Source organism: Camponotus vicinus, unplaced genomic scaffold, assembly GCF_025532165.1.
Source record: "Camponotus vicinus isolate PSW18456_S1 unplaced genomic scaffold, iyCamVici1.0 SCAF_8, whole genome shotgun sequence".
Lineage (NCBI taxonomy): Eukaryota > Metazoa > Arthropoda > Insecta > Hymenoptera > Formicidae > Camponotus > Camponotus vicinus.
Genome location: NW_028141980.1, coordinates 1,413,283 through 1,485,371, shown reverse-complemented (window position 1 = coordinate 1,485,371; position 72,089 = coordinate 1,413,283). Strand labels below are relative to the sequence as shown.

The 72,089-nt window shown below is 36.0% G+C and overlaps 2 protein-coding genes and 1 pseudogene across 2 annotated transcripts; 1 reads left to right on the top strand and 2 right to left on the bottom strand.

Moving 5' to 3' along the window:
* Positions 1-20,728: 20,728 nt before the first annotated feature.
* LOC145976251 (uncharacterized) lies at positions 20,729-22,614 on the top strand. The gene is made up of 3 exons (XM_083107321.1): positions 20,729-21,132; positions 21,413-21,634; positions 21,771-22,614. The coding sequence occupies exons 1-3, from the start codon at positions 20,822-20,824 to the stop codon at positions 22,612-22,614; spliced, it is 1,377 nt and encodes a 458-aa protein (XP_082963447.1). The 5' UTR covers positions 20,729-20,821.
* A 1,371-nt stretch (positions 22,615-23,985) lies between these two features.
* LOC145976250 (uncharacterized) lies at positions 23,986-28,362 on the bottom strand. The gene is made up of 3 exons (XM_083107320.1): positions 28,270-28,362; positions 24,409-24,501; positions 23,986-24,287 (listed from the first exon to the last, which is right to left on the bottom strand). Exons 1-3 carry the CDS (start codon positions 28,340-28,342, stop codon positions 23,986-23,988), a joined length of 468 nt encoding a protein of 155 aa, XP_082963446.1. The 5' UTR covers positions 28,343-28,362.
* Positions 28,363-36,169: 7,807 nt separating this feature from the next.
* Positions 36,170-55,297, bottom strand: LOC145976249 (uncharacterized; annotated as a pseudogene).
* Between the last annotated feature and the right edge of the window lie 16,792 nt (positions 55,298-72,089).

Below are 72,089 nucleotides of genomic sequence, written 5' to 3'. Positions count from 1 at the left end.
ATAGATACTCGCTGTCGTGCGGCGTCATAACAATCGTACGCGTAACAAGCCTCGCGAAAACAGCGTTACAACGTGGAAAATATTCTGTGTAAGTTATAGATATACACAACATATATATATATACATACACAGATTATATATTTTACCAGATGCGGTTTGCATGTACGCTCTAGTTATTAATTAAAAAATATTTATCCCAGAGGCAATCTATTCGTGAGCTGATTATTGAAAAAAAATCCAGAGACGATCTAATTCGTGCGCTGGTTTAAAAAAATCCAGAGGCGATTTAATTCGTGTGCTGGTTATTTTTAGAAATATTTCATACCAGATGCGGTTTGCATATGCGCTCTGATTATTAAAATATTTATTTCAGAGATGATCTATTCGTGAGCTGATTGTTGAAAAAAAATCCAGAGGCGATCTAATTCGTGCGCTGATTTAAAAAGTCCAGAAGCGATTTAATTCGTGTGCTGGTTATTCAAAAAAACCAGAGGCTATTTATTCGTGGGCTGGTTATTTTTAGAAATATTTCATACCAGATGCGGTTTGCATGTGCGCTCTGATTGTTAAAATATTTATTTCAGAGGCGATCTATTCGTGAGCTAATTATTCAGAAAAAAAAATCCAGAGGCGATCTAATTCGTGTGCTGATTTAAATAAAACCCAGAGGCGATTTAATTCGGGTGCTGGTTATTCAAAAAAAAATCCAGAGGTGATCTTAATTTGTATGCTGGTTATTTTCAAAAATATTTTACATTAGATACGATTTGCATGTGCATTCTGGTAGCGAAATTTAATTCAGAGATCATAAAGACACTGCCTCAACTAAAAAGTATGTTTAATAAGAATAAAAATCCAGATAAGATGAATCATTGGACCGATTTTTAAGCGTTATAAAAGATGATTCTTATTTTAAAGTGTGCTATATTTCGATAATTCTTATATAATTATAGCATATCATATAGCGGTAAAAGCTAACAAATTATGGAGCAAACTATAGTGATCGCTGGCGATTTTTTTGGATGACACCAAGCTTTGAATGTACGATATCTACTCGGCTGTACATATGATAAGTTGGTGCCTAAAAAATTACTTTCATCGCCGTTGCCTAGAAATAATATTTGAAAAGCTTCAATAACTTGATAGCATATGCTGTGAAATTTATGCTGCAACTTCCGCTACATTACTATAAACTATAGCCTTAGAAGGAAATCCTTGTAAAGAAAAATATTTCAATAATGTAAAATGTATGAAGCAACATTTTTTTAAAAATTAAAAGTAAATTGCCTTTTCTAAAGTGGTAAATTATTCATATATCTTACATTTTTTTTTTACTCATATCACGATATTCCAATGAATATCGTTAGAAAAAGATGCCTCATTGTCAGTATAAATATCTCGTTTGTATCGGAGAGACGATAAAAATACATATTATGGTTGCGTCTCATGGAAATGGGTGATGAAAGGGCCTATTATATTATCGATATAAATCTATTATTTCGATGCTTTTGAGGCAAAGAATGTATTATGAAAATATTTATAAACATTATTTATAAATTTTACATTACATCAAACAATTTACATAAAACATTTTATATTGTTAGCTTCTGATTATATCGATTTAATAAACGTCGTGCATAATTTGTAATTTGTAGAAAGTTATATGCAAATATCCTTTTTATTGTATATACAGAGTGTCGCAGAGTACTATATATAAGCGCTTATGAGAAGCAGTAAATTGAACAAAAAAGTCCCATAGCATTTTACGATTTTCGCAATAATAATTGAAATATTAAATAAAATCGGACGAATGTGTATCTGCGTGTGTGTTTGTGTGTGTGTGTGTGTGTGTGTGTGTGTGTGTGTGTGTGTGAGGGAGGGAGGGAGGGGGGAGAGAGAGGGAGAGAGAGAGAGAGAGAGGGAGAGAGAGAGAGAGAGAGAGAGAGAGAGAGAGAGAGAGAGAGAGAGAGAGAGAGAGAGAGAGAGAGAGAGAGAGAGAGAGAGAGAGAGAGAGAGAGAGAAGCGCTCGGCCGTTCGAGCTATCGCATATTTTTGTCGGCGCGCGGCAAGGGGAGGGACAGCGGGGCACGCCGTTGTCATTCATCATACCTAGAGACCCTCGAATTAGAGTCTGGCCATAAGACAGCCAGTTTTGATTGGTCCGTCAGGTTTTGTCAACTCCTGCTCATATTTGAATCACACTAACCTTACCATTATCATAAACATTATATTTCAGCAACATAAATAAAAAATAAACGTTTCAGAACAACTAAATATTATGTTCTTTTTATTTATAACATTAAAATAATATACACTAAGAAATTCCTTGTATTTAATGTTTGCTCAGTTGTACACAAAGAATAATAAAATATATACAAAGGAAAATAACAAAACATTTATTAAAATGCTTTTGGTATTATAATACATTCTTTGGTATATGATAATTCTTTGGTATAACACATTATAACACATTCAACATATTATAACACATTCAAATATTACGAAAATCAAATATTACGGAAATTAAATATTACGAAAATAGAGCATGCATTGCCATAGATTTGCTGTCATATCGATTACGTACAGTAGTTTTTTTATTATAAATTTTTAGTCTAAACACTACAAATCTTCTTATAATTTTTAAATATAAATTGTGACAATTTAAGATATGATCAGCATCAACTTTTGCAAATTGTGCACTTAGAAATGATGTCCAATTAATGTTTTGAGTGTTATTAAAAATATTACAATAGTAATGAAACATTTGTCCGAATTTTAAAAATACTTTAAATGTTTTAATATTAACAAAACATAGAGAGTGTGTTGTATAACATTTTAGTTGAACAAACCTTGTAAATGTAAAACGCAATGGAACTGGTGATCTTACTGATTGTATGCATTTATTGCATGTTGTACATATTTTGGTAATAGATTTTATACTGTAGCCAGCTATGTTGTATAAAGAATTTAATTCTAGATGTGACATTTTTGGCATAACATTTTTATTAAAGGGGAGAATTTCAATAGGTTCTTGTATTTTATATGTATCAATCTCAGATTTTTTTCCCTCCTTTTTTTTCGATAAATATTCAAGAAATCCTGTTAGATATTGTCGGTTGTCATTATCATAATTAGTATTGTTAATGTCTTTCATATACATCGCGATGGCAATTAATTTTAAATCATTTGTGAATTGGAGTGAATGAGGTATAACATTTTTTTGTCTAATTTGAGAAAAAAGGTTTTCGACACAATCCTGTGTAAATCTTGAAGTTAAAACATATTGAAAGTTTCTTCTTGTAATTAAATATTATATAGTTAAATCAATAACGGATTGTGTACTTATCATTATATCCCTTTGCACGGGTTTAAATCCACCACTACCTATTTTTAATGCAGTAAAAATATTAATAACTTCGTGTAAGAAATCTATATTCTCACTATATAAGTTAGTATCTTTTTTGCCCAATGCTATTTTATGATATCTCGACGTCATTAAAGAAAACCACTTACATACAATTTTTACAAACCACGCAGTAGAGATAAACTCTGGTTTGTTATTATTATCTGCTAATAATTCAAATGAAGAACTTACGTCATGAGAAAACATATTTTTGGCTTTATTCATCTTCATTTTACTGAAATTGTTGCATTTTATATCGTCTATCTTAAATTTGGGTGTTAACAGCAGTTCAGAATTTTCTTGAATATTTATTAGCTCATTAAAATGCTTTAACTCTATCTTATCCGAAGGTAAATTATATTTAAGGACTATATCGTCAGAAATAGTTAGTATTCCATTACTCAGTAATGATTGTTTTAAATTTTTTAAAATGTGAGGTGGATCGGGAATAATGTATAAATAACGAGTGGAATCAAATGGATGGATGATGTAGTTCTTTATTTTACTAAATCTATTAGTGCTAATACCTAACAATTTCCATAAGCCGGTATTTCCGGAACCCATGTCCGATGTAATAAAATTGACATGGAAACCAAGTTCCTCTGTGTTATTAATAATCTGAAAAATAATTTCTCTCAAAGTACTACTGTTAAAACTATTTCCTGTTAAATGATACCCCACTATATGCTTCCATCGACTACAAATGCCAACTAGCATGAAAACAAGAGCATGCGTAGCTATACCTTTCTCACCAGGAAATGTTATATCTCCTACTAACGATCCTGTTGCAGGATTATAATACTTCCTTGATGTTATTGCCATTTCATCGAATACCAATCCACATTCGATATCTCTTTCTTCATTAAAAAAAGATTTTTTATATTTTAGGAATTCAAACATTTCATTTGATATTCCAGGTTGAAATTGAAAGTCTTCCAACTTTCGCCTCAATGTTCTTAAACTAGGAAGTGGTATCTTTTGCCGAAGTACTTCCTCATAACCAGCAGCTCCGCAAGCAAATCTTAATTTTAAAGCACGTTGAATTGTCTCGTTCGACCAATTTCGAGCGCGATTTTTCTTTAACAACGCTCCTATTTGGTCTTCATTAAATATTACATTTAAAGCTTTCTTATATTTATCATTATTAATCTTACTTTTTAGCATTCTAACTGTAAATCGCAGAGCTTTCATTTTCTTCCTCATAATAATAAGACGTAGCTGCTGTTTCTTCACCAGTTCTTTATATTTCTCATTTTCTTCTTTTTCCCTTTTATGAGATTCAGTTATGGACGATATATTTGCTGATGATGTTATAGGATGATGTTTCGAGGCGTCATTTGTAGTAACCTGAAAAGATTGTACACAATAAATTGTTGTATCATTTTTCTCTTATAATAGACTTACTGTTTCAATATTAACTTCTGTATTCTTATCGTCATCAGATGCTTCTTCATTTGTACATTCGCCGCTTTGTATAATATTGCTTATTTCATTAATATCATTCTTAGTACTGCCATCATTTTCTATGTCTTTCGTTGGTACTTGCTTTTTTACAAAAAAACCAAAAATTGTTCGTATTGCATCACGTTTTAATTTATGTTTGCGATTAGCTTCCCACATTTCTGGAGCAAAGTGAACCTATATGATTGTAAGAAAAGCATAGAAATTTTAGAGAGTCCGTATTATTAGATTAATTTTAATTAACATTATAATAATTATTTTATTATAATAAACAAATACATTTTTTTTATTACTAACCTCACAAAGAAAAGAATTATTTGTTGGTGCCCAATTCTCACGTGGAACATTCCGTGTCCATAAAGCCCGGCGTACGGGATCTCTAGGAAATATCTTCATGATATAACCTTTGGATGAAGAGTTGTTGCAAAACGGTGCTGCACATCCACCTATTTTCAAAATTTTTTACGTAAATTGCTTACTTTTGCAACGTGAACTGTGATGAGCGTGCGTGAACCATATATGTAATATATATATGGTGTGAACACGTCAGAAAAGGTTAGGTAAAAGAGAAAGAGATGGCGAATGTATATCCTTCTCTCTCGCAGAATTTTGACAAAATCGCGTTATGGCCAGACTCTAATTCGAGGGTCTCTAATCATACCATCATTGCCGCGCCGCGCTGTTCCTTCTTTTGCCGCGCGCCGACAAAATGCTTGACAATGTTGGACATGCGATAACTCGAACGGTCGAGCGCTTCTCTCTCTCTCTCTTTCTCTCTCTCACACACACACACACACACACACACACACACACACACACGCAGATAAACATTCGTTCGATTTTATTTAATATTTCTATTATTATTGCGAAAATCGTAAAATGCTATGGGATTTTTTTGTTCAATGTACTGCGCTCTTCACAAGCGCTTATATATAGTACTCTGCGACACTTTATATATACAATAAAAAGGATATTTGCATATAACTTTCTACAAATTACAAATTATGCATGACGTTTAATAAATCGATATAATCAAAAGCTAACAATATAAAATGTTTTATGCAAATTGTTTGATGTAATATCGTATATTTGTAAAATTTATAAGTATATAATATTTATAAATATTTTCACAATATATTTTTATTATATATATAAAGAGACATAGCTAATGAAAGCAATAAGAGAATTATGTTTAAATATGTACGCAATAAAAACAGTGTTTAAATATGTACGCAATAAAAACAGATCTATGCTCTAAAATTGTTGTTTGTGCGAGACAATAGAGCAGTGAAAATGCAACATATTTTTTGTTTCAATAAACACAATTAAACACAATATAAAGCTTTCACATGCTCTTTCTAAAATATATGCATGTCTTTTTATTCTAGATAATATTGTCGGTAACATAACTATAAGTGTTGGTAATGTACCGACGCTTTTAGTTATGTTCAAGTGAGGGTGTCTTTCCATCACAGTTCGGCTGCGACTCCGGCATCCTCTTAATGCTTGCCAAAAACGAACTCGTGAGAAAGCAACATAAAGTTGTCCGTGATTAAAAATATCTTTACGAAGATCTATTCCTACTGTCAAACGTTTGTCCTTGTGATTTATTAATTCATAGTAAAAGCTAATTTTACAGGAAATTGTCTTCTTGAAAAAGTAAAAGGATAAACGTTTTTACAATATAATGTTATACGATTTAAAAAACCAATATCTCCCGATTTATCAGCTGTTAAAATTTTACACTTCAATAAATGATCAGTAAGTTCTATAATCATTAATCTAGTACCATTGCAAAGACCTTTATTAATATTAAGATTTCTGATTAACATAATAATACAATTTAGTCTTAATCGTAATTCATAAGGAGGAAGAGATGATGGAGATAAACTATTTAGATATTCTGGTAACAAAGCTTCGCCAATATCATCATTGTCACAATTTACAGTACTATCTATATTTGTATAAATTTGTTCACCAATTATATTTAGTAATTCTACAACTTTTCTATTAATTTCATCTACATCAATATTTCTTACAGAAAGTATAGCACATTTAGCTACTTTATCAAACTCTTTTTTTCGTCACCATATATATCTTCTATAATATCAACATTAATAGGTGCTATGTAGCATTTAGAAATTTGTATATTATCATTGGAATCATTTAATGTACTATCTCCCATATCTAATAAAAATTTTGCAAATTCAATTTCTTCTGGAAGAACTCGCATATTTTATGTTAAAGAATAATTTACAAAATGTTTCCATATAAGACTAAATTTGATAGAAAAATTCACAATTTCACTTCGAGTGCCACGTACTTTAATAGGTAGATGTTGTCTAAAATCACCACTCAATATAACAATTTTTCCAGCAAAAGGTAAATAATTATTCATAATATCTCACAAGATACGATCCATAATTTCTAAAGTATATCGTGAGGGCATTGGTGCTTCATCCCAAATATAAATATCCGTTTTTTTTAAATATTAAGCTTGCTTTGATTGGATTTTAATAGCAAATGATGAATCAGCAAATAATGGAACCGGTAATCCAAACGTTTTATGAACCGTTTTTCCAGCCGGTAATAACGTAGCTGCTGTAAATGCCCGTAAAAGCCATTGTACATACGCGTTTATTTTTAATTTTAGCTAAATAATAAATAGTTGTAAATATAAATGTTTTCTCTGATCCACTCGGATCATCGATATAAAAACAATGATTATTATCAGTATTGCTATCTAATCTATTTAATACAAGATCGACTATTTTTTTTTGCTTTTCATTTAATAGTTTGTATTGTTTGGCACCTATTTCCATAACTTCTTTAAGTGTCATGTAATCTTCCTCTGTGCTACTTTCTGTCAACTGTTCCATTTATGGAAAATCAGCAAGACTTTTACCTTCAGCACAAAGTATACTATTTATTTGTTCATATGCTTTATTTTGTCCTTGTAACATATCAAAATGTCGGATGTAATTCTCTGACATTGCTATTTTAAAAGTTTCCCATAACTCTTCTGGCTGTAATGGCTGACAGTGTAACAATATACGTACAAATAATCTGCGAAGTTGTCGTGGCATCATCCATTTAACAGCTTCATTCATAGCTTGTTTCCATTCATCATCATCTTCGATCAAACCTAAAGCTAAACATGTCTCTGAAAACGAATGATAAAATTGTCCATTTACAGTTCTTAAGTCATTAAAACTTGTAGTGCCCTTTACTGTAAGTAGTAATAATCGTAAATGAAATAATTTTGTTTGTACTGGACTAACAGAATACATTCGCCCTACACAATTAAAATGACTTTTGCGTTTGACCCAACATGATACATTTTTACCATTAATTTTTTCTTTTTTAAATGTATAATAACCTGGAATTTCTACATATTGTTGCGTCCGCGGAACGATATTTATCGAACGCGCGCGACACAACCAATCGGCACACACGCTTATTACGCGGCACCCGCGCACTCGTAAATAATGACACGGTTTAAATGATTAAGAGAACCTTAATAACAGAACACAGAACTCAGAGAACACACAATAACGATATTAATAAGCCGCGGATCGAAATGCGTCCGTATAGCTCGACAGCTATTTTCCGACTCAGTTGACTCTCGTTGTTTATAAACAATTGACCACGGGATCCGGACAACGGCAGGGCCGCAACGACTCGGGCGCGCGCGTAACACTGCCCCTCCTCTTCAAGATTGTCGTCCCGACAATCAGCAAGGGGCTCGATGACCAATCTTCGCGGACTCCAGGGACCCCGAACGATATCTTGCTCCCCCTGAGCTGTTACTCCTGGTTACCGAGCTTCGCTCCGACCAGGCCCCAATCCACTGGGCAGACTCCCAATCGATTCCTTCCAGGGAGTTGGCCAGACCCCCAAGAATCGACTCCAGGGCAGCCTCCCATTTCAGTCATCTTCCTCGTGCCCGGCGCAAGTCTTTTTTTTCTGTCCCTTTTCCTGTCCTTTCCGTGCCTTTCTTCGGACAAGAGGGGGGTATCCACCGTGGACCCATCGTCCTAAAAGGACTCCCCAAGTCCCTGCCTTGGCATTCGCCCTCCGGCCCACGGGAAAACCACGGCTCAAAAACCGTGGGCGAGGCAGCCTTCAGGCTCAGCGTTTCACTAGTTTTGTTGGTGTTTTGTGCAGTCAGCTTCCGCAAACTTCTAAAGAATAAAATAATTTTGTGCAGTAAACAAAGCAATTTAAACTCAATTTCTTTTTAATGTTAAGCATTATTCCTCTTTTGTACAGGGACACTCCGTCCGGAAATGACCTGAATTTCCACACTTTCAACAATTTTCAGATTTATTTTCGTCATTAAAATTAGTTCGTTTCTCAAAATTATTTTCCCGTATCACTCTTACGGCCTTAGCCCTCTCAATGGCTAATTTCAACGAAATTAACCCTTCTAACTGAAGAGTCCTTCTTACAAATCCATCCGAAAGAGTCGAAACGAACTGCGCGCACGTGATTTTGTCTCGAACCGCGAAGGAACACTCGAGGTAAGCTAAACGAGAGAGTCTTTTTAATTCTGACCCGAACGTAGCAAAATCTTCCCAGAATTTTTGTCTCCTATTCGTAAATTGAGTGTAATAATTTTGCGAAAGATGTCCTTCGCCGAAACGCAACTCTAATTTCGATTTTAATTCCTCGTAACCAAAATTTTCTAAATCTTCCACAGATTCCAAAACGGAACGTGCTTTCCCCCTCAAACTCGACGCTAGTGCCACGGTCTTCGTCGCGTCATCCCATCGATTCGCACGCGCGATCAAAACAAACTGCGAGAAAAACTCCCGCAACGGAACCGAACCGTTGAACGTATCGGGCTTTAATTTATACCCCCATTTCATTACGCGCGTTTTCCCCCGCATTTTCAATTTCCCTCTCGGGGCTACGATTCGCTCTTATATTGGAAGGACTTAGCTGTTTCTCCCGTGAAGGACGCCGATCTTCCCGCAGAAGCTGCAGCTCCTCTTCGTGCCGGCGCAGCATTGCAGCGATCTCCCCCTCTCGTCGTGCCTGCTCCTCGCGCATTCGCCGCATCTCGAGCAGCACGGCCTGTAAAGCCGACGACTCCGTCGCTGCCGTTTCCGACGCCGCCGATTCCGTCGCTCTCGATTCCGACGGCGGCTCGGACTGCTCGCGCCTCCTCCTCTTTGCAGCTAGCGTTGCCATCGCACAAAAATCACTGAGTGTCCGTTGATTCCGGACGAGCCCCCAAAAATGTTGCGCCCGCGGAACGATATTTCGAACGATAATCGAACGCGCGCGACACAACCGATCGGCACACGCTTATTACGCGACACCCACGCACTCGTAAATAATGACACGGTTTAAATGATTAAGAGAACTTTAATAACAGAACACAGAACTCAGAGAACACACAATAACGATATTAATAAGCTGCGGATCGAAACGCGTCCGTATAGCTCGACAGCTATTTTCCGACTCACAAGTAACACTACTCAAGTGCCATTCGCCGATATTCTTGAAACTTTGCACACACGTAGTACATCGAAAAACATTAAACACGTGTTTTTTTATTTTGGTTAACAAGGCGTTTTAAGATTAGAAAACGCATTCGAAAGTTTAACACCATTTAGCACAATGCTAACTAACGCTACTCATGAGTGTCATTCTCTTACAGCTTTTACGTCATTTCTCTATCATAATTTCATTGTCTGCGTGTTTTTGAGATCGCTAATGACGATTTTGACATTTAACATTTTGACAGTTTAACGAGATTCAGAATGGCAAATACAAAATGGTAGACAAAATCGCAGAAGTTTCAAAAACTTTATTTAACGCCATTTGCGAAGTTTATTAGATACATGATTACGATTTTGGCAACAGTTATATCAATCTAGAGGTGGCGGATGAAAAATTCAATATGACGTATCCAAATGGCGGAAACTGAAGGCAATGGGAAGGTCTACCCAGCCAGTGAAGGCAAGATAGTGGTACTATACCCGACCAGTGAAGGCAAGATAGTGGTACTACCCGACCAGTGAAGGCAAGATAGTGGTACTACCCGACCAGTGAAGGCAAGATAGTGGTACTATACTCGACCAGTGAAGGCAAGATAGTGGTACTATACTCGACCAGTGAAGGCAAGATAGTGGTACTATACCCGACCAGTGAAGGCAAGATAGTGGTACTATACCCGACCAGTGAAGGCAAGATAGTGGTACTATACCCGACCAGTGAAGGCAAGATAGTGGTACTACCCGACCAGTGAAGGCAAGATAGTGGTACTACCCGACCAGTGAAGGCAAGATAGAGATTTGACCCGGCCACTGAAGACAAGGTGCGGCCTTCTCCATATACTTGAATTTTAATTCCCCATATCTTGCTGAAAAGAAAAGGATGGAATTAAAAATATTGCCTTCATTTCACGTATCTTTTGCAGTAGTGAGGAGAAGCATTATAGTCTGGAGCAAAAAAGTGTTGTATACATAAAGATTCGTTGCACCAAACGCATTTTATGATGGAAATGTTTGTGCAAAACCTACAGTGTGTACCACAATTTTCGAAGCAGTATTCCACAGGTGTTGCACATTTTTCTGGTTTTTCTGAAATATACCCGCTTTTCCACCAAGCGTATTTGAATAAATTTACAAATCTTGGTGATGAGAACTGGTTATGAATCAATGACTGAATCTTTAAGATGTTATTCCTCAAATGTAAATTGATGTCGTAGTTATATAGTATGATTAAGTCCGAGAAATGTTTAAGAAAGTTCTTCCATGGTCTGAATGTATAAACATCTAATGGCTGGATCATACCAGTTGTCCCTGCGGGAATAGTTAAAATTTTGACTCTTTTACCACGCTTATCTATAACATCGGACTTTTCTTCCGTTTGTCCAGTCCAAGAGTCTAAACATAGAGCCGATGCTTCATTAACATTAGGCAAAAAAGCATCGACAAACCATTTTACAGCAAGATCTGATGAAAGTTTGCCAGATTTCGAAGCAAGCACAAGAATATTTTCAGCTTTATAAATATTGTTTCTGACGATCGGACCAAATTTACCTTGTGTCTCTTGTAACACTATTAGCAAAGGTGATTTTAAGACCCCACTTGCAGATATAAAAGGCTGTATAGTGTAGCTGTGAGTCAGTGAATTTATAGATTGAGCCAAGCATTTAACTTTCAAAGTACCTTTAAATGACAATGTACGCCCTGCATGTGATTCTAAATTAAAACCTGATTGATCAGAATTGATTACATTATCTTCTCCTATAGATAATATTTCTGATCTCACTGTTGCAACGAATTCATTACTCTTCTGTACGAGAGTTTCTTTACTCGTTATCTGGGTTTTCGTAACAAACTTGTTAATCTTTCTAGATACTATTCCATGTCTCACTTTGAAAGTATGGATCCATTTGGAAGAAGCAGAGAAGAGTTTATTTGATAGTTTAACATCATCCCTTGCTTTCAAAGCCCATCTTTTCAACTCTAAATCATGAACAGGTAGTGATTTTTCCATATCATTTTTGAATTGATCTAAAACATATGTACTGATACGAAACAATTTCTCATTCCTTGTGCCTCCCTCCGCTACTTGTGCTTCCCACCTGTACAACGTTTTTTTATCTGGAACCCTCTTAAATCTACTTTTTACCGTACTAAAGCTCATGTTACCATTTTTAGCAGATCGCCAAAACTTGACCGCTCTGTTTTTATAATCAACGTCTATCTCAACTTTCAGTTTTTTATCATCTTGAATAACACATTCAAAGTCATCTTCAAAATCGTCATCGACTTCAACAGCATCAGGTATTACGCTGTCATCATTATAACACAATGTTTCGTAAGTTTCAGTGAACACGTTGGAACCAACAGAAGATTTAATGAGATCTTCCAAATAAGCTGCAAATGATCTTTCATCTTCTGTCACAATCGATTCAACATCATATTGCGAATCACTGAAACTATGTGTTAGTTAACGAAGAATATTTTTTGGATTCATAGACATGTTTTGATGAATTTTTTCGAGAAAAACGCAGAGAAAGAATAGTACTTAACGTTATTACAATTAATAACAAATAGTAGACGTGGAAACAGCTGATGAAAACCTATTTGTTGTAAATTGTATTCAAAGAGATACACAATGTAGAAAATATTAAAGCCGTGCTGTGAAAACGGCCGATGAAAAACTAATTGTTATCAATTGTAGTTCGAAAATACGCAATGAAAAAAGATAATACTTCGTGAATATAACTTATTGTAATCAGAAGCCTGTCGTATTGCTCCCTGATTTTAACCTTTAAAAACGATTGATGAAACCTTATTCGTTATGAATGGTATTAGCAAAAGTTGCAATAATGATAATGAAATGCGGTAAAAATATAATTCATTTTGACAATATATGTGCAAATTGTGGTATCGTAAGCATGTTAGACGAAACTTGAACATATAAGTTACCATCGGCTGTTCTGATTACTATATGTCAGATTGTATAATTGGAAACATTAAAAAGACCTAATAATCCTGTCTTCATAAGGTTCAATTTCTTAAAATTTCGTGATTTGCTTATTGTTTCCGTCATTTGAAAGAAGGGTGTTAAGAAGTTTGCCCACCGATATTTGCCCAGTCACATTTTGACATCCTTCGTAAGACTACTATTAAATTTGCCATTTTTCATCAGCCTCTACATTGATATAACTGATGTCAAAATCGTCATTAGCGATCTCAAAAACACGCAGACAATGAAATTATGATAGAGAAATGTCGTAAAAGCTGTAAGAGAATGACACTCATGAGTAGCGTTAGTTAGCATTGTGCTAAATGGTGTTAAACTTTCGAATGCGTTTTCTAACCTTAAAACGCCTTGTTAGCCAAAATAAAAAAACACGTGTTTAATGTTTTTCGATGTACTACGTGTGTGCAAAGTTTCAAGAATATCGACGAATGGCACTTGAGTAGTGTTACTTGTCAGCTGACTCTCGTTGTTTATAAACAATTGACCACGGGATCCGGACAACAGCAGGGCCGCAACGACTCGGGCGCGCGCGTAATAATATAAATATTGTCTTGCTTTTTCATCATGTGAGTTTAACGAAAAATAATCTATTAACGTAGTAACTTGATTTAAAGCAGTAATCATTGCGTTTTCAGTAGATTCATTTTTGATCGCGCCCTTCGATTTGCGCGAGACCAAATTTAATATAATTTTTTATTCGTCGGTCAAATGAATTCGTGTGGGAAACGGATAGGGCTGGCACAGGTAGAATTATTCTCTCTAAATCAAGACAATTATATATTTTCTAATGTCGCCGTGAATCACACGGAAGACGCGAACACTAGCGCAATATTTGTGGTTGAAAGAACTGATCGTTTGCGTGGTTGTAGCAAGACAGACTGCTGTAACAAGACTGACTGACTTTGAACGATAATTTGTGCGATTTCGGAAGTCCGCGGGAAGTGAAGACGAGCGGGGAATCACGCACACTGGCAGCGCGAGAGACTCTACTCGCCCAAGAACGTCCTAACGTTAGGAGCTCGTTGTTTACGTTTTTCTCAGCGCGACGAAATGTCCAGAATTTAGGACTCTTAAACTTTAATACGGCGTACTAAATATTACGCGAGACATTAAATTATTTTCAATATCTCAAATTCCGAACAATTTTCAATTATGATACTTTGTTCATTAGGAAGGTGAACTGGCAAACGCACTATAGCATGACTTTTATCTTGTAACTTTTTACCAAGAATACTAGCCAGGTAGCTTCCACAGGTCCAACATAACGAGCTTCAATATAATTATGTATCTCATCATGATCAATAATCACATTTTGTGTTATTGGTTCAATAGTTATAGCAGCAGCATCATGTCCTTTATAAATATATTTATACAAATATTTAACTGATTTAATACTTCAACATTAATATGACAATTAAATATAATTGATAAAGTAGGACAATATGGAACAACATAACGATTATCAATTACATATTTACCAGGACGTTCAAAATATTTACCATTATCTCGTTGCCGATAATAAGGATAAACATTTTCATCCATTCTAGTTTCTTTGAGATAAGGTTTCGGATAATGTTTCGAACACCATCCATCTATCAAACACCAATCACCATAAGGTCCATGAGAATCATATGTCTCATAAAATTATATCATGTAAAATAAGATTCTCAGAGGGATCAGGAATTTCAGCAGAAATATATTTATCAACAATCTGTGGTATTGTTATTTTAAAATTATATTTTAATATAATCAATATATGAACATATGGTAATCCGCGTTTTTGAAACTCAATAACATATACAAATGCTAATTCACAAAAAAACTTTTGTTTTACAATCAAATCAATTAAATAATCTTTTTTTAATGTTAAAAACATGAGCACAAATGTCCTATCACAAGCTTGTTGACCAGGCAAGAGATTTTCTTCAATTTCACGCCATTTTGGGTTACAAGTCATGGTAATAAGTCATGGTAATAAAAAGATTTGGTTTACTAAATTTATTAACAATTGCCATTGCATCTTGATAATTTTGTAACATATTACGTGATGACCCAGTAAACGTAGAAGGAAGTATAATCATTTTTTCAATACGTCCATTTAAGTTATTCGCCATGTTGTATGTAATCTCTTAAGCTTTTAAGTTATTCGCCATGTTTGTATGTAATCTCTTAAGCTTGATGTTTTAGTACGTGATTCTTTTTGATGATTCTTTGCAATCAATTCTATCTTTTTCAATTTTTACATAATTATCAACGATCCACTGTTGAAAAAACGACGACCTAATATAAAAACATTAAATTCATCACAAATGGCCATGCGATATTTAATATATTGTCCCCTGGTTATTCGTCTATTACTATTTAATTTTGTTAAATGACGATACCATCCTTGAGTATCATACGAATAGAACAATGGATATGTCCATAGTACATTGAGATCCATCATACTAACTTTTTGTAACGTTTTAGTATTTTTATTATGTATTATAACATATGATTCTGGAATTTCTCCAGCAGTTGTATGAAAAACAGCAGCAACTTCATTAGTTCTTTGAGCATTATATCGACGTCGATCCATACCATATAGGTTTTAAAGTAAATAATAATTGTAATTCCGGTAATTTTTCATCAGATTCCATTTCTAATTGTTGTTGATTTTTTAACTCCTCACTCATCATTTGATAAGAATGAGCAAATACATTAGTCTTGCATTATATATTCAAAATTTTGAACAATTTCAAAATCTAAATCTAAATTTTGATTAAAACGATAATGTATTGCTTCATTTGAATCAACAATAAAAAGCTGACCATAAGTTGGACTTTCATTTTGTGCAGCATACAATGGTGTATTAATTTGATAATAAATCTGTTCTTGTATTTTAAAACAACATGGACCAGATCTCCGATTTTGAAAATTAATCAAATTAGCATTAAATGATGCAAATGAAAATGAGCTATTATAACTACGAATATGTTGAAAAAAATTGTTCGATTTTACGTGCGATCAAATAATATTCTAATAAAATTTGAATAAATTCAGGTAAATCAGGCATTGGTTGCAAATATACTGAACCATGATTACAACAATCATGAAATGAATTTCCTTTATTAGATATTTTTTCAACAACGAAATATTTTTTGCATTACAATGAATACAATTTATGTCCACAGGACCAATATAATATTCTACTATATTATTCATTGACGTTATATTATTTATATTTAGTTGTGATTGTCTCTTTTTACTCCCGACTGCTCCTAATCTACGGTTGGCAAAAGACGGTTCTTACTCTCGCTATTCTCGATAACAATAACATAGTCGGTGTCATCTTTTGCACATCAGTTTTTTATTAACCAAGGAAGGTTTAGAACATATAATTATCATTATTTATTCTATTAATAAAAAGCGGAAAAACAATATTATTTTGTCTATACATTCTCTCATTAATTGCGAGTGAATCTAAGAAACAAAAATAATTTACCAATAAGATTCGTTCTAAGCATCCGTATAGTTACTTGAGTTGGAGGTTGGAGTTAAGACATCTTGAAGTAGTGGCAGGAATAATAATTAATCCTATATGTCAAATAATACAGGCCTGCGAAATTTGAGCTTTTGTTGGTTACAAAAAGCAGAGTAGGTGAATCTAATAGATTTTGTGACGCTGAAAACGAATCTGACCGCAGAATTTCCCCAGCACGTCAGGTTTTTGAGTAATTTGTAGTTGAATAGCTCAAAAATCGCTATTTTGGCCAATTTCATGAATTTATTGTGGGAAAACCAAATTTTTTGAAATATTTCTGCCAATGACATCGTATAGTACTCACTTTTACCTTTCAAATCCACTTTCGATTACCGCCGTACGATTTTTTTCGCTCATATATATAAATTATAAGACTGGTCATGCACAGGGATCCAATAAGCCATTCTAAATCAACCGTGCCACCTCTCTATCTCACTACGAATTAAAATTAGAGTAAAAACATACATTTTTAAATACCTTTTGTCACCTTTTGAAATTAAAAATAGCGCATCCAATATGGCGAATAGAATCACAATAAAAAGGCATAAAATTTAGAAAAATTTATCAAAATGTGTGACAACTACATTAGATATTTCTTTACAATACTTTTTTGGGCAACCGAATTTGACATATGTTAATCTTTTCAAATTTCAAGATGATCGATCTACTATATTGATATCTACGTAAATTTTCTTTTACGTAAATTTTCTTATAACTTCATACTTATACAGGGTGATTCAAAATAACCCCTGTGTCCCTGAAATTACATATTCTTGAATCAATTCTAAGACGATTTTTCCTTCGGCAAAATTTCGTCCGAAGCTTAGTTTTTGAATTATTAAAGGAAGTAGTTAACGTATGATGGGTCGAATACAAGAAGCAGGCAAGGGTGGCGCGATTCACCGTCAGACGCGGGAGCTTACGCGGGGCGCCTGCTGCGATCAGCTGATCGCTATACACATACAGACACACATGCGAACACATACATTCTCTCTCTGTCTGTCTGTCTGTCTGTCTCTCTCTCTCTCTCTCTCATTCGCTCACTCACCTGTAAATTTTTTTTTTTTTTTTTTTACGAGAGAGGGGAAAATGCATTTTATGCATACCCACCGGTCGATCCAGTGAGTTATGTGGGCCTCGAGTACCAAGTCGAATTACCAACTCGGTACTCCCTACCCACTAAAAACCCCTCTCTTTTCACGAATTTCCTTTAACACACTGTCCCTCTGACTTCCCGAGATCTGTTTTCACATAACGTCAAAAAATAGTTATTATTACCTTGTTCGATGACTTTTGATGTATTGCTGTAATTGCTTGAAGGAGAAATGAATTTTCCGATAGATCGTACGTTCTCAAATTTAACGTAGATATCACGTTGCAAAAGACAAGAAATCCACACTAAATTATTAACTGAAAGTTTTTCTTCTTTCATGAACTGTATTCTTTTATTAAACTTTAACGTAATCACATTTATTTACTCACTCGATGAGACGAGAAATTTACTAATGACTGTATCACTAATCACTATTAATCACTGTCGAATAATAATTGTTGGCGATTAAAAATCACTCGATGAAAGAAACACGCGCGGACACGTTACTACACGACGCGACGACGCGACAATGCGACGATAATTACGACTCGGCGACTGCAAGCAGTTTTTTGTCATGGTAGGTTGCGGTAGGTTAAGGTACTACTGGCGCTATCGAATGCGATCATGTGTTCGATTGAAGAATGCGGTAAACATAATAAACATTTAACATAATAATAATATTAACATGTTAAATGTTTATTATGTTTACCGCATTCTTCAATCGAACACATGATCGCGTTCGATAGCGCCAGTAGTACCTTAACCTATCGCAACCTACCATGACAAAAAACTGCTTGCAGTCGCCGAGTCGTAATTATCGTCGCATTGTCGCGTCGTCGCGTCGTGTAGTAACATGTCCGCGCGTGTTTCTTTCATCGAGTGATTTTTAATCGCTAACAATTATTATTCGACAGTGATTAATAGTGATTAGTGATAGAGTCATTAGTAAATTTCTCGTCTCATCGAGTGAGTAAATAAATGTGATTACGTTAAAGTTTAATAAAAGAATACAGTTCATGAAAGAAGAAAAACTTTCAGTTAATAATTTAGTGTGGATTTCTTGTCTTTTGCAACGTGATATCTACGTTAAATTTGAGAACGTACGATCTATCGGAAAATTCATTTCTCCTTCAAGCAATTACAGCAATACATCAAAAGTCATCGAACAAGGTAATAATAACTATTTTTTGACGTTATGTGAAAACAGATCTCGGGAAGTCAGAGGGACAGTGTGTTAAAGGAAATTCGTGAAAAGAGAGGGGTTTTTAGTGGGTAGGGAGTACCGAGTTGGTAATTCGACTTGGTACTCGAGTCCCACATAACTCACTGGATCGACCGGTGGGTATGCATAAAATGCATTTTCCCCTCTCTCGTAAAAAAAAAAAAAAAAAAAATTTACAGGTGAGTGAGCGAATGAGAGAGAGAGAGAGAGAGAGAGAGAGAGAGAGAGAGAGAGAGAGACAGACAGACAGACAGACAGCAGACAGAGAGAGAATGTATGTGTTCGCATGTGTGTCTGTATGTGTATAGCGATCAGCTGATCGCAGCAGGCGCCCCGCGTAAGCTCCCGCGTCTGACGGTGAATCGCGCCACCCTTGCCTGCCTCTTGTATTCGACCCGTCATACGTTAACTACTTCCTTTAATAATTCAAAAACTAAGCTTCGGACGAAATTTTGCCGAAGGAAAAATCGTCTTAGAATTGATTCAAGAATATGTCATTTCAGGGACACAGGGGTTATTTTGAATCACCCTGTATATCTCAGCCAAAAGAAATCGTGCGGCGGTAATCGAAAGTGGATTTGAAAGGTGAAAGTGAGTACTATACGATGCCATTGGCAGAAATATTTCAAAAAATTTGGTTTCCCCAAAATAAATTCATGAAATTGGCCAAAATAGCGATTTTCGGGCCATTCAACTACAAATTATTCAAAAATTTGACGTGCTGGGGAAATTCTGCGGCCAGATTCATTTTCAGCATCACAAAATCAAGCACCCCGAATCGTGAGAGGCAAGGGAACTCACGTAAATCAAGCACCCCAAAGGGATGAAAACCCCGCCACGTCCATGTTGTTCATCCTGGGTAATGCTAAACATGGGAAAATGCGTGTCAAGTAGTCTGGAGCTGGTTGACCATCAAACAGAATCAGTCCAAATAACGGATAGAAACAACACACACGCACACAGAGAGAGAGAAAGAGAGAGAGAGAGAGGTGAAGGGCGGTTTGGAATCACGAAATACGCACACTGTGTGGGGGTGGAAGCTTTTTACTTTAATTATTAACTTTGGAACACTGTAACTCAGTGAAAAATGATCCAATTTCAAAAAATAAAGAACCGTTATATTCGTCTCAATGCCAGCTACAACATTCACTAGAACAAAAAAATCGATTGCCATTTAAAAAAATGGCCGTCATGCAGAAATCTCGAAAGTGGCGCCACCTATAATTAAATTGATATGACCAACTTCTACTCCCCTCGGAACCATAAAACTATTGTCTGAAACATTTTTCCCAATCTCTTTTACTTTAAGAGATATTCAGCTGCATCATTTAAAATGACACACCCTGTATATACGTGTCAGACATTGCCTGCCGGCTCGCGGCGAGGGGATGGACAGCGCTTTGCTACCCGTGGTTACCGCCAACGCCATTTTCACGTTTCGCCGCGCGCCGGCAGACAATGTCTGATTGGGAACGGGCATGATGACGTCAGCTGTTCAATATGGCGGAACTGAGCCGGCTCGTAAACACGCGGAACATATGTGTGCTCACTCAGTTTTGTCGATAAAATTGTAAAAAAAATCATAAATCAGTGTAGTGAAAGTGAATCATGTTTCTAACATTGTTAGAAATCTGCAGATATGCAGACTCAACTTGGTCATCTCGGAATATCGTGGAAGGAGAGAAATTATTACAAGCTGGACATCTCATATCTTGTGGTCGTTTACCGCAAGGCAAAGAAGGAACAATACAATTAATTGCAAGGTGTTTGCAAACATCTAGCTTGAAAAGTGGAATTCCTCACAAAATTGAAGGAAGCATCTCAACGAATGAAGAAATCGTTAAAATGCGCTGCTCCTGCAAAGCAGGAAACAGCGGACGATGTAAACATGTTATCGCAGCACTCATGTTTTGTCAAAGGTATGTATGTTTTTTATGTAAGTTGAATCCCATAATTTTTTATAATAATAAGCTTTTGTATGATATACATGTAATGTAAGTAAAGTTTATAGTATACTTATGACTTTGACAACTAATATTTTTTCTAACCTCAATGAACAGAAAGTTTTAAAATATAATCAGTTTTTTGCATATATAACTGTCAATTCGCATGCAATTTAAAAAATTATTCTAAGAAAATTAATTAATGCATAATTAAGTTTTTTCTATTCCAATGTTTCATTTCTTTTTATATTTTAAGGGTCGAACTTTCAAAGCTTGACGAACTGTCATGCACTGATGTCGAGTGTTCCTGGAAAAAGAAAACCAAAGAAGCATTGCAACAGTATGAACCGATGCCTTTACTGGATCACCCTTGCATGCAAACAATAAAAGCAAATGTTGTTAATGTATCTGCGGAAGAAAAGGAGGAGATTAATCAAAATTGGCTTTCACTCTCATCAAGTGCAATCAAAAAGCATTTGTAAGTTGGTCTAGAATTGTTATCATTGTACACAATTTTTTTATTAATTTATTTTTATACATTTGATTATACGAATGAATTTACAGTAAAAATGTATATGCAAATGAATTTCAATCAATCATGACTGTTTAATTAGGTGTGGAAGACATGATGCAATAGAACTGCATACAGACACTGATAACAGTGTTTCCCACGATTGCACGAATAATATAGACGTAATTATAAGCCGGGCAAATACTTCAGAATTGATGAAAAATCTATCAAAATTAGATGTAGGGACCCTTAAAGAGTGCTGTCAAAGCACAACACATAGACTACGTGGAGATTACAGACAGATTTGCATAGATAGTGTAAGATCATTTGCCACATGGAAAGAAGAGCGTAAATTTAGAATCACAAGTTCCCGGTGTTATGAGTTGTACACATACGCGAATAATAAGAAACCCAACTGGGAAAGGAAAAGTTTAAATTATTTTTTTCCAAAAGAACACTCCAATAAATATGTACAACACGGAATACAAAACGAACCAATTGCTCGCGAAGTATATCAGAATCGTTATCAACTGAAAGTGCACCAATGTGGCTTGGTAGTTTCTAATGATAATCCGTGGTTGGCATGTTCGCCAGATGGTGTTATTTTGGACGAAAATGAAAATGTATTAAAATTAATTGAAATAAAATGTCCTTTTCATGGAAAAGATCATAACATTGACGATGTGGTTCCGAAGTTAAAATATCTCGATGAAAATTGTACTTTAAAAAAACGCCACATGTACTACGCGCAAGTTCAAATATGCACGACTATAATAAATGTTCAAGTCACTGATTTCATGATTTTTGCATCTTCCGACAATACTTTTTTAGTTATTCCTGTTCCGTTTGACAAAGAATATGTGACTGATTTAATATATACCTTAAAACGTGTTTATTTCCAGCAAATGCTGCATTTTGTATGTACGTTCGAAAAAAATAATAAATGATTCTTGTTTCAAACATTTGTATCAATTTATTTGTAGTAAGTAAAAATTGATTTTTACACAGGAAACTTATCGTCGTTTAAAATAGGTGAACATACGTTTACAAGACCACAAATAATTATAAAAATATCTTCACAAAGATGTACCAAACTAATGGGAAACCTGCCTTTCAATATTCAAAACATTAGTTTTATCTTTCTACGTTAGACTGATTGTTATTTTCAGAAAAGAATATTTTTAGTATAAAATTTTATTATTTAAAATTTACAAAATTTTATTATATGAAAATATAGCACATTCACGAGCCTCATACTTTATCTCTTATTTACTTTTAATCTGCATTATGATTCTAAATTAATTATTGAATACAAAATTGAAAAAGTAGTGGAATAATCAGCAAATATAAAAATCCAAAATATTTTTAAAAATAAAATTATGTAATGGGGTGAAAGATTGGGAATAAATGTAAAAGTAAGCGATGGCATCGAGAGTTGAACCCAAGCCGTCCGGACGAAAGTCGAGAAACCTGCTACAACAAAATACATCGTAGAAAAATCCACACTCTCTTTACGATATAATTCGTCGATTACCTTGTGTTGTGTATAGTTCAATGCAGGTACATGAAGGAAAATAGTATTTTGAATACATATATAACTCAATATCTATTTATTAATAATTAAAATGATGTGAAATTAAAATTAAAATAATTAAAAAAAATAAATTACATTAATTATTAATATTAATTTTAATATTTAATTATTAAAATTAATAAATAATAGTAATAATTAATAAATGATTATTATTATTATTACTATTACTATTATTATTAGTAAGAATTACATTAATTATTATTATTATTATTAGTTATTAATTTTAATAATTAATTAATATTAATATTAATAATTAATTAATTTTATTTTTTTAATTATTTTAATTTCAATTTGAAATCATTGTAATTATTAGTACATAAACATTGAAAGTTATATACGTATTCAAAATGTTAATCTAAAATACTAATTAATTATTAATTAATTATTATTTAACTTAATTTCTTAAAATTTTGTTTACATGTTATTTTTGTAAACGCATTAAATATGGACTTGAAACTTTATAGGATAATTGAATATTTTACAAAGCGGAGAGCAGTGAGCTCTTTATTTTACGTATTTATGTTTCTATATCAAGTTATATCTAATAAGTTTTGTAGATTACTTTTAAGACGAAAAATTGAAATTGTTATATTGACTTTGTCTCAAAAAACTTCAGGTTATACTTATTCTATTATGTGTTCAGTCATGTGCCAAAAAGTCGTTCATGAGAACTAAGAAATCAACTATTTTTTTCACAGCTGTTTACTAAATATAAATCCATTTCTTATGTAGACGAATTTCTGCTAGAGCAGTGATGAAACAATAAATACGTATAAAAACTTACTACAGTTTTTAAAAACTTTTTGTCCGATAGTTTGTCTTCGACGACATCAATTGTTTTTATAGGATTTTCTTCTTTCTTATCTATGGGAAAATATTCCTTAATAAGCTTGAGCTGCTCATTTGACATACGGATAGACTCGATATCTGACGTTCTTCTTTGCTCAACTTTCGATAATTGTTTTTGCACATTTTCTATCTTTAATGATAACGCATGCACTGTTTGTAGCGTCTTTTTTTGTATTGCTATATAAAATAATTTGATGTATTTAATTTCTCTAAACTGCACATTATTTGTTAAATTGAAAAATTGAAGTTAAAACGTATGCTTATTTATTGTACTGATTTTAAAACAATGTTAATTTACCTAAAATTTGAAGTAACAGTTTCTTACAGTCGATACTATTTATGTCAATACTACTGACATTTTCAATTTCCTGCGGGAGTTCGCGTTCTTGTGCTGTAAATTATTATAACAAAATTAAATTGAAATACAACAATTTTATAACAAATTGTTTTATATTTAAATTTCTTCTTAGAATATGATTTTATGTCGACTTTTTTGCTACCTTTCGACTTGCTAATTCGCGACAGAACTTATAATTTATAATTAGGTGAAATCCGAAACACTTAGGCTTTGATATTATCAGACACTTATAAACATACAGTGGTTTGACAATGACTACGTTTACACGACTTGATTTATGCCGAAGTTCTAACATTGATGTTATAACACTGACGTTAGATGCCGTGTAAACGCTCTTTTACGATGAGTTATTACATCGATGTAGTAACTCAAAGTCGTTTGGCGAAAAAGCTTAGCGTTACTACATCGACATAAAAAGATCGTGTAAACGGCCGCAGTATTAGTTTTGATACATACCGGACTCGATTTTTATAGATTCGGAATTCGGCAATCTATCGATTGAGCAATCGCCGTTCTTATATTATATTTATATTTGTTTTACATTTCTAATATATCCCGTTCAGACCTATTGTCTACTCCAGACATTCACAAAAAAATCGACTTATTTGCATAATGAGTCTGCAAATTTGCAAAATCAATATAGTTATGAAATGAAACTTATGAAATAAATCATTTTCAATTTTGTAATATTCTTGCTAAAAATTACCGATTAGAACCGATTGAAAAAAGAAATCGTTTTAAATAAGGTTTTTTAATTCGTACTTTTCGTATTTGGTACGATTAGTACAAAACCGATTAATACTGATTATAAACAACGAACAAAGCGATTTTAATCGGTTTAAATAGTTTTTAATTGTGCCAATTGCTTTTAATACGAAAGTCGCGGATTAAAAGCCGTATTCAAACCGATTAATTGGGTTTTTTAATCGGTTTACATCTATTATTTATCGGTTTATCTATTAAAATATACTTATTTCATTAGGAAAATACATAATTCATTTACTACAAAATACATTGTTAAACACATTTTTAGATATAACAAATGTCCTTATTAAGTCAAAGAAAATATTTGTTTGAATATACATGCGAATCCGATACAATTATATTTACAAACGATTAGAATCGATTTCTTCCAATTATCCAAAATCGGTTAATTATGTATTTAAACTGGTTCCGATTAAAATCAATGTAACGTCGTATTTTCGAGCGTTTTTCGCAGCGCGGATAGATCGCCGGTGCAAGGTTCGTGGAAAGAAAATACGCGATGTGGTTGATTGGACGTATTTATTGTGATCGTATAAATGTACAGTGTGTGTGGGGGGGGGGGGCGCGCGCGCGCGCGCGGCTATTAATTGTCCTGGCCGATTATTGACGTGATAACAAATGCAGTTTCGAATTTAATTCCGGTCTCGATTTCGAACACCTGTTCGTGTTTACGACGCGCGAGACAGCGCGTGTTTTTGCGGTGCTTTTTCCGCGAGGAATCCCGATGTTCCTAGAATCCTCGGGTTCTCGGAATCGACGGTCGCTTTCGCGGAATTATTTATTTCCCGACGCTACGATTTAAAGTCCGCGTTCGGTCTGTTATAATCGGTGCACTTTAATAACAGCGGCGGATGCCGTGATACAGAAATACGCGATGCGCTTAAACGACGGCGGCGGCGGAGGCCGTGACCAATATATGCGCTTGGACGGCGGCGGCGGAGGCCGCGATAAATGAATGCGCTTCTTAACAAAATACGCGGCGGCGGAGGCCGCGATATTCGGATGCGCTTATGCGCTCGGTGCGGTTGATATACGCGGCGGCGGAAGCCGCGATAATTGTATGCGCGTTGCGCTTTGACGACGGCGGCGGAGGCCGTGATAATTTGTAACGATGCACCCCGTTTACCCCCTTGAGATGTATCGTTTTCCCAGCATGCGATCCGCCGGAAGCTGCCGCCCGGCAGAACACCCGCCGGGCAGAGGCAGGGGCGCGGTGCGCCCACATTTTTTAAACGTTTTAAACACGTACCGCATAAACGGCTTTAAGCCGTTAGGCTAAATTAGCCGAAAAGAACCGAGCGTCGCCGATGCGGCACGAACCGCCGACCGGCGAAAACTCGCGTTCGACGCACTTCCCGAACCCCCCCGAACGGGCCCGACCGTACCGTTTTTCCGAAACCCGTTCGGAAGGGGTAATACCGCCGCGCGCCGACGCGGGTAATTAGCCGGTATAAAAAGGCCGCATTCGGCGAATTAAGCACCTTTTTTTCCTATCCGCTCACGCAAGTGAAACGATCCGAAACCTAGACCGCTCCAAAGAATTAGCCAGCTTTCAAGATCCGGAGGTAGAGAGAACTCTTCCTCCATCGAACACTCTTGATTCTTGACATAGGCTCCTTCCATCTGAGCATTCTTCCGACCGAGAGAAACCGAATCAGAGTGCACTCCGGTTCGATCGAGAGATCTCGATATCGGTCTAACATCTGACCGCCGGTGCATCTAACTCGAGGTAGAGAGGAGAGCTACCTCGGACGAGAATTCTCGTCGGCACGGCGTTCCCGAGAACATTCCATCCGAAACCGGGAAACATAAAAACATTTCCGCGAAAACGACGCTACGATACGCGTAAAAACGGGGCTAGACCTATCGCCCAGACGCGCGACAAAAACCGCCGAGACACGCGCTACGTCAAACGGTCATTGACTGCGGTGAATTGTAAACACGCGCGGTATACAAGTATCATATCGTGCGAACGCGTGGCGAGATATATCAGAACGCGACTTAAAGCCGCACATCTCGCGAACCGAAACTGATTGCAGGCGAACGAATCAACGAGTAGTTCGCGCTCGCCTATTATATCCACGCGACACGAACAACAGTGTAACATTTAATAAACTATCATTCTTTTGTTTTCCTCATTTACATACGCTCTCGTTTATTTCGACCGCCCACCGAACTCTGATCCCGACTCCGACTATCCGACGGCAAATCGCGCGGAAGTCGTCCATGACAAATTTACTGCGCGGTGCGCTCGGTGGTAATTTAATGCGCGAAATAGGATCGCGTCGCGAAGGATGGAATACGCGGTGCAGCTGGGTCGAGAACACTCGACTCGGGGCGGCTCAGAGCTCCACCTTCCGTAATGGTCCAGCTGCGGATTAGGCGGATGCACTCGTACGTCGGAATCGAGATCACTCGGCTAAGACGGAGCTCGCTCCACCTTTTGTCCTCGGTAATTTGTGCTCGGTAGGATTTCCTGGATTTTGCTGCTGAAGCGTACTGCTTAGAGCGGATCAGGAAAATGGTAATAAGGTGCCGAAACGTGGCCTTTTTATACACCGGCTAATTGCTCGCGTCGGCGCGCGCGGCGGCGTAACCCCTTCCGAACGGTTTTTCGGAAACGGTGCGGTCGGGCCCGTTCGGAGGGGTTCGGGTTGCGCGCCGAACGCGGGTTTTCGCCGGTCGGCGGTTCGGGCCACGTCGGCTATGATCGGCGGTGTTCGGCTGTTTTGAGCTCTTAACGGCTCTGGGCCGTAATTAAACGATTAAAAAGGTGGGCGTACCGCGCCCCTGCCTCTGCCCGGTGGGTGTTCTGCCGGGCGGCAGCTTCCGGCTGGTGTTCTGCCGGGAATTCGGAACGATGCATCGGGATGCATCGTTACAACCAATTAACACATAATTGGGCATGCCAATTGACTCGATTAAAAACGATTTATACCGATTAAAATTAAATCGGTTTTAATCGGTTATTTTTTGCAGGGATGGTCCAAATTTCTTTTTGCCTCATAACAGCTGAGAAAAATTAAGAAGACTTACGAGTATCAACCGATTTTATTAAGCTGGATGCAGCTTTCTTTTGCTGAACATTCAGAGTAGATGGAGGGGTCATCAATGACGAATATCTTTTAATCATAAAATTGCTTTCAGTAGCATCATCATTATCAGTATTACTTTCATCAAAACTAATAGGAATATCTATTTGTATTTTTTTGAAGTTGGATATTCAGTAATAAAGTCGGTTGATACTTTTTTCCAGCGTTTATTCCGACTTCTTTTTCATTTTTCTGCGTCACTTGGGTCGCTCATGTCTTCTATTTGATGTATATTCATTTCTTTTACAGCTTCAGTGTAGAGGTCTGCGAAATTATAATACAATTAAGTTATATAATACTCAGAATTCAAATAAATCGAAGTTATTATTAACATTTTAGTTATTAATTATGGTGCGATTTAATGATTGATAATAAATGCTTTCATAATTATGTAAGTGTGAAAATGTGAAAACGTCAAAAAATGAAATTTTAGTAATCAAATATGTGGCCTATATAATTTTAAACTTAATTAATAACTAAATTATGTTGTAATTAACAATATAAATTTTGTCGTATTGTTTATGCGTTTACACGTTATACGAATTGAATTTCCTGTTTTCGCTGAAATATTTATAAATTTTAAGAAAGAATGTAAAAATAACTAATAGTATTTGTTTTTTGTTTAAAAAATTGCAACGTAATTAAGGGGATATCGGACCCGATTACAGATTTCTACGTCGAATTTTTCGTTATTTCAATTTAATTTTTAATTTTTAATAATAGTTTTGGTCATCTTCTTTTCGCAATGACTTATTAATGAACAGTGGATGATTGCGATATTTAATAAATATTAAAAATTGAATAAAAAACGAAAAATACTTAAATATCAATAAGTATGTAATTCTATATAGGCTCCTTAATATTTTTTTCCGTAACATTCAATAAAAACATCCGATTTAAACTCGAAAAAGTATCATCATGATTAGAAATCGTACAAACATTATAAGAAGGTTCTTTAACAAAGGGCCGCATTTCGCGGGTGCCTTGCGAGGCCTACAAACTTTTTATAAATTTTTTTATCTAAAAATGCATAAATTAATTAATAAAACCTTCGATGTCATATTGATATAATAGTTACAGAATAAAATTTGAATTTTATAGTAATTTGAGATTTTTGATCGAAAGAAAATTTTTCATATAGGCATTTTCGGTTACATTTTGTTTGAAGTTTGTTTGATATTATATATGTTTTCTAAACCTTCGTAAATCAACGACTTTTAACATAGATTTTGATTCCTTACAATATCAAAAATATGCACTTCATTTTTTTATCAAAAAATTTTGCATATAAATGTGTTTGTTGTTTAAATAAATAAAGCTACATAGTGATGTCGCCATAAAACTATGTGATAAAAGTTACGAAAAATCCGATTCTCAAATTAATTTTTCTCTTGCTTTCAATCGATAATCCTCCCCCCAATTTAGCACAGAAGTATATTTTTGCATTATTTAAAACATATTGTTGCGTCCGCGGAACGATATCTATCAATCGCGCGCGACACAAGGATCGGCACCCGCGTACTCGCTCGCGCTCACGCTCGCGCACTCGTAAATAAGAACTCGTATTTATAAAAGAACACAAGAACTTTAATGAACACAGGGGAACACGGAATGTAACAAGATTTCACACGGAAATACAACACCGAATGTAAAACGCGTCCGCGCAGCTTGACAGCTGGGAAACGACTCGGCTGACAATCGTTGTTTATCAACATCCTTCTTGTCAACGGGATCCGGACAACGGCAGGGCCGTAACGACTCGGGCGCGCGCGTAACACTGCCCCTCCTCTTCAAGATTGTCGTCCCGACAATCAGCAAGGGGCTCGATGACCAATCTTCGTGGACTTCCAGGGACCCCGAACGATATCCTGCTCTCCCTGAGCTGTTGCTCCAGGTTACCAAGCATCGCTCCGACCAGGCCCCAATCCACTGGGCAGTTTCCCAATCGATTTCTTCCAGAGAGTTGGCCAGACCCTCAAGAATCGACTCCAGGGCAGCCTCCCATTCAAGTCATCTTCCTCGTGCCCGGCGCAAGTCTTTTTTCCTGTCCTTATCTTCCCGTGCCTTTCTTCGGACAAGAGGGGGGTATCCACCGTGGACCCATCGTCCTAAAAGGACTGAGCGGGATCCGTTAGCGCACGGTGCGATAGCGCACCAACCCGATAGCACACGAAAAATGAACACAATTCCTGATAGCCCACGTCCCGATAGCCCACGTCCCGATAGCACACAAAGTAAATCGCGCACCATCCCGATAGCACACCAATGAGAAAGTACACGCACAGATTGAACCCCCCCCCCCCCCACCCCGTTGCAAACCCATGTGGAACCTTGTGTGCTATCGGGACGTGGGCTATCGGGAATTGTGTTCATTTTTCGTGTGCTATCGGATTGGTGCGCTAACGGGACCCTCCCAAAAGGACTCCCCAAGTCCGTGCCTCGGCATTCGCCCTCCGGCCCACGGGAAAACCACGGCTCAAAAACCGTGGGCGAGGCAGTCTTCAGGCTCAGCGTTACACTAGTTTCGTAGGTGTTTCGGTTCAGTCAGCTTCCGCAAACTTCTCTAAAGAATAAAATAATTTTGCGCAGAAAACAAAGCAATTTAAACTCAATTCCTTAAACTATCGGGCTCCGGACTATTCAACTAGCTCTAATCAACAAGGACTATTTAACATCTTTCGGAAAAAGAAGCTAACCTATCCGCGTGCACAATTTTCTTCTTGTGTGTTGGAGATCTTTGAATGCAATAAACTACGTCATTTAACTTCCTCACTATCAAGAAAGGACCTTCCCAATTGCTCTGCAATTTAGGGGCCTTTCCCTTCATTCTTCGAAGATTATAAAACCATACTTTTTCCCCTTCCTGAAAAAGTGTTTGCCTGGCTTTCCGATCGTACCAGGACTTTATTCGCGAAGATTTTATTTTCATTTGCTCTCTAACATTGGAATGGATCCTCTCTAGTTTCTCCTTCAAATTTCTAACAAAACCTCCGACCGACTGAGATCCATTTTCTGGGGGACTTCTTAATAAAAGATCCAGGGGCAGTTTAAGATCTCGGGCAAAGCACAGTTCTGCAGGAGTCACACCAGTAATCTCGTGTTTAGAGGATCTATAGGCTAATAAGAACATGGGAATCCAACGATCCCGATCTTTCTGATTCTCAGAAATATACTTCGCCAAATAATTAATAATGGTTTGATGCTGTCGCTCAACCTGTCCATCCGACTGAGGATGTAAAGCAGTTGTTCTCGTCTTCCTAATACCGAGTAGATTCATCAGCTCCGCAAACAATTTGGACTCGAAATTTTTCCCTTGATCCGTATGAACTTCCAAGGGGACTCCGTGTCTAGAGATAACTTGATTAACGAAAACTTTCGCCACCGTTTTTGCCTTAATATTCCTCAAAGGAAAAGCTTCCACCCATTTGGTGAAACAGTCAACGACGACAAGAAGGTATCTATTCCTGGAAGTAGTAGTTGGAAGAGGGCCGAGGATATCCATTTGTAACCTCTCGAATGGGGCCCCAACGTTATAGATTTGTAATGGCGACTTCCCTCTCCCCAACGGACCTTTTTCGGATACACAAATTTTACAGGATTTGCACCATTGCTCCACATCCTGTTTACAAGTGGCCCAATAAAACCGCTTACGGATCTTTTCCAGAGTTTTATTGATTTCAAAATGCCTTCCAGTAGGAGAATCATGCGCCTCCTCCAAAATTTGGTTAATACGGTTTCGAGGAACAATAAGTTGAAAGATGCTTGACTTAAGACTCGGCGCTTCCCATTTCCTATAAAGAACTCCATCTTTTAAACTTAGGGCATCCCAATAAGACCAATAAATCCGAGCGGATACATCTCCAGCGGGTATTTCTGAATGTGATGGGCGCACTCCCGTTTCTTTGCCACGATAAATTAAGGGGGGAAGACCCTCCAGACAACAGGTTTTTCAATAATTTTTTACAAAAAACTGAGAGTATTTATTACATTGAATGAAATTACATATTGACATTGATGTTCAAATGTATACACACAAATTTTTTTATAAGAAAAGAAAACAAAATGGCGGCGCTACAGCTGCTCAAACTTGGCTCCTTCAATTTGCGCTGTGGAATGCCCAGCCCCTTGTAGTCAACTGAAATCAACCAATCAAAAGTTTTTCATTAAAATAAGTTATTTTGCTTTGTATGTACCTATTTTTAACGAAAAAAAAAAAATGAAAATTTGAACACAAAAAGAAAAGAATTAAATTGTTAAAAACAATATTTTTAGTAATAATTATTACTAAAAATATTGTTTTTAACAATTTGTTTATAAAAAAAAAAGTGTAATTTTTTTCTTTTTGTGTTCAAATTTTCATTTTTTTTTTTCGTTAAAAATAGGTACATACAAAGCGAAATAACTTATTTTAATGAAAAACTTTTGATTGGTTGATTTCAGTTGACTACAAGGGGCTGGGCATTCCACAGCGCAAATTGAAGGAGCCAAGTTTGAGCAGCTGTAGCGCCGCCATTTTGTTTTTTTTTCTTATAAAAAAATTTGTGTGTATACATTTGAACATCAATGTCAATATGTAATTTCATTCAATGTAATAAATACTCTCAGTTTTTTGTAAAAAATTATTGAAAAACCTGTTGTCTGGAGGGTCTTCCCCCCTTAAGGAGATGCTAGGGTCTTCTTTCTGCTCCTTCTGCCATTCCTGAAGAGTCTCCCCAACCAGAATAATACGTGCAACTGATTTTCTTGATCTCACCATATTTTTCTTTTCTACCTTAGCGCAATATTCACAACCAAGTAATTCGCACTGCCGTCTGGACAAACCATCGGCATTCTCATGAACCAGTCCTTTGCGATATATGATCTCAAATTCATATTCTTGGAGCCTCTCCAGCCATCGTGCCAATTGACCTTCTAAATCCCTAAAAGACATTAACCACTTAAGAAAAACCGTACGGATCAAAAACTTCCGTCCCAAAAGATAATGTCGGAAAAATTTAATAGAATCGATTATCGCCAAGAGCTCCCGACGAGTAACGCAATAATTTCTCTCAGCCTTATTTAGTACACGACTGAAATATGTAATGACTCTTTCTTCTAAATGTTGCGTCCGCGGAACAATATCTATCGATCGCGCGCGACACAAGGATCGGCACCCGCGTACTCGCTCGCGCTCACGCTCGCGCACTCGTAAATAAGAACACGTATTTATAAAAGAACACAAGAACTTTAATGCACACAGGGGAACACAGAATGTAACAAGATTTCACACGGAAATACAACACCGAATGTAAAACGCGTCCGCGCAGCTTGACAGCTGGGAAACGACTCGGCTGACAATCGTTGTTTATCAACATCCTTCTTGTCAACGAAATCCGGACAACGGCAGGGCCGTAACGACTCGGGCGCGCGCGTAACACTGCCCCTCCTCTTCAAGATTGTCGTCCCGACAATCAGCAAGGGGCTCGATGACCAATCTTCGTGGACTTCCAGGGACCCCGAACGATATCCTGCTCTCCCTGAGCTGTTGCTCCAGGTTACCGAGCATCGCTCCGACCAGGCCCCAATCCACTGGGCAGACTCCCAATCGATTCCTTTCAGAGAGTTGGCCAGACCCTCAAGAATCGTCTCCAGGGCAGCCTCCCTTTCCAGTCATCTTCCTCGTGCCCGGCGCAAGTCTTTTTTCCTGTCCTTATCTTCCCGTGCCTTTCTTCGGACAAGAGGGGAGTATCCACCGTGGACCCATCGTCCTAAAAGGACTCCCCAAGTCCCTGCCTCGGCATTCGCCCTCTGGCCCACGGGAAAACCACGGCTCAAAAACCGTGGGCGAGGCAGTCTTCTATTAAGATCTCCTCTTCAAATCTTTGTCACAGTAGACCACTCCGAAACGTCTCCAAAATTTCTTTCCGTTACAACAAAAACAATAAAACGAGTAACAAGCACTAAACTTTTCCATCCATAACTCTCTCCCCTCGGGCCTCGGATGTAGAGCCATTCCCTAATCAAAATAACTTGGGAGTCCCTCCCACAATACTTCGAGGATTATTCTATCGATTACAATTCGCTCAAAGAAATAATTGGAACCAACACAACCATTATTAAAACAAACACCGGAAGTCACGAATATTGCCATCCAGGCATTCTAATGAAAGAATTATCCCCTATTCAAAATACATCCGAGCCCGCCTTAATTTTACACACATCAGTACATTCTTTTTAAAAGAATTTTTTTTAAAGGAAACATTTTTCAAAATAACTTTTTTTTAAAAACAAATTACGCGTGCGGATTTGACCGCGTGCGATTTAGCCGCATTTTTAAATATTGGAGCAACTTAGCTGTTGTGAAGGCTGAGACCGGCTCCCCCGCAAAAGCTGCAGCTCATCATGCCGGCGAAGCATTGCGGCGATTTCCTCTTCTCGTCGTGCTTGCTCCTCGCGCATTCGCCGCATCTCGAGCAACACGGTCTGTAAAGTCGTCGACTCCGTTGCTGCCGATTCCGACGCCGCCGATTCCGTCGCTCTTGATTCCGACGGCGGCTCGCATTGCTCGCGCCTTCTCCTCTTCGCAGCTAACGTTGCCATCGCACAAAATCACTGCGTGTCCGTTTATCCCGGACGAGCACCCAAAATGTTGCGTCCGCGGAACGATATCTATCGATCGCGCGCGACACAAGGCTCGGCACCCGCGTACTCGCTCGCGCTCACGCTCGTGCACTCGTAAATAAGAACACGTATTTATAAAAGAACACAAGAACTTTAATGAACACAGGGGAACACAGAATGTAACAAGATTTCACACGGAAATACAACACCGAATGTAAAACGCGTCTGCACAGCTTGACAGCTGGGAAACGACTCGGCTGACAATCGTTGTTTATCAACATCCTTCTTGTCAACGGGATCCGGACAACGGCAGGGCCGTAACGACTCGGGCGCGCGCGTAACAATATTTCAATTTCAAGTTATTATATTGGTTTTTTATTTGCTACAGAACTACCTAAAATCTAAGGTTCAATACAAAAGAAATAATTATATATAAAAAAATAAAAATTTCCTAATCGATTCTTATTTTATAAATTAGATAATTACCGTTAAATTTTATTAATTTTTTAATTGGATACTCATCCCAGTTAGAGTCAGGCTCCTCGCGATTGATTATAGCTTTTTTAATGTCGATAAATTCATCTGAAGGCTAGTATAATGCGTTTAAATCATCATGTAACCAATTGGAGGGTACCACCCTTTTCTCATTGTTTTCATCGACGACAATGGCAAACTTTTTCATTATTTTCTATAATATTTAAAAATTATATTAGTTGGATGCAATATGGATTAATGCCTTATAACTGTTAAAAATATATATCAACAATTAACTCAGGCGGATATGCAATTTAGCTAGAAAAAATTTTCGCTATAAGTACACAATGATGCGCATCGTAGTCCATAACTCTCTCACAGGCAAGGAAAGAAATCCATTTTGTACAAGTATCAAATTTTATACAAAATTTTATGTATATAGATGTAAATTCATTGTAGTCAATATACAATAATTTATACAGATTTTTTCAGAAATTGTTCAAAGATTCATAAATTGTATCGAAATTTACTTTTTACCTTTACAAACTTTCTATACAATAAAGCAAAATTAATAAATAAGTACCTTAGTTTATGGAGGAATTGTATAAACAATTAAACAATTATTACTTTTTTGACAATTACTACTTATTTATGTTGCGTCGGCCTTTTCTTGGACTCAAGAAAATATTTTCACAGTATACAGTATTATACAAATATATACATATAGTAACAGTAAAGTATAGGGTGCATAAGAACTTTTTCAGATAGCGTTAATTAAAAGATTGAAATGTATGAATTATTGGGTATGTTATAAAATCTCCCATCACTGGGACCTTAAAAATTTTTGAACTTATCGAACTGCATGGATATTCTTCAATAACATTAGATTTTTTTACAATTTTCATACCCAATAAATCACTAGCAAAACCTTCTAAAACAAGTAGATCTTTTTTCTTTACATATTTCTCTCCTATAATGTATAAATTCTCATCGTTTTTTAGCAATATTTAAAACATTTACAATAGAGCCATCTTTAAGCATAACGCAATTATTCCTTTCATCATTTATATCTATTCGACATGAATCTGTTTTTAAAATTGTAAATTGAGAATCGTATTTACGAGTATTAGGTAAAAAACGATTGTAATGCAATTTTTCAACCTTGATTTTATTTTTGATATATTTATATTTAATATCCCTAACTGACTCGTACTCCGTCAATCTTCTTGCAATTTGTTGCAAAGGTTTATCATCTTTTCTTATTAATTTTTTTAATGAACATATATAATTTTCAAAAGAAAAAGCACTAAAACGTTCGAATGAACCATACTTTTGTACATCTTTTGGTAAATGTAATAAACTGTGGATATTATGAGTAACAATTTTGTTGCCGTAAATTTTTTGAAAATCATTTATAAACTGTACTATTAAAGATTCAGCAAATTGAATATTTTCTGGTTCTGATAGTAATAACTTATTAGATAGAATTATCATGGTTATATGCAATTTTAAAAAATTATTGTAAATTTCAGGTTTCAAAATATCTTTTAAGATGAACGAGCCAAAATATAATAAAAAATGCCGATATTCGGTGGCTTTCCACTGCTTCCAATAAATAAGTGATCTTGAACGCCTATTAAATTCAAACGATAATACATTTTTCAAACTTTCTAATCTACATGAAATTTGTTCAATTTGTTGGTCGGATAATTTGAATAATTTTTTTTTTCGATCTTTGTCACCTATCCAATGTCTGATCAACTGTTTCATTGCTCCTAAATACACTAAGTGCATGCTATCCAGAAGTACATTGGAGACTAGTCCAACGTGAGGTAACTGATTTAAGATCGTTTCACCACGTTGATATTCGCCCATGTACTCTAAATTTTTAAATTTGATATCCGTCCTTAAGTAATCGTTGCAATACATTTCCAATTTTTTAATGTTTGAAACTGGAAAGCAAACTGAAGAATAATATTCGCCCTCAATCAGACATTTACTACAACTAGAGTAACCACTATGATATTTTGTACACAAAACGAAAGCTTTTGCTGGAGCATCGCAAATAAACCCATATATCCTGATATAATATAATATTTCATTATGAGTAAATCCATTGTTTATCAAATCTACCGAGTCTTCAACAAAATACTTCAAAAAATTATTCTGATCTTCCGGCTTTTTTGCTCCACAATAAACACTGATCAGATGCACACTTTCTACTTCAGGATCTCTACACAAAATAATCCATAGGCCTTTCTCCGAAGAATTACCAACTAATGGAGCACCATCAATGTTCACTAACAAATTTACAGTGTTTATTTTATTATTAAGAGCACGTTTATTTTCAACAATTATTTTCAGGCAATTTTTTACACCCAAATGACAATAATGACCACTGTCCATTTCAATAATATTAGTATTTTTTGGAATTTTTAACAAAGTACGCGGATCTTGGAAAATTGCGTACTCGTATATTTATTTAATATTATTAATAAAGCTTTTAGAGCCTTGTGATTGATTTGATAATTTATTGCCCATGTTGTGATTTCTGTACAAAACTTTTCATCTTTAGACGTAGCAAGATTTTGCAATACATTATCAAAATCAAAGTCATCATCGAAGTCTTCATCACTAAAAATACTATCTGCGTCGCTATCGCTATAACGATAAATATCGGAACAAATACTGTTACCATCATCTGCATCACTCATTCTTTCGTCACTATCATCGAAATCAATATCGATAATTGTGCCTTCATTTTCAACTTTAGTACAACTATCGCGACTACCTATTTCTACAACAATGTTATCCATATTGGCTTTGAAGTTACATTCTTTAAAATTTACATCGCAATGTTCAGTACGCTCTTGCATTTGTGATGGTGTGCATTCTACTGACATTGATTTTTCTTGAAATGAAATAGATTCAAGAACGACCGAATCGTCGTTACAAGTAGAAGACTCAGATTCAGCAAATTCACTTGAAGATGATACAAATAAAATTGCAACCTCTTGTAAGTCTTGCTCAGTTCGTTGCTGGGCTAATCTACGAATATGCCTTGAGCTTATAGAGATGTCATTTTCCGCGACATTTTCTTTGCAGATATGAAAAAACTTTTCTGATAAAAAATGAAATCGACACTAACATGCATGTGCACACATTGGTAAAAAATGATATCGAATAATTCGAATGATTAATACATTTCACTGTGAAAATAATAAAATTTTGTGTGTAAAATCAATAACTTTTGTCTTTTATATTGACTAAAAAAATTATTAAATCAGAGTGTCGAATTTTTATGAAACACTGGAGGCTGTTTTCTGAAATAATCTGTGCATAATTCATTGAATAAAACGGCATACCAAAGATTCTCCATGTGAAAAGAGCTATTTAAAATATGCAGGAAATAAACAAGGGAAACTCTTTGATTCGCTGACAATTTTACTTTGGCGACGTTGGCGTAAAGTTACAGGCAAAGTATCCAAAAGAATACTTGCATGTATAAACAATGCTAAAAAAAAGTGGAAGAACGAAGCTGTTAATAATAAGAAAAAAGTAATTAAACAGCAAAGACAACAAAAAAATCATATTACAACTACTAGTCGAGAAGCAGATGAAGAATCGTTTTCTGAAATTTTTTTTCTATGAGTTTGCAAGAAAAACCTACTGACAGTCAAGATTTTGAGAAAGATGTAGAATTTGTGATTCAAGAGGAAACAACAGTGGTCCAAGTGTTGTGAGTAAGAGTGATATGTCAGTGAAAAGTGATTATATTAGTAATATGTTAGTGATATATTCGTACATTCAAGTTTTTAGAATATTTTAAGTACAAGACAAGGAAACAGTTTTGTAGGAAAAAAGAAACGTACGCTAACGAATAAAACTATCAAAACTCTCAGCAGCTATTATAGAAAGAAATGCCATCGCTAAAAATGTAGACAATGTAGAAAAAATGAGAAGAGCAATCAAGGCAACCTTATTTCACTGCAGTTCAACTGATAAAAATCCTCGCCATCATGAATGTCCAATGGGTAAAAATAGTTGGCGTTTTTATAATAGAAGTTGAGCCAAAGAACAACAATTGTAACAAATATTGTTATATGAAAATTATAAAAATTAAATATAGTTATATCACTACGTAAAAACAGTTCTAGTTAATTAGTAAAATTGCTAGTAATAAAAGGATATTAACTTTATTTTATGCATCAAGACAAACACAAAATCCATACGAATAGAAGTTGATTGACCAAAAATTGAAACGCAGTGGATATTTTAAGTAACTAGGTTAATTGGAAATTTTTTAATACGAAGAAAAATACAAATATAACTACTATTTCTAAAATAATTTTTCAAATTAGTTGAAACTTTGCAAAATGTCTTTTTAGGTCACAAACATGTAAAAAATTTGTATAATAGTTAATTAAAGAATAAAATTTTTTTTAATTTTACCAGACTCTCCTTAATAACAATATAGTGCATATAAGGGTACATTTCAAATTGTAATATAAATATAAAACATAATGACCAGTGACAATTAAATTTAACGTTCTTTTTCTTTTTCTCGTTCTCTAAATATACAGGGTGTTGAAAAAAAAGGGTCACATATTTTGATAGCAGGTAGTATTGATCAAAACAAGAAGAAAAGGTCTAATTAACATGGGTCCTAAGACTAATATCTTCAAAGATACAAGCTATTTTGTTATTTGAGCTCTTTGTCATTTTCTTATTAGTCGTGTCATCTTTAGAATGTAATGAACAAGTGCGTGATTCTCTAAGACGTAGGGCTGAAAGATGCGTGAGAGTGAATGGCAATCACATAGAGCACCTCCTCTAATGCTGAGTCAGCATTAAAATTTTTTGTTTTTTGTAAAAAAAGAGTTTTTATTTTGTTATCATACATTCAGTTTCTTTACTTCAGTTTTTTTATGGAAGATAAATGATTACATTTCATATTAAAATAAAAATTGTTTCTTTATCTCTCTTTGTTTATTTTTTATTTTTTAAGGCACCTAGAAAAAAGATATCCCCATTGTACCCCACTCTTCCCTACTCCTTTGTTCATTACATTCTAAAGATGACATGACTAATAAGAAAATGACAAAGAGCTCAAATAACAAAATAGTTTGTATCTTTGAAGATATTAGTCTTAGGACCCATGTTAATTAGACCTTTTCTTCTTGTTTTGATCAATACTACCTGCTATCAAAATATGTGACCCTTTTTTTTCACCCTGTTTTTTCTCTAATAATGAATTAGCATATAAAATGATGTAAACACAAAAGACACACAGCACAATAAAATTTGATAGTATAAATAAAAAAGGGAATAATAAATTCAACTTACGATTTCTAATCGTATAAAAAGCCAAAACAAAATAAGAAATGTGGACAATTTCCAGATTCCAAATATATTAAATTAAATCCAAATAAATGTATAGAGAAGCACAGTGACCAATCTACCAAATGTTGTAGTTATCAGAAACAATAACAAGTTTTCTTTAAATACATTTGTTAAATAATCTATACGATTCATATAAAAACCAATAAAAGTAATAGTTCATTTACATACAAAAGACATTAACGAATTTTAACCTTTATATTCAATAACAGTCATATCGAAAGTCAATCAAAAGTTATGTATATAATTTAAATTGTAATACTACATGTTCATTAAAATATTATGTGAAAAATAAATCAAATTATATATGTACATACCTATTTAAAAATTTGTTGATAACTTAATAAACAAGAGATATTTGGTGATGAAAGGCCGTTGAAAATGTGTCTACACACGGTCACGGTGAACTGAATTGTTCAACGAAGTTTTGTTGAAAATTTATCTGGTTTAGCTGCAAAAAAATAAAAATTCGTTATAAAAACTATAAGCTTTTCAGAAAACACTATGAGTGTACACATATTCTATCAAATTTTCAGATTTCATAAAAATCAGATAATATTTTAGAAAAATACTTATTAAAATATTATGAAATTTGCAGAATAATTTTATTATCTCAATTTGTATAAATTGATTAAAAACGTAGTTTATGAAATTTCTAGGTTAGTTATAATGCATGAGTCTCTGTACAATTCATAAAAATAAAGTAACATCTAATAAAAATATTACAAAAGATTCTTAATAGAACTTATCCAAATGTGTTATTAGCGTGAAAATAAACCGATTGCTTAAAATACAAAGCGATGCAGACAGCTGCAAAAAATCTCTGCATCATACGAAACCGTTGATAGCAGCATCGATCAGCAGCAGCTTTTTGCTTCTACTAGATACTTCTTTAACGCCGCGTTCGCGGCGCATGCGCGAAAAACCTGCCCGACCTACCATCACTGATCAGTGTTGCGATGATGTGGGAATAAAGTCGCGCATGCACACTAGCAAACGCTATGAATTCTCAGTAACGTATGTATTTTGATGAAATATAAGGTATCGTCAGACTCCCCTCATTGCGAAAAAAATATTAAGTTGCAAGGAGAGAAGAAAATTTCTATCAATGAAATTAAATATATTAAATATAATAATGCACTTTGTATATAACATATTACGCGTTATTACGGCTACTGAAAAACGCGAGAAAACTATGTGGGAAAGGACCTTTTATGCGCACTTAATGTTGCATTTAGATACATATGTGGTATCAGTTATGACGTAAGTTTACGCATGCGCATAGAGGCTCTCGCGTGGGAAAAAATCCCACGACAGCGCATCACTGGCATTCGAGATGTATATACGAAATTGGCGGTATAATTTAAATGCAAAATGTTGTACACGCAAATATAAAATGAACACATATCTCGTTATTCTCAAATCCAGAAAAGTTTGTTGCTAATATTTTTGAAATACTTGCGAAAACACATATGAGAATGTTTTTCATCCTTTTAATGCAACATTTGAGAACCGCAAAAAGTTAAAACAGCTTCTTAGCCAAAAAATTTTTGAGTATTCTTTCATAAAATAATTTGCCCACATAGCATGTAATATTTTTGCGAAACGTTTTCAGGAATATTTTTTAGTATGTTTTAACAAGCATTTTATCATGTTCCCATTTCAGAAAAGTAACGTTTTGTGAAATATTTGTAATATGTTTTAAATATTTTTCAGAAAACATTTTACGATACGTTTTCTTCATGTTTTATGTAATGTTTATAAAGATCTAGAACATTTTTTGAAAAGATTAGAAAATGTTTCTGTATTCTTACAAGAAATGTTTTTAAAAATGATTTGTAATATTATAGAAATCGTAATAACTCAGTTTTTAAAAATATTTTATAAATGATTCAGGCATTCTTTTGTTTTGATTATGTAACATTGCCTATATTATTGCTGCAATGTTTACAAAATATTTTAAGGAAAATTTTTTAAAATCATTCATTTATATTTCTTAGTAAAATTTCACGTATTATTTTAACAAGATTTACATAATATTAAAATAAAAAATAAAAAATAAAAATAAAAGGCTCTCAAAAATAACAAATTAAACTGGATAATCTGGTAAAAAGGCTATAAAGAGCCAACGCAGTTGTAAGGCGTGAAATTTTATGAGGACGGTCAATTCAAACGATCCTTTCTTCTTAAATACAAATGATCTTTCTTCTTTATTATATGAAAACGATCTTTCTTCTATCGTATATACATCAAACGTTTCGTACTCAATTCGAGTCTTCTTCAGTGATTCTAATAACAAAAATTACAAAGGAATCAAATGAAATAATATTAAAATCGCAATAACAGTGATAAATGCGAGAGGACAAATGACATAGTCACATACATACAAAGTCGCCGAGAGCTCCACGCCCATCAAAGCCGGTCCAACACAAAAGGGTCCAATGCAAACAACCTCTGAGCGGTGCAAATCGCAAAGAGCGATGTATTACCAAAATAATACAAAATGTAATTATAAGGCACGATAATAAGTTGTTCAGCTAGTCAGAGGCAACTTACTCAGACAGTGAGAAGACCAACAAAGACGACACGGACACTCAACAGGCACATGATCGACTAAGCCCGAACATTCAAACAATAACGATAAAAAGGCATCGGAACGTATTCGACAAAAACAAACCAATATACGTAGAGGGCACAAACAGATTATATCTCAGATAAGTTTTCAATTATCGACAAGCATGATGTGTTCAATTTTAATGTGTCAAACTGAAGGTTCAATCCATTCTTTTGGCGTTTAATATAGATCATCTCCGATATTAATCTTTTCCCTAAAAATGTTTCTTCATCCAAAACCTCAACACCCTTAAAATCAAAAGTATGGCCTAGCGCTCTATGTTCAGCAATGACGGACGTAAGATTTCTTTTATGTTCTTTAATCCTTGTTCTTAATAAGCGTCCAGTTTGTCCCACATAAGACGCATCACAATCTTTGCAGTTGATCTTATAAACTATATTGTTACGTGAATCTTTCTGTAAACAATCCTTGCCGACCTTAATAAACCGGCGCAAATTATTAATTCCAGTGTAGGAAAGTTTGACATCAAGATCTCTAACGCAATGCCGAAAACGCTCAGATATGTTCCTAACATACGGAACATTAAAATAGGAAATCTTCTCCCTTGCATCGCACTCGATAGACGTGCTTTTGCTATCCGCTTTGATTTTGATTTTGATTTTGAGGTTTTGGATGAAGAAACATTTTTAGGGAAAAGATTAATATCGGAGATGATCTATATTAAACGTCAAAAGAATGGATTGAACCTTCAGTTTGACACATTAAAATTGAACACATCATGCTTGTCGATAATTGAAAACTTATCTGAGATATAATCTGTTTTTGCCCTCTACGTATATTGGTTTGTTTTTGTCGAATACGTTCCGATGCCTTTTTATCGTTATTGTTTGAATGTTCGGGCTTAGTCGATCATGTGCCTGTTGAGTGTCCGTGTCGTCTTTGTTGGTCTTCTCACGGTCTGAGTAAGTTGCCTCTGACTAGCTGAACAACTTATTATCGTGCCTTATAATTACATTTTGTATTATTTTGGTAATACATCGCTCTTTGCGATTTGCACCGCTCAGAGGTTGCTTGCATTGGACCCTTTTGTGTTGGACCGGCTTTGATGGGCGTGGAGCTCTCGGCGACTTTGTATGTATGTGACTATGTCATTTGTCCTCTCGCATTTATCACTGTTATTGCGATTTTAATATTATTTCATTTGATTCCTTTGTAATTTTTATTATTAGAATCACTGAAGAAGACTCGAATTGAGTACGAAACGTTTGATGTATATACGATAGAAGAAAGATCGTTTTCATATAATAAAGAAGAAAGATCATTTGTATTTAAGAAGAAAGGATCGTTTGAATTGACCGTCCTCATAAAATTTCACGCCTTACAACTGCGTTGGCTCTTTATAGCCTTTTTACCAGATTATCCAGTTTAATTTGTTACATAATATTGTTTGACATATTTAAGTATAAAAAATAATGTAACCATGAAATTCTTTCTGAAATATTATAAAATTATTTGTCGTAATATTTTTTTTTATATTGTGAAAAGTTTAATCAAAATATTTCGTGTAATTTTTATACGACTTTTTATAAATATTTTGTGAAATGTTTCAAATTTTAATATTTTTAATAATTTTATAATATTTTCGGCAGCTTTTATTGATGTTTCGTTAAATCATTTCTGAAATATGCCTGCGAAGTTTCTGTAACGTGATAAAATGCTTGTTAAAACATTACAACAAAATATTCCTGAAAATGTTTCGCAAAAATATTATATGCTATATGGGAATATATATACATTTTGTGTCATAGCGCGTGCGAGAGAGATTGCTATACTTATTCTATCTAAGCGCGAGAGAAAGAGATAGCGCGAAAGAACAATGACGCGTGCCGAAGATAGTGAGACTTATGATTAACGCGCGAGAGAGAGAGCGCAACGAAGATATCGCGAGACTTACAACTAGCGCGCGAGAGAGAGATGCCAAAGAATGAGAGCGCAAGGAGAAGCATGCAAATAATTAGATTTTTTTTTCTTTTTACAATTAAAAATATAAATTTATTAAAAATGTATGTAAATACATTTGTGTGTGTGTGTGTGTATACTTAATATTAAAAAAATATATATATATTGTATATATATATATATATATATATATATATATATATATATATATATATATATTGTGACGTTGCCGTCCCGACGCGCGTCCATCCTCCCCGTAAATCTTGACGGGGCGCGAGCCGAGCGGCCGCGCCAGAAAGAGATTGCGAGAGCCGTATCGAAATCCCCGGAGAGACGAGCCATTGTTATATTTCGCACTATTATTAATTTATTTGTTTATATTATTTTGTACGTCGGGCAACCCGCCGGAAAGCGACCGGAAGAGGCAACAGAAGAGGAATCTTTTTGCGACCACCGACACGGCGCTCACGGCCCTCGAGACGAGAGCGGAGGTAGCGCCTAAGGATCAGGACAGCGCAGAGTCGCGGGTGGAATTCGCCCCCTTGCAATCAAAGGAGGGAAAGTCTCCAGAGATCGGCTGTCCTCTGGACCGGAATCACGGAGCCCGGTCGGCGCTACCCTACCCTCGGAGGACGAACGATCTGCCTCTAGAAGACCACCGATAGCAGGGTCGTCGAAATTCAGAATTTCAAATTATCGGGGACGTTACAGCCCCTAATACGGCATTGTCACGGGGCGCATTAATACCTCGCGTGTCGCGGCGCTATTGGCCGCGAATCCGCGCACCCCTGCGCGTAGGATTGACGCTGCTATCGACCCTGGATCGCGAGATCCAGGGAGACATTCTAGTGCGGTCGCTCTTAGCGTAAAGTCGCTTGTGTAATAGTATCTGGTCGTTGTCGTTTTGTGCGTCGCAGCCGAGGTTGTCGAGACCGAGGATCATCCCCTGTCCACGGGAACGAGTATCGGTGAGGTTGCCCATCGCCAATTTGTATGCCACGTACGCGATTCCGTCCACGGACCGGCCGCTCTGTCGCCGTCGCCATTTTCGTGTCTCGCTGTCGCTCGGGCATTGTACCGATCTCGCGATTTTCGTGTATTTCGGGCGACTGGAGACAAGCGACCGAGGCATCAAGGACGATCGTAACGTCAGCCGTAGTTGATAAGGAACCGTTCGTCTCTCTCCGGGATTCGGGGTGTCGTGAAACGCGTAGCGACCGGCTCTCGTATATCGACCACGTGCGCGGTAAATCGCGGGGAATGCGTCCGCTATCCGTGCTGTCGAAAAGAGTTGTCGAAGCCGCGTAAGACATCCCCGCAATCGATCTTCGGGCGATTTTCGTGTATTAATTAGCGTGTATGCGAGTGTGTGACCGTGTGCGTATCGTGACGTAGCAAATGTCGTGCTATCTTTGTCGCGCTTGTTACGTGTATGATTTGCGTTTATTGCGAGATACTTGTCGTGCGTGTGAGTGTTTCGCGGTGCATAATAGATTACAGCGAATTAAGAAATCGCCGAAATTCGAGGGCTTCGCGTAAGTAAAAAGCGTTACGCCGAAAAGAAAGTAAACGGCGTCCGACGGCTGTCGATTCTCGATCGCATCGAACGTGTTCGTCGCAAGCGAGATTTTCCGTCTTCGCAAATTGCTGAATTACTCTCGCTCAATTATTAAGCCTCTTTTCGAACATATTGCTGTCGACTAAAAGAGCGAGTGAGAGAATAATGTAAAAAGATCTGTAAAATTGAGTCGTCGATGAGATTGTCGAAATTTCCGTTACGTTTTCGAAACGCCGTTCGGCCTCGTAAAGTCCGGCCATAAAAACGGGCCAGGAGAACTACAAATATCAGCGCTTTCTTAGGGTCTCGATTTCGTGTTGTTATTCTTATCACCGCTATTGAGGAATTATCTGTTATACATTCCGTTATTTCAAATTTTCGAAGTTATATTAACCGCAGTTATATTTCGTTAATTCAGATTTGCTAATTTTTGTCATTATTATTTCTTTCTTGAATTCGTTATTTCTTTTACCTTATATTCTTTTTTTTATATTTCTTTTCTTGAATAAATTTGTTATATTTTTTTTTATATTAAATTCGCGTAATTTATTTGAGTGTACGTTTTTCGTGAGTGTTAAATTCCGTTGTGTTTGTCAATTTTCGTAATTACCGAAAGCCTCGCATAAAATAATTCAACATCCTTTTCAACAGACCGTGCCCCTCTACCGTTAGGTGAGCTAGTCGGCCCGTGGCGAAATAGGCTAACGTTTTTCGCGTTATTCTGGCGTTTTAGCGAACTGATACGTGAAAGACCGTATCTGGCGCCCAACTTCGAGATCTCGAGACGGCCTTCGCTTCGCCGCGGCTCGCGCGAGAACACCCTCCATCTTAGTTCCTCCAAGCGCGAGTATCTCTATCTTTGTGTTTTTGACGACGTTTTCGCTCCCCCCTTAGCATCCTCCTCTCTAACACCCGAGAAGGCCTCGTATATAAAATTATAAAACGTCGCAATATATATATATATATATATATATATGTAAATTTAAAAAAATATTAAATTTAAAAAGTGCAAAATATAATAATAAAATAATAAAATGTCAAAATGAACAAAAAATATATATATTGGGAGGGGGCGATGCGCCGGGCTAAGGAGAGGCCACTCCTGGAACAGAAAAAGACGTATATTTGAATAGTTTTTTAATAATTTATTTTAGAACTTTTGATGTATTATAAATTGAAAGTTACTTACAATATTTTCCATGATCCATTTATTTTAACTAGCTCGCAGCGCGCGCTAACGCGCGCGCATTCCATGAACATTCTTAAGAATTTAACTGATTTACTCTGTCAAAAAATATTAATTAATTTCAATTAATTTTAAAGTATTATAATATATTATTTACAACATATTATTTTAAAATTCAATTAACAAATTAATATTTCTTTAAATTTTGACACTTATCAACTGATTAAAACGTTAATTTATTAAATTAAGTTTTAAAATATTAACATGTTATAAAATTAAAATAATGTTTTAATTAATAATATTCTAACTTTGATTAATACTTTTTGATAAAAATTCATTGTTTAAATTATTAATTGTTTAATTTAATTTTAAAATACTAATATCTATAAAAATTAACATATTTAGAAAATTTAAAATATTTATAATATAAAAATTAACTTTGGCAGCAGATTATGTGTATTAAGATGAAAATTATAATTTATGTTATAAGATATTTTCTTTTAATTTTAAAAGTATAAGTAAATATTAATAATTTTAATTAAAATAATATAAAACAAACAATAATAACCATCGATAATCTTTAATCTTTAATTAAATCAAGCTTTAATTAAATCAATTTGAGACAAAAATTCTTTCAATTTGCTTTTACCTTGTCATTTTTTACATTATTATAACATAATTATACATCAATCATTTGTTTATAACATTTTATTAATCAAATATTTCCTTATAAACATAATTTTTTATTTTTTTAGACAGATTATCATCCCTTAAATAAACTTTCAACGATTCCCAAGAGCGAACTCGTGAAAATGCGACATATAGGTGTCCATGACTAAAAACATCTTTTCGAAGATCTATTGCAATTTTATCGAAAGTTTGTCCTTGTGATTTATTTATAGTCATAGTAAATGCCAATTTCACTGGAAATTGTCTTCTTTTAAAAGTAAATGGATATACATTTTCGCAATACAAAGTAATACGATTAATGAAGACAATTTCTCCAGTCTTATTACCTGTTAAAATTTCACAACGCAATAAATTATTATCTAATCTAAAACTAATAATCTAGTACCATTGCATAAACCTTCATTGATGCTAAGATTTCTAATAAGCATAACAATAGTGTATTTTCTTAAGCGTAATTCATGAGGTGGAAGACACGTTGGATTTAAAGAGTTAAGATATTCTATCGGAATTATTTCATAAATATCTTTATTATCTCCAGTCGTTTCAGGAGTATCTATACTTGTATAAACTCTTTCTATCGTTTTATCCAATAAACTTACTACTTTTTCATTTATTTCATCAACATCGACATTTCTTGCAGATAATATAACGTAATTAGTCATAGATTTATATTGTTTACGTTTTATAATGTCTCCGTACATGTCTTTAACCATATCCAAATCTGCGTTTGCTATACATTTTTCTGGAATATGAACGTTATCTGAGTAATCATTTAAAGAACCATTACCTAAGTTTATTAAAAATTGTGCAAATTCTTTTTCTTGTGGTAAAGTTCTCATATTTTGTGTTAATGAAAATATTTTAAATTGTTTCCATAGAGTACTAAATTTTATCGATAAATTTATAATTTCACAATGCGCTCTTATAATTTCACAACAGCTCTTTCTTTTATAGGTAATAATTGTCTAAAATTTCCATCAAGAAGAACGATTTTACCACCAGAATATAAATTATTTTGCATTATATCGCGTAACGTTCGATCTATTATTTCTAATATATAGCGTGATTCCATAGGAGCTTCATCTATAATAAAAACATTTACAAGTTTTAAATTTTCAGCTTCTTTAGATTGTACTTTAATGTTTGATGTAGAATCGGCGAAAAGAGGTACAGGTAATCCAAAAATTTTGTGTATTGTTTTCCCATTTGGAAGTAATGTTGCAGCAATACCGGTAAATGCCATTGTATTAATTATTTTTCCTCTACTTTTAAGTAGATAATACAAGGTTGTATAAATGAAAGTTTTACCAGATCCACCTGGACCATCAATGTAAAAACAGTTATCACTATTATTACTTGTTGTTGCTATTAAAATAGTATCAACAATTTCTTTTTGTTCTTTGTTTAATTGTTCATATTGTCGCATGCCTATTGATGTATCCTCTTCAATCATTTCTTCGTCGTTTGTTTCTTGTTTCTCCATTTCTTGTTCCATTTCAGGAAAATTAGCAACATTTGATCCTTCCATTTGAAGCAAATTAATAATATAAGTATAAGCTTTCTTTATTCCTATTATAAGTCCAAATCGTCTTGTATAATCTTCCGACATATCTTTTTTAAACTCATCTCATAATTTTTTCGGATGAACTGGTTGGCAATGAATCAAAATTCGTACGAACAAATTACGAAGTCGTTTTGGCATCATCCAAACTTTTGCTTCATTCATTGCACGATACCATTCTTCATCGTCTTCTATGAGTCCTAATACTAAACATGCAACGGTAAAAGTTTGATGTACCTCGTTATTAACTGTTCTTAATTCTTGAAAATTTGTAGCTCCTTTAACATGTAATAAAAGTATACGTAAATGAAATAGTTCTAACTGAGACGCTGACAGAATACATACGACCGATACAATTAAAATATTTTTGACGTTTTTCCCAACGATTAATAGTTTTGCCATTAATTGTAATTTTTTTAAATACATAATGAGATGGAATATCACTATATAAATATTGTTTCGCTTCCTCATCTTGAGCATTTAATTCAAAATAATCTAATAACATTGTTACACGTCCTATAGCAGATCTTATTGTATTATTATTAACATTGTCATCGATTATCACATTATGTTCGTTTGGTAAATGAACTGGTAAACGAAATATAGCGTGACTATTTTCTTGTAAAGGTTTACTTAAAATGCGTCAACACGCTTCTACGGGTCCAACATATCGAGCTTCGATAAAATCTTGAATTTCATCATGTATTATTGTTTTATCTATATTTTCTCCAATGATTATAGATGCAGCATCGTGACCCTTATAAATATATTTATATAAATATTTTACAGATTTTATACTCGAAACTATTTCAACATTAATATGACTATTAAATAAAAGTAAGAGTGTTGAATTATATATAACATCATATCTATTAATATAGAACATAGAACATCATATCTATTATCAACAACATATCGTCTAGGTCTTTCGTACAGCAATCCATTATTTCTTCGACGATATTGTGGATAACCATCTTCATCCATAGTTGTCTCAGGTCGAAATGGTTTTGGAAAATATTTCGAACATTTATTGTCAAACACCAATCTCCACATAGCCAAGAGAAAATAGTTTTTTTACAAACTAAACTTTGTGTAATAAAATTATCAATAAAAATACATTCCTTGAGAGAGATTAACATATGTATATATATATAATAATTTTTAACTGTTATGCTTTCATTATTTCCTATTTTCTAATTTAATCATTACAATCTTGTAAAAATTATAAAATAAAGATTGTTAAAAACTTTTTCAGTTATATGTAGATTGCAATATGCGTTAGACAAATTAAATGAGTGAACACGAAACGATGGCGCATTAAACTAAACGAAGCAAAATCGGTTCATATAAATTTTACCTACAAAATAATATACGCTGCCCCTTTTGATTAATGGGAAAATTATATCGTACAGTAATACAGCCAATTACATTCGAATGACTTTGGACAGAAAGCTAAAGTGGATGGAACACGTTAAGAAGAAAAAAAAAGAACTTAACATATAGAAAACTGTACTGGCTCCTTAGCCGCAACTTGAAACTATCAATGCAAAATGAATTACTAATTTGCAAACAAATACTTAAATCAGTATAGACGTACGGCACACAATTGAAGGGCTACATAAAGATAACAAACATAAAAATGATCCAAACCTCTCAGAATAAAGTACTATGTAGAATAGTTAATGCTCCATGGTACGAATACATACGAAATAATGACTTGCATCGCGATCCACATATTAATATGATCACCGACAAAATTAAGAAAAATGCAACCAAACATAATCAACGTCTCCAGGACCATGAAAATATTGAAATGAAAATTGTACGTGATGTTGCACAAGATCTGCGACGACTTAAAAGTATCAAACCATATGAGTTGGCATAAACATTATAGATGGGAGGAAAACTTATTTTATAGCTTTTTTATACACGTGCAATATTAGACAGACAAATCATTAGACAATCTAGGATAGATTGGCTATGGTTAATTAATATTAATAGGAAAGAAAAAAAAAGTTATATGTGAATACATCAAAACAAACTTTAATACTTATTAAATCAAAATTACCTAAAGTATTTATGATGGTATTAGAACGAACAATTAATTTATATGGAAGTGTGCCTTAATGTTTAATTAAATGTTGATAACTTTGCTTATTTAACTTTGGCTCCAGCAGTAATGGATGGACTACCTTTTATATTAATAAAATGAAAAAGAACATTTAGTTTATTTATTTTCGAATAATTTTGCACGGTGGTAATTTTGAATTATCTTTGTAAGATGTTCTTCTTATAATTGGTTTTGTACCTAATAATAATTCATGAAAAGATAATTTTTCGAAACCTATCTTTTTATATCCGACATATTCTCAACCTCCAAGTAAAATACGTTAACTACAGAATAAAATTTTAATATTCATAATAGGTGTACTATTATATTATTAGAAACTTTAAAACATTTCAGTGTAATTTACTTATAGTTTTCACATATCCTTTCACTTGAACAAATTGTCCTTTTTCAAAAAAGACATCACTGTCGCAATTCATTATCTGTATCTCCAATTTATAGATCTTATCAATAATGGATCCATTACCTACTATTTTAAAATTAAAATATGTAATATTGACTTTATTATATACTTAAATGACTGCTTCTCTTCTAATTTAAGATTTTGATAAATAGAACAAAGTAAAAAAAGTAATTAAATGGACAATAAATATTTCCCCAATGAGTAAAATACATGGTGGACAATTTCACCAGGATGTATCAAAAGCATTTCATACTTCTGTGTAATACATATACCGATCTCTAAACCAAACATGATGCACCCTTGGCCTAAACACAAATATTCTTGGCTTTTCAGAAAAGTAAGTCCAATCAAAAAATCCTCTCTATCTTCAAATTATCCGATATAGTGACTAATAATTTGACCATTAGCAGGAACAACTTCTCCAACATCTTTTTGCTGAACAAATTTCATGACCTAATATAACATAATTTAAAACATGCGAAAAGAGATTACACTTTATGTGGAAATAATTATTAATTTATAAATAATATAAAATCTAACCTATTTTAAATCTAACTTATTTTTTTTCATTAGCTATTTTATTAGCTCATTAGCTCATCATTATCCTGATAGTTTTAAATATAAAAATGGCATGGCCTTGTACATGAGACAAGTTTATTATAAATTGATCAATTCTAATGTACTCGAGTCAGAATCCAGTCATCGCAGCATCGGATATGTGTTTTGCCATTTTAATAAGTTACCTAATTCCTCGCAAACCCTTGGTTTAAACACAAACGTTCTTGGCTTTTCAGAAAAGTAAGTCCAATCAAAAAATCCTCTCTATCTTCAAATTATCCAATATAGTGACTGATAATTTGACTATTAGCAGGAAAAATTTCTCCAACACCTTTTTGCTTAACAGATTCCCTGACCTAATATAACATAATTTAAAACATGCGAAAATAGATTACACTTTATGTAGAAATAATTATTAATTTATAAATAATATAAAATCTAACCTATTTTAAATCTAACTTACTTTTTTCTCATTAGCTATTTTATTAACTCATTAGCTCATCATTATCCTGATAGTTTTAAATATAAAAATGGCATGGTCTTGTACATGAGGCAAGTTTATTATAAATTGATCAATTCTAATTTACTCGAGTCAGAATCCAGTCATTGCAGCATCTGATATGTGTTTTGCCATTTTAATAAGTTACCTAATTCATCGTAAACCCTTGGCTTAAACACAAACGGTCTTGGGTTTTCAGAAAAGTAATTCCAATCAAAAAATCTTCTCTATCTTCAAATTATCCGATATAGTGACTAATAATTTGACCATTAGCAGGAAAAATTTCTCCAACACCTTTTTACTTAACAGATTCCCTGACCTAATATAACATAATTTAAAACATGCGAAAAGAGATTACACTTTATGTGGAAATTATTATTAATTTATAAATAATATAAAATCTAACCTATTTTAAATCTAACTTACTTTTTTTTCATTAGCTATTTTATTAACTCATTAGCTCATCATTATCCTGATAGTTTTAAATATAAAAATGGCATGGCCTTGTACATGAGGCAAGTTTTTATTATAAATCGATCAATTCTAATATACTCGAGTCTGAATCCAATCATCGCAACATCTGACATGTGTTTTACCATTTTAATAAGTTACCTAATTCCTCGCAATTCTTCGCAATCTGTTCGTGGATCACTCTCAAAAAGTATAAAAAATAAAGAAAACCAAGAATTGATATGTGGATATCCACAATGCAAACAAAAATTGAAATGTTAGAGAGGTTGAAGAGCAATGTGCAAGTCATCTTGACATGAGAGACAAATCTCTTCATCGCTCTCTCACATCGACCACCAATCACGTACGCGGAAAAGAGGCAACAATACGCGCGATTTATATCGACTCCAAACCCTCACTTCTCGCGTCTACATGACTTTTTTTATAGTAGATTTGTACAAATGGGACACATGTTGCATGGTATTATTTGATGCAAAGATTTTTTACATTCTTTGCAAGACATATTAGATAAATGTTCATAATATGTGATTCTATGTTCCCGAACAGAACCAGCTTCTAAGAATAGATACGATAATCTAAGGAAGCACTCGGTACAATATTTGGACTCATTTTCCACATAATAGTAGGATATGCAACATATCTTCGTATGTTCCAATGTTATTATTTCAGTCAAGTTTAAATTTCGATGTTTAGTTTGTATTAGTTCATCACTACTATCACTCTCATAATCACTATCTTCCAAGGGTTCTAATTCTATATCAGACCCATCCTCGTCTGATTCATCCAGATTATCGATTTCCATTATATTGTCATCTTCAATGATAATAATCTCTTCAATGTCCATCTCGTCGATGATAATAACATCATCATCCATATCGTCATCGATTATAATAACGTCTTCTTCAGCCATTATACGTGACCAACGTAGACACAGAAGAACAACGAAAGAAATAATATTCTAATGTCGCAGACTCCTCTTCATTATATATCTTTTAATATCTTTTGTCTCATTCTAACTAGAGCATCACGTCTCATCTACCTCAGCATTTCTCTACATCTTTGGCGGAGCGTGTTAAGAAAAGTATCAACTATTCTTATTCGTATGGAAGGAAAGAATTAAAATCACAAATGGAATAAAAATAATTATTTATTGCAAGCATCGTAAAGAATATCATTTACAGCGCATGTTAGTAATTCACAATGAATTAATGATTCGCTGTTAAAGACATCACTCTCGCGTATCGTTTTTACAGTATCGCATACAGTAGTAATATTGTTACGTTGTAATACAGTTTCAAATTGTTTAAATTTTTCATTTACGAGATAGGTATTCTCGCATAACCAATTGTGCATGTGATCGATACAATTTTCAAAATTAAATAAGTGTAATAATGTTTGTGGTTTCATATACAAAGAATTGTCACATAATGTGAGTTTTACAATTTTTGATTGATGCAAAATATGCATTTCGATCGTTAGATCTCCAATCCTTAATGGGAGAGCAGTCGATTGTAGAAAACAGTCAATGTCTGCTTGTTTCTGCATCAACAAATTCCACGTTGAAAAAGGCAACACTATTTGATTGCCTCGATTATCACCGAGAATCAGCTCCACGTATGATACAGCTCCAACGCTTATTCCAATGTCCAAATATTTATACGACGTCGGGGTTAGAGCGCATCTTCTTTTAAGTATGCGAGCCGCACGACGAAGCTGAATGCTATAAAAATATATATAAATTAGACCAATATTTAAGAAAATTTTAATAAATAACAAAATTTTTAAATCTTTTTTTTTACATGTCGCATTTTTGCTTCTTACACGGTGGAGTTTCGCCGTTTCGAATCGGAACGTAAAAATTCATGCTGATTTCTTCAGTGAACCTTTCACACGCGCGATTGATGCAATACTAATCGTATTAGAATTATTATTAATTCAAATAGTATCGCAAATTGTGATGTAGAGGGGATTATTGCCGACGTATCATTTTAATTTCCTCTAAAATTTTGTCGCGCCGATGTATGACTGTGATGATATTATCATCCTCAGAACAAAGATTTAGCTGAATATAACAAAAATTTTCAAGCGCCGATGTACGGCTGCTCTCGATGCGATCAATTATACGTGATAAATCGCGAAATTTTCAAGGTTAAATTGCGCATCAGAACAAAGATTTAGCTGAATGCGCTAAAATCGAGCGCCGATGTACGGCTGCTCCTGATGCAATCACGTTAGATTTTTCAAATGTACATGACAAAACGCGAAAAAAATAACCGCCAAGGTTAAAATGCGTATCACCCCTAGACAAAGATTTAGCTGGATGCGCTAAAATCAAGCGCCGATGTACGACTGCTCCTGATGCAATCACGTTAGATTTTTCAAATGTACGTGACAAAACGCGAAATTATCAAGGTTAAATTGCACACGCCATTCCGGGGAATTTTTTTTAAGATGAAATCATTCTAAAATGTTCGATGATAAAACAATGTATGAGACAGTATATAAATCATGATAAAGAGGCACACCCACCAGTATTTTCGTTAAAGTACATCAGGACAGTCATTGGAAAGCACTTTTCGCAAGTCTGTTACAATATGGAGGAACAAAGTTTGCGAGAGCAATCCACTTTGGTGAATTCATTGGAAGACTACATTGTATGGGAGCAACGATGCGATACGTATATCGAGTCGTTGGAAGAGCAAAGTCGAATCAAACGACCGCGATTATCGATCGGAAATCGACAATCGCTGATTGCTCGGATCGCGCGCCTCGAAAGTCTGAAAAATTCGTTACGCGGACGTTTCGTACACGCGGGTGCCAGATGTAGCGCGCGTCAAAATGGACTTGTGTGGCGCGAGATTGATACGGCGTTCGAGAGTCGTATATTGACTGGTGCGGTGATAAACTATAATCACATCGAACCTCGTCAATTTCTCGAGGACGCCACATTGTGTTAGAACATGTGAAGAACATTATGAAGAAATATTATAATGTGAAAGTGAACACTATATTTAACGGTGAATTCGTGACCGGAGATAAACGTGCCAACAAAAGTATCAATACGAAAAACTATGAACTCTTTCGCACGTCCGATTTATGCGAGTGGTACGAACGGTGCGTCATCGAGTCCACCCTAGCGTCGCTGGAAGAGTTTCAGGAACGCGACAGCGGGTGGGCACTGTCGCGAATTTTAAATTTGACTGTAAGTATAAATAAGTATAATCTTATGCGCGCGGGATGTCACATTAAATTGCCGCGGGAGATTATGATGAAAAGAGCGGTGATTAACGTGCAATCAAAGGACAATGCGTGTTTCGCGTAGGCAGTGGTCGCCGCCCTATACCCCGCCGAAAGAAAGGCAGAACGGGAATCCTCGTATCCGCATTACGCGACAGTGCTGAATCTCCGGGACATTGAGTTTCCAGTGACTGTGAATCAGATTAAAAAATTTGAACTTGCCAATGACGTTTCGATCAATGTGTACAGCATCGAAAACGAAAACATTGTACCGATTCGGCTCAGTGAGCAAAAGAGGGATAAGCATGTGAATCTGCTATACGTCGAAGACAGCAACAACGTAGGACATTTCGCGTGGATCAAGAAAAAAAAATCTATCCCGGCTCGTGTGCTCGCAACTGAGCAAACACAACGGTCAAAAATATATCTGCGATCGATACGTATAATTTATACAATTTAGATAATTATGTTATATAACAAATTTTCCAAATCATAATTAAAAATTTTTTTTTCTTTTACAGATGCCTACACTACTTTAGCTCGGACGACAAATTGCAGTCGCCATCTGACCGGGCGGTACAGAGGTCCCGCGGATTCAAATTATAATTTAAATTATATCTAGAATCTTTTTGTATTCCGATAGTTTTTCATAATTTATCCGGTTACGATTCACACTTTATTATTGAGGAAATAGCCACAGCGTTCAAAGGGAGAATCGAGTTACTTCCGATAACGAAAGAAAAATATATATCGTTTACTAAAAATGTTAAAATTACGAAAGATAAATCGAGAAATCACGTAAAATTACGTTTTATCGATTCCTTTAAATTTCTCGCATCGAGTCTCGACAAATTGGCACCATTTTTAGAGAAAGATAAACTCAAAATTTTAAAATCGGAATTTCAAAACTTATCGAGTGAAAATTTCAATTTATTAACACGAAAAGGCGTCTTTCCTTACGAATATATCGATTCTGTGGACAGGTTGCATGATACGTGTTTACCACCGCGCGAATCATTTTACAGTTCCTTGACCGGCGAAACTGTATCCGAGAGCGATTACGCGCACGCCGAGAACATCTGGACGCGATTCTCCATTCGGACGCTAGGCGAATATAGCGATTTATATCTTAAAATCGATGTCATGTTATTAGCCGATATTTTTGAAAACTTTCGCGATAGTTGCATCGAAAGTTACGGACTCGACCCCGCGTATTACTATACTCTCCCCGGATACACGTGGGACGCCATGTTGAAGCATACCAAGATTACGTTCGAATTGCTTACCGACATTGACATGGTTATGTTCATCGAACGTGGTATACGCGGCGGTCTGAGCCAATGTTCCAACAGATACGCGCTAATAACAAATACATGCAGTCGTACGATCCATCGAAACCATCGTCATACTTGATGTATTTCGATGTAAATAATTTGTATGGATGGACAATGTGTCAACCGTTGCCCTATGCCGATTTTCAATGGGTCGATGACGTGTCGAATTTTGACGTATCATCGATCGCGCTAGATTCGCCTACGGGTTATATCCTCGAAGTAGATTTAGAGTATCCGCAACATCTTCACGCTACGCACACTGACCTACCGTTTTGCCCGACACGCGACAAACCACCTGGCAAGCGAGAGCTCAAGCTGCTCGCAACATTATACGATAAGAAGCGTTACGTGATACACTACCGCAACCTGCAGCAGTGTACGCGTCACGGTCTTCGCGTAACAAAAATACATTCAATTTTACAGTTTTCTCAATCTCCATGGCTTCGAAATTACATAGAACTAAATACACATTTCAGAACACACGCGAAAAATGATTTCGAAAAAAATTTATATAAATTAATGAACAATGCGGTATTTGGCAAAACGATGGAAAATGTGCGCAATCGTGTAGATGTTAAACTCATAACTCACTGGGACGGATGATACGGCGCAGAGGCAATGATCGCAAAGCCAAATTTCCATAGTCGAAGCGTTTTTTCGGAAAATTTAATCGCCGTAGAATTGCGTAAACTGGAAGTAAAAATTTATAAACCAATTTACGTCGGTATGTGCATCCTCGATATATCGAAAGTGTGTCTGTACGAATTTCACCACATGTCTCCCCTGTATCGCGATAAATGTAAGGTTATGTACACCGACACAGATAGTCTCATATATCACATCGAATGCGTCGATGTGTATGAAAACATGAAGCGCGATATCGCTAGATTCGACACAAGCGATTATGCCGCGGACAATGCGTACGGTATACCGCTTGTAAATAAAAAGGTACCGGATCTAATGAAGGATGAAAACAATGGCGCGATAATGACCGAATTCGTTGGGCTTAGAGCAAAAATGTATGCGGTGAGAGTGGATGGAAAAAAGGACACGAAGAAGGCAAAAGGCGTCAAGAGCAACGTTGTTGCGAGAACGATAACGTTTGACGATTACACGCGGTATTTGCATGATGAGATTGAAATGACGCGTCAGCAGTCGTGTATAAGATCTAAACTACATCAAGTATACACGATCAGCGAGACGAAAATTGCTCTGAGTCCGTACGATGACAAGCGGTATATCGTACCCGAAACCATCGATACGCTACCGTGGGGACATTATAGGATACCTTTGTAAATAAATGTATATTTTATTTATTATTAATTGTGTATATTTTGTACATAACTATGTATATATTTTATATATTTTATATATTATTAAATATTTATATATTAAATTATTTATATAGTTTATATGTATATTATTTTAATAAATGTTTATAATACATTATTTTTATGTATCCAAGAGTTGTGTGATTTATCCATTCCCAACCATTTTACGTATACGTCATCACCCTTTTCCCGCAAAATTTTTTCCACGAGATATACGTCGCGATTAGCGACGCATTGTCAACTCGTATTCGTAGAATCCTCCAGCGACGGGATTTCCACGCGAATCTTTGAGTATGAATGTCGCGGGATTAGTTTTCTGCACTTCGACAATCTTAAAAACTTCGGTCGTCCAATTAGGTGTGAAACCTTTTTCAAAGATGGTCTTGTATTTACTCACGCGTACCGAATCGCCTACTTTGAATTTTGTCGGAGCCGCAATTTTTACATTGCTATACACCGTATTTAAAAGTTTTTCGGCGATCGCCGGAGTGATGTCGACAGATCTCATACCGATGGTGCGATGTTTTCGCGTATTGTACTCTGCACGAGTCGAGATAGCTCGTCGATCTATTTGTAATTTCCATTGAACGTAAACATTTTCCACATATTGTTTTTTAAAGTACGATTGAATTGTTTCACGACCGAGGCTTTCATAACGGAATATGTCGAGTAATGATTAATGTTGTGTTACTTCATGAGTTTCTGCACACTCGCGTTGTAAAATTCTTTTCCTCTGTCGGTTTGAAAATTTTTCGGACACCTTTTATCGTCTCCAATAATCTTTGCGATCGTTTTGGACATTTCGTTTCCGCTCTTACTCTTGAGCGGTACGGCCCACGCATACTTGCTCAACACATCGATACTGTGAGTATATATTTATGACCCTTGTTGAGTCGAGAGTACGAACGTATGTCGACCTCGTCCGCCTGCCACAGATCGTCGTATCCGCGTACAATGACGCGTCTTCGTGGAAAATTTCTTCTCGCAGGAGCATGTAATTCCTCGACTAGTTGTCGTTTTTCGGAGGTGTTTTTCTTCTTTCGCACGTTTGATCGAGGCATAATTAATATTGCGATATTAGTATGTCTCGTTTACTGTGCCGAGTCAGATGTTGCATATCTCAGCGCATTCTTCATCTTATCCATCATTATTCGTAGCGCCTGCACGTTTGTTTCGAGCGCGATAATTTTTTGCTCAATTTCTCCCTGTCGATCTCTCAAAAGTTTATCCACGTATCGTTTGTTGACGGCGTCAGTATCAGCTTCCGGTTGCGCTACGCGTTGAATCTTGCGCGACCTTGCATCAAAGCCGGTAGTAGTCTGGCAGAGAACGTTATCGCGAACGTAATTTCTCACTAATCCATTCCATTGATAGTATGAATTATTTGACGTTCCGAGCGATAATCCAAATTTATTAATCGACATTTCGGTACCGAGAACATTGACCGAATGACACGTATCGTCGACGCATAGTTTAATTTATAATAATGCCGGCCTCGCAAAGTTCTTCGATAATTGACAAGATTTCATTGTCGTGAACATTGTTGCCGGCTCGACGCGAGGCGTCCAACAATCATAAACGATCTACCAATTCATTGGGATCGTTCCAATGCACGTAATCGATCATGTTGTCGCTTAGCGTCATGGTGCGCGGCGCGTCTATACCTCTTCCCACCTTTCTATCGGGGAATAATGACGCAATTATATATTTATACTTGTATCCTTTATTACTTTTAATAGGATTATTAACTTTGTTGTCACGTTTATGCGCATTTGTTGTTTTTAATATACTTTGATATTTATACAAATTGTCTTGAGTATATTTTTTATGATTGGGAAATTTTCTAAAAATCAAATCGTAGATACCTTCGGTTCCCGTATATTTTATTCCATCGATAATTATATTATCATCCTTGTCCACATCGAAACGTTTATCACCGAGCATCATTCCTTCGCTGGTAAATTTAACACCGTAAACATAATACGGGTGCGACAACTAACGTGCAATTGGAACAATTGGCGAAACGTGTGCGCATATCTTTCTTTAGAGGTGTTTTCATGCGCAATAATTTACCGATAAGCGGTGTACAATGAAATGAGAGCGGTATCGTCAATTTGGATGACGTTGATGGTCCCGGTACTCATTGGGTAGCGTACGCAAAGAGGGAAGATCGTGTCGTATATTTCGACAGTTTTGGAAATCTTCGACTACCCAAGGAACTTGTGCGATATTTCGGACAAGTGAAAATTGAATACAATTATACATCTTATCAAAGTTACAATCAGAGTATCTGTGGACAGTTGTGTTTAAAATTTCTTCAAACAGTCGACGATCAATTTAAAGCCTAACAATCCATCGTCACGACTCAGTATTCGTTCGACATATCACTGACACTTACGTTGACTAGCAGAAGCAGCGTTCTCGCTGTAAGCTATTTTCTCGCTATAGATTTGGTCGATGCCGATTACGAGCTCGGATTAACGGATTTTGAAACTTATTATACGATTCCGAACATAAATTTTTCGAATAATAAATTTTACTTTGGTAACGACGACAAAAAAATTACGATTCCCGAAGGATCGTATGAATTGCTATAAATGACTATCTCAAACGCGCAATTTTGCAAGATGAACACCTTTCCAGAGATGTTGAAAACGATTATGATGAGGAATATCCAATAGCGCTCCGCGCCAATCATAGCACGCTAAAGAGCGAAATCAAATGCGCCTACAGAATAAACTTTACCAAACCCGACAATGTAGGATCCTTGCTTGGATTCTCGTCGAATCGTATATTGCAACCTCGCAAGAGGTATGAATCGGACGAACCGGTTAATATTATAAACCTAAATATTATTTGTGTAGAATGTAACGTGACTACTGATGCGTACAGCAATGGCATGCGCGTATACACGATACATGAATTTTCACCAAGCGTACCGCCAGGATATAAGATATCGGAAACGCCGGCACAGATCATTTATCTGCCGATCATCGTACGGAGCATTACGGATTTAACGATACGCATTGTGGATCAAAGAGGTCGATTGCTCGATTTTCGAGGAGAGAAAATTACCGTAAGATTGCATATACGACGGCGACAAACATAGTATACTCGTGCGGAACGAAACGGAGCACGCGAGAGACAATACTTTTACGAGGGACAATACTATTGCGGTATCGGGTGATAATAATAAAATAGCCGTTAAGAAGAAACTGAGCGCGTTGAATCGTGAATTTTTAAAATCATTGGGATTCATCGTACGAAAAGAATGATTGATATTTTGAATATCGGAGGTGAGCCAGTCTTCGACGATCGCATCGTCAAGATTGAGACTCATACGTACAATCCGTACGCCAATACGACGCTTGGATACAGCGACGAGATACGAATACCAATACAACATCAGGATTTGTATACGTTACCGTGCGAAAGCTTTCTTTACATCGAGGGAAAGTTGAATGTGCGTGAAGCGAATGACGAAATGAAGGTTGTATTGGGAAACAATTGCGTCGCATTCATGTTTGATGAGCTTCGATACGAACTCGACGGAGTAGAGATTGATCGTAACAGAAATGTTGGAATAACTTCAACGCTCAAAAATTATGTCTCTCTGACGCACCAGAAAAGTATAAATTGAAGAACGCTGCGTGGGATTTGACGTACAACGGTGACAAAAATTATTTCAACTATTGCGTACCGCTCAACATGTTGCTGGGATTTTGCGAAGATTATAAACGCGTTGTGATTAACGTTCGTCACGAATTGATTCTGATACGTTCGCGCAACGATAATAATTGTCTATTCGGACATCCATCGTCGGAAGCTGAGATTGAATTACTCAAGATACAGTGGCGTATGCCTCATGTAATATTGAACGAGATTAATAAATTGTCGATGTTACGAATGTTGGAAAGCGGACGATACTTGAACATGAGTTTCCGATCTTGGGATCTATACGAATTTCCTCTGCTACATAGCACGACTAAGCATTCGTGGACCGTGAAAGCCGCCTCTCAGCTAGAGAAATCACGATACGTGATCTTTGCACTGCAAACTGGTAAAAAGAATTCAGTGTCACAAGATGTTACATTATTCGATGACTGCAAATTGACCAACGTTAAATTCTATTTAAACTCGGAATTTTATCCCTACGATGATTTAAATTTAGATTTTGAAAAAAATAGATTCGCCGTCCTATTTGACATGTACTCGTTTTCGCAAATCTTATTACGGATGCGATGATAGCGCGGCGTTATTAACCATTGGAAAGTTTCTACATTGCGATCCTCTCGCGGTCATTGATTGCTCGCGACAAAACGAGTCTGTCAAAACTGCTACCGTGGACGTGAGAATAGAGTTTGAATGCAGGGAAAATATACCGGCGAATACTCTACCGCCTATTGTCTCATCTTGCACGATCGGGTTGTCGAATATAATCCATTGACCAATGTAGTCCGCAAAATTACATAAGTTAGCCAATATCCCCTCCAATGCGCATGAAGAAAAATATAAAAGATTGAAATGTTTTGACGATCGACATCAGTCTGCGATCGAATCTTGTCATCATGGCTGCGCCAACGTTTGTGGATCTACAAGGATTTATTGTCGGGAGAAATTTTGTCGTAAAGGAAGCTGCGGTTCTGTGAAAAGGATCCATACTTTCGCATTACATTTTTACATGTCCCGTACCATGGCACATGCTCGCAAAATCTGGGAGATGCCAGGTTTTATGGTTGATTAAAAATCACCATGGATTATCGTGGGATGATGAACACGTTTCATATTGGAAATCGAAACGTTTAATTATGACGGCAGTGATGAGTGCAACGGAGGAGGATGATGCGTCACCTCTCGTATACGTTAAAGGGCCCGAAAAACGACAATGGCTAGTCGATATACTGGGTGATGATGCGAGAAACGATGTTATTATCGAAACTTTGGATGCAGACTATGAGGATGTAGCTTCTTTAAATAAGTTAGATGTTAAGAATACTGTGCGTTGTGAAAATCATGTAAAAAATTGCGCTTTACAAAATGTATTTAAGATTTATAATTGGTGGTTGAAACATCATGATAATGATTCATCGAATCCATATTTATAATAAATTGATAATGCAATATACTTTTATCGTCTTTCTTATTCCATCCTTTCTTTCCTCTTCCTTATCTATGTACGTACGCAGTATCGTGTTTCGTGACACAGCTGCCACAGATATTGTATTTCAATACATGGTGATACATTGTAATACATTTAAATATTTGTTTGAATATAGTTTTGCGTTTGACAGCCGTTGATTTCCGTTCATTTCCGTTCAATAGCCGTTCGGTAGCCGTTCGACAGTCGTTCATTTCCGTTCGACAGGCGTTCGATGACCGTTCATTTCCGTTCAATTGCCGTTCAATTGCTGTTCAACGGGCGTTCAACAGTCGTTCAATAGCCGTTCGTTTTCGTTCGACGGGCGTTCATTTCCGTTCATTTCCGTTCGACGGGCGTTCGTTTCCGTTCGACGGGCATTTGATAGCCGTTCGATGGTCGTTCATTTCCGTTCATTTCCGTTCGATGACCGTTCAATTGCCGTTCAATTGCCGTTCATTTCCGTTCGATGATCGTTCAATTATTTACCGTTCGATAGCCGTTCAGCAGTCGTTCATTTCCGTTCGACGGGCGTTCGATGACCGTTCAATAACCGTTCGATCAGGGTTGACGTATTATATTATAATGTTATATCATGCTAATTTGCATAGGAATATGCATACTTTGTCTTACGACGCGTTTTTTGGTAAAGCGATAATGACATGTCCCTACTCTAAAGTTTCATGCCGAGACCTCGTTGTCTCCTCACAAAGTCGCGGTATGATGATGATGATGATGATGATGATGATGATGATATTAATATTATATTATATACCATGCTGAGTTGCATGGGAACGTGCATACTTTTGTCTTACGACGTTTTTGATATGGTGATAATGCTACATCTCTACTGTAAAATCTCGTACCGAGACCTCGTTCTCTCATCAGAAAGTTCTGACCGGTGCATGAGGAAAGTACCTACATAAGTGAAAAAAAAGAAAAAGAAGACCTAAAGTGGATCATCTAGTATCATCATCATTTATTAATGACTGGAAGACAAAATTGTTGGATATATTTAGCATCGTTGTACTAAACATGCGTTACGGGTGGAACGTAAGTATCATTTTTATGATAAATTGTTAAAAAATTTGTGAAAAGAAAAATTGTGTAATAATAAATATTTTTGATATAGTTCCAGGATGAAGTCCGGATACCGGGGTTCGTGAACATAGAGCACCGCCAATGGGTGCGGGCTTTGCACATTTGTAGAACTATGAAAAATATTTGATACGTATTTTTTTTTATCGGCCAAGGTTCGCTCTGAAGGGTTGAAACTACCCTTTAAATGTAAAGGGTGGATTTTATGCATCAGGTGGAATAAGTGACAGCTTACATTGGCAACATTGTTTTTGCGTAAAATTTCGAAAATCTGATCTCAGAATTGTGATCAGCGATGTCGAAAACCTTGAGAAACACCAAAATTCAAATTTAACATTTTTTTACAATATTTCCATACCCTACAGGACCGAACAGAACCCTTTTTTTATGTACCTGGAGGCCATATTGGATCGGCCATTTTGATTTCCATAATTTTAACATCAGATTCAGTTTCAGCGATCCCAAAAACCCGCTATAAGTATTTAATTTCTTGAAACATTCAACTTATTCCACCTGGTGCATAAAATCCACCCTTTACATTTAAAGGGTAGTTTCAACCCTTCAGAGCGAACCTTGGCCGATAAAAAAAAATACGTATCAAATATTTTTCATAGTTCTACAAATGTGCAAAGTTTCATTCAAATCGGTGTGTGTGTGTGTGTGTGTGTGACACTTCCGTAGGTTTACTTGTCAGCTGATTCGTTGTTTATAAACAATCTTCTTGTCAACGGGATCCGGACAACGGCAGGGTCGTAACGACTCGGACGCGCGCGTAACAGTGCCCCTCGCGCCCACGGAGCGATATATCTCGAAGCGCGCGCGGCACAACTATCGGCACACGAACACACTCGCGCACCCGTGCACTCGGGAATAAGAACACGGTTCTTTGAACACAAGAACTTTAATGAAACCACGAAGAACATACAAGAACTCAGAATAACAAAGAATAACGGAATACAGGTTAACGCGCGACCGATCAGCTTGACAGCTGGGCTCGGACTCAAAGACAGTCGTTGTTGAAAACAATATCTTGACAACGCGCACGGAGACGATCTTCTTCCGTCGACGTACTTCCCGCCGACAAAATAACGGGTGGCGAATACATCCGCAGGGACGGAACACGGGGGCGCAACACTGTCCTCCGTCTTCCAAGATTGTCGTCCCGACAATCCCAAACTGCCTTTCCAGGATCCTGAGTCTTCTTGCTCTAATTCGACTTCCGCCCGAAGTACCGAGCGACTCTCTGCAGATCCAAGGCACGTCGACTCCAGAGAATTAGCCGTGTCTTCCTGCTCTAACCTGAGCTGCTGCTGCAGGGTACCGAGCGGCACGTGCTATCTCAATCGACTTTCTTTAAGTTCCATCCTTCGGCTGATGTCTCGTCGTCTTCGGATAAGAGGGGGGTAACCACCGTGGACCCATCGTCCACAAGGGACTCCTCAAATCCCTGCCTCGGCATTTGCCCTTCGTCCCGCGGGAAAACCACGGCTCAAAAACCGCGGGCGAGACAACCTTCAACTGAAGATCTCTTTTTTCCAAGGTTTGCCATGGTCAGATCACTCCAACGCGTCTTCATAATTTTTTTCCTTAAAATAAAAACAATATAACGAGTAACAAGCAACAAAACATTCTGCCTGAACGAGTCTCGGATGTAATTTCCTTACATTAAACTCGTCTCTCATGATGGGAAGCTAACCTAATCTAAGTGTACTATTTTATTCTTATGTCTACTCGATTTCCGTATGCAATAAACTACGTCGTTAATCCTTTTGACTATTTCATAGGGACCTTCCCAATTACTCTGCAACTTGGGAGTCCTGCCTGCAACTTTCCGAGGATTATATAACCAAACTTTCTGTCCCGATTCAAAATGAATCTGACGAGCCTTATGATCGTAAAGAGCCTTCATTCTCAAGGACTTCATTTTCAAACGTTCTCTCACTTTTCCATGGATTTCATTTAATTTTCTTTTTAATCCTGAAACGTAATTTTCCCTAGAACAATTTCTATCTTCCGGAGGGCTGCCATGAAGAAGATCTAATGGTAATTTCAGTTCACGACCAAAACATAGTTCAGCTGGAGAGATCTCGGTAGTTTCATGTTTGGCCGATCTGTAAACCAATAGGCACATTCCAATCCAACGATCCCAATCCCGCTGATTTTCTGAAACAAACTTGGCTAAATAGTTTGTTAACGTCTGATGTTGACGTTCAACCAAACCATTCGACTGAGGATGAAATGGAGTAGTTCTAGTTTTCTTGATCCCCAAAAGATGGGATAATTCGCGAAGAACTCCCGAATCAAAATTCCTCCCCTGATCCGTGTGTAATTCCGAAGGTACACCATACCTCGAAATCACTTGATTCACAAAGACTTCCGCGACTGTGGTCGCTTTAAAATTCTTAAGTGGAAACGCTTCCACCCATCTGGTGAAACAATCAGAAACAACTAAAAGATATTTGTTGGCTGAATAAGAAGCAGGGAAGGGGCCAAGAATGTCCATTTGCATTCTCTCAAATGGAACTCCAGCATTATAAATCTGCATCTCCGATCTCCCCTTATCGGAGGGATCTCTCTTAGCGATGCAAATCTTACAGGATCTACACTAGTTTTCAACATCCTGTTTGCAAGTGGCCCAATAAAATCGTTTTCGTAACTTCCCTAGAGTTTTATTCACTCCAAAATGTCCACCAGAAGGAGAATCATGAGCCTCTTCCAAAATCTGTCGAATTCTTTTCTGAGGGACAATTACCTGAAATAGATGAGATTGCAAATTAGGGAATTCCCACTTCCTATACAATACTCCATTTCTTAAAACAAGGGAATCCCATTGCGACCAGTACACTTTAGCGGAAGAGTCCCCTGAAATAATCTCCTGCCAAGAAGGACGTTGATCTACTTCCTTCCCTTGGAGAATTCTAGCAATTGAAGGGTCTTCCAACTGATCCCTCCTCCAAGCTTCCTGGTCGTCTGAGCTGAGGGCTATCCTCCCAACAAATTCCTTCTGCCTTGAATCTAAACATTTACAGTAGGTACAATTACTTTTCTCACATGGACGCCTCGATAAACCATCAGCGTTTCCATGTAACCTTCCTTTACGATGAAAGACTTCGAAATCGTATTGCTGTAACCGCTCCAACCATCGTACTAGTTGCCCTTCCAAATTCCTGAATGACATTAACCATCGCAGAGAGATGTGGTCAGTCCTGATCATGAACTTATTTCTATATAGATAATGATGGAAAGACTTCAATGAGTCAACCACGGCGAGCAACTCACGTCGAGTAACGCAATTATTCCTCTCTGGTTTACTAAGCACTCGGCTGTAATACGCTATCACTTTCTCCGTTCCGACTTGTACCTGGGAAAGCACTGCACCGATTCCATGATTAGAGGCGTCAGTATCGAGAATAAACTGCCCTTCCTCTTTGGGAAAGCATAAAATTGGAGAAGATGCTTCTTCAGCTCTCTAAAAGCTGCCTCACATTGTTCAGTCCAAATGAACTTCCTATCATTCTCCGTCAAAGAGAAGAGTGGTTTTGCTATTAAAGAGAACACTTTAACAAATTTCCTGTAGTAAGAACAAAACCCTAAAAAGCTTCGAACCTGCTTTTTGTTTCGAGGGGCCGGCCATTCCTTAACGGTGGAGATCTTCTCAGGGTCCGTAGTGATCCCCTTCTTTGAAACTACATGGCCTAAATACTTAATTTCTCTTTTGAAGAAAGAGCATTTCTTCGGATTTAATTTCAAATTGGCAGGGCGTAATCGTAGGAAGACTTGTCTAAGACGATTTAGCATTGCCTCAAAACTCACTGAAAATTATCACATCATCCAGGTATACTAAGCAAATTTTGAACAATAATTGTTGTAATACCTTCTCCATTAATCTCTCAAAAGTGGCAGGTGCGTTACACAGGCCAAAAGGCATGACCGTAAATTGCCACAAACCATTTCCAATTGAAAATGCAGTCTTCTCTTTATCTTCTGGCCGAATCTTTATCTGCCAGTAACCACTTTTCAAATCCAAAGTACTTAATCATGAATTTCCTGATAACCGATCAAACATTTCATCAATTCGGGGTATTGGATAGGAATCCTTTGTCGTAACTGCATTAAGCTTCCTATAATCAACGCAGAACCTAATTGTCCCATCTTTCTTTCTAACCAAAACTGCCGGAGAAATCCAAGCACTCTGAGATTCCTCAATTACTCCCTGATGCCTCATTTCTTCGAAGATTTTATCGACCTCTTCCCGCATCCTCAAAGGAATACGCCGGGGAGTTTGCTTAATAGGATTCGACTTTTCCACATTTATGGCATGCTTCACCAAGCTGCAGTTTCCGGCTACAATCTCCTCCGAAAACAAGTCCTGAAATTTAGTAAGAAATTGAGCGAAAAGAATCTTTTGCGCTTCCGCTAAGTCCGAAGATTCTCTAACAAAAAGGTCTTTTAATGCCTGCGGAATCTCACTCTCACAACTGTGAATCCGTGAGCACGTGGATGTCGAATCTACTTCCTTAAGACTTTCCCCGAAAAATGGTCTAAAAACATTCTCCAATTTCACCGCCGAAAGAAAATCGGCTCCCAACAAACAATCCTCGGAAATGTCCGCTACAAATACCGGAAGCTCGACTGAAAATTTCCCTACTCTAATTTGGACAATTACCTTAAATTTTACGGGAACTCCCTCTCCGGTAGGATATTTCACCCTACAATTATAATCAAGGGAAAAACGCTGCCTAGGCATTCTAACTAGCCCACTTCTAATCACAGAAACATCCGAGCCCGTATCAATTCTACAGAAGCATAATTGCTCATCAATATAACTTTTAAAATAAAACATTTTCTTATTCTTAATACTAGCCTCTATATTACATAAATATTTCCTTAATTCTAATGGGGCATCTCCTCTCCTTGTCGAACCTGCCCCAACCAGTTCGACTAGGCCTAGTTTCCCTTGGTTTCCTCCTTTAAAGAGGGACACTCCGCCCGAAAGTGGCCTGTTTTACCGCACTGCCAACATTCTTTTTATCCACTGAATCTCCTTTCTTTATTAAAATTGAATCTCTTTCCTGAATCTTTTCTTTCTTTATTACTAATCTCCTCGCTACTTTCTTTTTTATTTTTGTTAAAATTATTTACTCTGTTTCCGTCTTTTCTGAAACTAAAATCTTTTTGCCTCTCGAAATTGCTTTTTTGAATCACTTTTATGGCTTTTGCCCTCTGAATGGCCACCTTCAAGGAAGTGATGCCTTCCAATTGTAAGGTTCTCCTCACAAAACCATTTGATAGCGTCGAAATAAACTGCGCACAAACAATTTTATCGCGGACCGCATGGGGACATTCCGGGTACGCTAACTGTGACAGGCGTTCCAGGTCTGTGCCCAGAGTCGCCTCATCCTCACTCGATTTCTGTTTCCTATTCGTAAACATTGAATAATACGACTGGGACAAATGACTCTCGCCGAAACGCAATTCTAATCGCGATTTTAATTCGGCGTAATTAAGGTTTTCGCCCACATATTCTAAAACCTCTCGCGCTTTTCCCCCTCAAACACGAAACCA

Bases quoted from the DNA above. Each gene is read 5' to 3' on its own strand.
- LOC145976251 (XM_083107321.1), top strand. From the start codon at position 20,822: ATGTTTCTAACATTGTTAGAAATCTGCAGATATGCAGACTCAACTTGG. The intron at 21,133-21,412 runs GTATGTATGTTT...TTATATTTTAAG, and splicing joins GCACTCATGTTTTGTCAAAG to GGTCGAACTTTCAAAGCTTG. The intron at 21,635-21,770 runs GTAAGTTGGTCT...CTGTTTAATTAG, and splicing joins AGTGCAATCAAAAAGCATTT to GTGTGGAAGACATGATGCAA.
- LOC145976250 (XM_083107320.1), bottom strand. From the start codon at position 28,342: ATGACCCCTCCATCTACTCTGAATGTTCAGCAAAAGAAAGCTGCATCC. The intron at 24,502-28,269 runs GTAAGTCTTCTT...AATAATTTACAG, and splicing joins AATAAAATCGGTTGATACTC to CACAAGAACGCGAACTCCCG. The intron at 24,288-24,408 runs GTAAATTAACAT...TATTTTATATAG, and splicing joins ACTGTTACTTCAAATTTTAG to CAATACAAAAAAAGACGCTA.